We start from the raw sequence: 72,089 nt of genomic DNA, 5'->3' as shown, positions 1-72,089 counted from the left end.
ATAAGTGAAATCCTCAGAAATCTTACTCATTTGTTCCCTCAATAGACATTTGAAAACAGGTGAAAAAACTCCACTAATTTTTTTATTATGACGAAAAAAGGGTGAATCAACCTTGTATACGATTATAAACGACCTGGTGCACGACTCGAGTCGGAACATAAAGAAAGTGTGTGGAATATACTTGACTCGCGAGTGACTAAGTGATGTTATAAGACTCGTGGTATGATCGTATGGCTAGACATGTGAACAATAACCAAAATGACTGACGCAAGGACCAAATTAACACGGAAGACTTAAAAAAAGCTGACTGGACTTATTTCAAGGGCACGTGACACGGAAAACTGTACCGTGTCACGTGACAAGTTGCCGTGACACGGTGGGTTTTTTTTTTTTTTTTTTGGGAAATCCACCGTGTCACGGTAGAAATTTGCCATGACACGGTGAGCTTTCCCGTGCCACGGTGGATGCTGACGTGGCACGGGAATTTTTTTTTTTTTGAAATCCACCGTGCCACGGTGGAAATTTCCGTGACACGGTAGAGTTTCTCGTGCCACAGTGATGTTGACGTGGCACGGGATTTTTTTATTTTTATTTTTTTGGAAATCCACCGTGTCACGGCAGAAATTTGCTGTGACACGGTAGAGTTTCCCGTGGTGCGGCAGACTTTTTTTTTTAAATCCATTGTGTCACGGTAGATATTTGCCGTGACACGGTAGAGTTTCCCGTGGCGCGGAAGAATTTTTTTTTTTTTGCTGCAGGTCCACCACGCCACGGTGGACAATCCCGTGTCGAGGCAACCCTCCCTTTTTTTTTTTTTTTTTTTTTTTTTTGCTAATTACTAAGTGAGTACGGTCCATTGGCAATCGTTAGTCACAAAATAATCCACCATAGACAAAGAAAGATCGTTAAGGTTAGGATCAAAACGACCAAACATAAAACACGTAGGCACAATGATGCAAAGAATAGTTCGCAACCTAAGGTCAAGTTCTATGTTCGACTATGGTCAAGTTTATTTGGTGTCAATAGGGTAGCATGGTTAAGAGTTTGGACGCGTTAGCAAGGCAGCCTCCCTTGAGGGTGTATGCCAACGGGCGGCTCCGCGAGTTCGTGATGAAATCAAACTCGACTCCATGGTTTAGGTGGATTTAATAACTCGGACAAACCCTTATTGCCATGAGTATTTTTGGGTTGAGAGCTTAAATCCCCCGGGGCTAAGACGTATATAGAACACACACGTTTTTTAAGAAAAATCGAAGGAAGATGACTATGAAAATAGAAAACAAGCCACCAAACTGATTTTAGGACTGTCGTGACAAGGTAGAGGTTCACGTGCCACGGTACTGCACACCGTCAGACGGTGCACTGTACCGTGACACGACATATTCTGCCGCAGCACGACAGTCAGAAAATCTGACTGGCGCCCTGTTCTCCTTCGTACGCAATCAAGTTATTCAATTTCTCCTACGGGACAGACCTAACGCGACGTTTATACGTCTATGCTTATGCAAAAATGCCAAATTAATCACAGGAATATTTTTCAAGAATCTTTCAAGTCTCATCCACTCATCTTAATTAAATACCGATCCCTTAAATCGATAAATAACCAAGAATCCTCCCCAGTGGAGTCGCCAAATTGTAGGCATCGTTCGAAGTGCGCCTACGTAAAATCATGTTGTGAATATGCCTGACACTCATAGGAAGTGGGAATTGACATAATACGATCAGGGACAAATAAAGTAGGGAGCCGCCAACAAGTTTTTAAAGAACTTGTAAACCGTTCACGGATCATAAAAAGGCAACTACGATAAGGGACAACGATAGGAAACAACGATTGACCCATTAAGGTTACACCTCATTCATAATCCATGATATTACTAAATCCATATGGTTCGAAACCACGAAAGGAGGATCGGGGATGATGGTACGAAGTGAGTCATGGAGTCACATTCGCCCGTATTGGCCTCTACTCGATTCTTATGGTGAAAAATGATTCCTGCTATCTCAAAGGCATACAAACAAAATATTCAATTTTCTCCAAACTATTATTAAGCTAAATTGGTTGAATATTAATGCACACATAATTCTAAAATATTTGTGATCACTTGAATTAATTAACAAGATTAAAAAGGATCCTAAACCGGTTGTCCAAATTATCTATTTAGGCGTGATTTTCAATTACATATTCCCTTTAACATGAAATATGGTGATCATAAATAATAGAATAAACATTAATATTAAGCAATTTAACAATAATTCTAACAATACAAAAATCGTTAGAAAAATAATAGAAATAAAAGGAACATAATTCTTACTTTGATTCTGTTTGTTTGCAACTACAAAATAATAAACGAGTTAGTAACTTCAAGGAAATAATAATAAAACAATAATTAAATTAAATTAAATAGAATTGAGTTGGGGCCAAACCCTCAAACAGTTCTACCTTTCACGCCTTGGCTTAAGGACAGAACCACGAGTAAAGTATGGAATCCTTGGAGTACTTGAAGAAGGAATTTTGAAAGAATAAGGGTAGGCTAGTGTTTAGGCTAAAGCATAGAAGAGAGAAAAAACTAGAGAATTAATTGATGCCCCTTACATTAGAAATGAGGGGGTATTTATAGAGAAAAGGTGCTGAGGGAACACACGGAACCCTAAAATGATAAAAACCCTAAAAAAGTATCCCGCGACACGGCAAAGTGTACCGTGACACGGGAAATCCCACCGTTAGACGGGAAACATTCCCGTGACACGGTGAACTTTTGTGTGACGCGGGAAATATTTGCTGAACGGGAGAGAAAACGAGTTAAGGATTTACGCGGAAAGGAAACGGAAACCCCCGTGTCACAGCAAGTGTTTCGTGTCACGGGGAACCCCATCGTCAGACGGGAAATTTTCCCGTGACACGGTGGACTGTTGCCGTGACGCGGGAATTTTCAGTCCGCTTTTCCGTCTAAATTCATTTTTAACCCTAATTTCGTTCAGCATTTTAAGTGCCGAGTGATAATTTCGGGCTATTTTCTAATTTTATTATTATTTGGGCTAAAATAAATAAAAAGTTTGGGCCAAAAAAATAAAACAATAAGAAAAAAGGTTTGGGCTAAAATTAAATAATAAGTTTGGGCTGAAATTAAAACTATGCTTTGACCGAACATCAAGACTGATCCATGGACTATTCCAAAATTGAATTTAATTAAATACGATATTTTAAGCAGTCTCGGGATTAAATACTGAACCCGACCAATAGTGGCGGTGAAAGGTTGTTCATCATCGGGTTTGGTTTTGGGGAGACATTTTTAGGTGTCTACAAGGACCCTTTTTCTTCTAAATTATTTATTTTATAACTAACTTAACAGACCCGCTAACAAATGCAACGGGTCTTTTTGACCTTATAAACAGACCCTCTCTAATGAACGGGTCTCTTTATCAAATTGATCCCTGAGATAAAGACCTGTTTTAACGGGTCTCTTCGCCAAATTTAGTAGTAGTGATCCTCAATTACCGGTGTTTTTTTTCAAGTGTTTCGATTGATTTAATTATTTCTTTGTCACTTTCATCATTAGTTAAACAATGCTCATCATCTTGAGTTAAAGAATGACACGAGGAGTAAGCAAAAGAAGACATGTTATTGAATTCGGAAACCATTATATCAAATAAAGTTATGTCCGTTGGGACTTGATTATTAAATATTCTAGGAGAAGGTGCTAAAGAAAAAGAACTAGGAAAGGGTGCTACGACTAAGGACTTAGAAGACTCAATAGGGGAAGACTCTGACTCGGACTCTGACGATTTTTCAAACATTGGTCCTTGTCCGGTTGTTATGGAGATCTTTCTTCCACTTGGAGTAGTTACCTTCATTGCCTTTTGCCATCCTTGAACTAGACCCTCTGTTGGAGTGATAATTTTGGAAGGATCAAAATTATCACTTTGTAGTACTGTTTGAATGAGCAAGGAGTTGTCTTCGATATGCGTTAGCTCATTCTTTTCATATCTAAAGAGGAGTCCCATGACATTAAAGTCAAAGCATGGGGTTTCTTTCTCCTTATAGATGGGAGTTGGAACATCATCTAGAAAATTACAATCCAAAAATATTTCAAACCCAGGTTATCTTATCCAATTCTTGACAAAGGGTTTAGGAAATTTATAGCATGGAAAATTCTCTCCCTCTTTTACGTATTGTCCATTTAGGGTAAGAGGATAATGATCCATTGAGATTGGGTTCTTTTGGGTACGAGAATTCTACGTGCATTTGCTTTTTCCCGGACTCGCTTAGGATCTTCTAGAGTCGGTTCAAAACCAAGTCCAAAAGTGTCAAATTTAGGGAGGCCAGGTACTCCCATTTGCTTTGCTATCCCTTTCTTCTTTCCAAGAGTCATTCCAAGAAAGTGCTCCTGTTTCTTGAGGATAGCAATTACCGTCATGTTAGAGTGGAGGTCGTAGTGAAGAGGGGTCCTTTCATCCTCCTCAATTAAGGGGTCCTTTCATCCTCCTCGAGTCTTCGTCATCTTCTTCGTGCTCCACATTTATGATATAGCCTTGATTCTCATTGGTGAAGCATTGATTGTGACAGGGATTCCTCGAACTATTGCCTTCACTTGCTGATGAAGGGATGAAGGGACGACCTTTAGGTCGTGAAGCCAAGGGCGTCCCAACAATAGGTTGAAAGATGCTTCAATATCTACCACTTGAAAAGTAGTAAAATGTTCTTTGACTCCTGCCATTACATTCATGGTGATATTCCCAAGATCTTGGCGGCGAGTGTTGTCATAGGATCTTATTCCCTGTGTAGACGGAGACAAGTCTTCGTCATTTATCTCTAACATTCTCGCAGTTCGGAGTGGACATACATTAATCGCTGATCCATTATCTACAACAGTCATTGGGACATTCATTCTCTTGCAGATTACTGTGAGATTTAATGCTTTGTTATGTTTATCACCCTCGGGAGGTAAGTCCTTGTCAGAGAATGTGATTAAATTGATGGGACTAGGAAAATCACTCATGAGAAAGTAAGCCAACCTATGTTGATGGGATATGGCTAAGATTTTCCATATATACATTCATATCAACTTTAGTCTCCTTTAATTGCTTGACAACATCGTTGTCTTCTATGATAGGTATGGGTATTTGCTGAGTAGTAGGGATTGGTTGTTGCACAATAATGGGAGGTCTCCTGGATCTTGTGAGGATATCTATGGATGAATCTTCTTCATCCCAAATGTCGTCCACTGGATATATTGTGAAGAGTGGGGTCTCTTCCATATCCTTAAGGTAGACATACTCATCATGACTTTCCCAAACTCTATTAATAGTAGTATCTTTCTCTTGTGGAATTTGGACTATATTTTTTTCATTAATTAGTCTCTAAATTAAATCCGTAAATTTAAAACAGTGTTCTATTGTATGTCCCCCTAACTGATGATATGGACAGTATAACCTATCCGTCCTCTTTAGTAATTCAAATGGTCTCGGTTTGAGAGGTTTCATCTTGCCACTCTCGGAGAGCATTTTGAACATATTCTCATAGGTGGTCCAAATTGAAGTGTAGGACTTATGGCTCCTTTTGGGTGTTTTGACTACTTAAAGATAGAATGGTTTCTTCATAGTAGTCTTTATAGGTGTTACTCCTTTGTTGACATGTTTAATTTTGTTCTTGTTCGGTGCGTTCAAGAACTCTTCTACACAATGCCTACCAATTTCTCTACCGAATATATGAGGAGCAACATATCTTCCTTAGTGGGCGGTTGCTGCATTGGGGATGGTTCACTCATGGCGTCGAAGAATACTTCTTCTTCTTCTTTAAGGGCTTGAGTTTCTTCGACTAGTTTGATCAAAGATGAGGGATCAATAGAATTTTCCTCATCAGAAATAGCCAACTGTTGATGCTTGGCTTCTTGCTTGCAGGAGGCACTGGGAATTTATTGTTATCGATCAAGTCCTGGATGGCTTCCTTTAGCTTCTATCAATTCTCAGTAAGATGACCCCTACATTAATGGTATTTGTAGTGTGCATTAGGGTTCCAATTTGCCGTTCTCTTTTCGACTAGTGGATCCCCAAATGGTCCAATAAGAGTTATAAGACCTTTTTCATGAAGACGGTCGAATGCGGCGTCATAACTCATACCAATAGGAGTAAAGTTTATCCTAAATGGTTTCTTTTGTCTTTAATTATTCATAGCGAGGACTTCATTCAGATTAAAGGTGCTAACATTGTTTGAGTGGGTAGTTTTGGACGAAGAAGGATTGTCGTTCTTCTTTCCTTTCCAGCCACTATTGGAGTTAGTGTTAGCAGCTTTTTGCTGCAAGGTCGTCTTCAATAATAATCCCAATGTCACAGACGGCCTTGAAAGTATTAAAGTTGCTTTGATACTTGAGATGTTTAGAATATTTTTCATTGAGATTCTTTATGAACAATCTCACGAATTCTTTTTTAGTAAGTACCTCAATCATCTTAGCAGAGGTTTCCCTCCACTTATTAAAGAATGAAGTAAAACCTTCATTCTCTTTTTGTTTAAGTATCTCAAGTTCCTTTTAATGAGTTTCAACTTGAATATTACACTTGTATCTATCAATAAAAGCGTTTACAATGGCATCCCAAGTAGAGGTTTTCTCTTTGTCAAGGGAAAAGAACCATTGTTGATAAACAATTTTGAGTGATAAAGAAAAAAGTGTATGAAAAAAATTTCTTATCTTTCCCCTTAATATTCATTATTGTCTCGAACGCTCTTAAGTGGAAATAAGGATTATATGTCGCCTTGAACTTAGGGATGTCACTGGCATTGAACATCTGCGAAAGAAGTTCCTTGTCCACTGAGACCCCTTGTGAGCAAATGCCTTAGAATCTATAGTCATTAGATATTTTGCTCAAGCTTTCTTGCATGAGCTCTATTTGTTTTTGCCTCACAGGGTCATTGACTTGAAGAGGTATGTTTTGGGTGTTTTGTCCCTTAGGAGAGTTACAACACGAAGACTGATCCGCAGTGAGCTGTACCTGCAAAACAAACGGAGACACCGGTTGGGTGGTGCTCCGCCTCCGACGCACAAGTTAGTAACTTGAAACGGAATAGAGAGAACGGAAATTTAGGTGGGTATCTGCTCGGATTCCAAGCTCAGGTCTTTCTCTGATGTAAGAGAATAAGTGTGTAATAAATGATTCAATGTGTCCCCAAAATGGGGAAATATCTCCCTATTTATAGGGTCGTTGGGAAAAGTGCCCCTACCTAGGTCACTTGACCTAGATTTTAATGGGCTGCGCCGTTTTACGGCGCTCCTAGGAGTTTGGGCCTTTGAAAGCTGCCATTTAAGAAACATATCTAAGGGCGCCAAGTGTCAAGAGGACGTTGAGCCACATGGGCCATCCTGAGCTCGACACGTGGCAACCTCTCATTGGTCCACGTGTCTTGGGTAAAAATACCCTAAACATTTGCCCCTCACAGGTTGCACGTGCATGTCACGTGGGGCCTGTGACACGTGTCCACCTTTCATAGGTGAATAGTAACGGGTAAAATTTTGAATTTCAAATCAAAATTTCCCCCCTTTTTCCTTTCTATAAATAGAAAGTTACCCCCTCTCCTTTTCACACTTTACCCTCATATTGACTTTTTAGAGAGAGAAAAAGAGAGACTCTAGAGAGAGTTTTCTCTGCTTCCGCCTGCATAACAGCAAGTTTCAAGCTTCCAAGTGCTAGCAGTACATCACCCGTTTCACCGGCTGTAGCGGTTTTCAGATTTTCCTGAGTCAAAGCAAGGTAACCGCCTGTACCATTTTAGTTTTCTCCCCTTCAATTTACATACCATTTTTTCCGCCTGTATGCCCGGCTTTCTTTAGAAAATAGAAAATATAAATGAGTTCCCAATCCACCCACTCGGCACTGCCTAGGACACTCAGCTGATCCCCCGGAACAACTGAGTCTAGAACAGGGGGTGCCTCTTCTGGACTGTCGGAACCAATATGCTCATCTTCGAATTCCTCCCTCTGTGTGTCTGTGCAGGACACAATGGCCAGAACGAAACAAACGGCCAGGCGGTCTAAAAGCCGGCGCACCATGAGAGTGCTTGCCGATGAGGTTTTCCCGGAAGGGGATCGACGAATTGGGAGGAGAGCGGATCTGACGAGGAGGCTCCCTCTACTTCCGGGTGCTCTGGAGTGAGAGAAGTAGACGGCGAGGGAGCCGCCTCCTCCAATGAAGTCGGCGACGCTGAGGCCGGCCAGGGATCAAGAGCGGAATCATCCGGCTCTGACCAGGGAGATTTTGCGGCTGACTATCAGCAGCCACCCAAGGTAGCTGACAATCCCAACCCTAAAAGGACCCGGATGCTACCAAGTAACATTGCCCTTCTTAATAGCGGGTTAAGGGCCTTTAAAGAGAAACATCCCTTTGGAAGGGGTTGGGAAATTATTGTCCCTCCGGCTGATGCTGTGATGGCCTTGGTGGACGACATTGACCATGCAGATGACTACTTCATCTGTTATAAGGCGGTAATAGAAGCCGGCCTCCGGTTCCCCCTCCACCCCGGGATTAGGAAAATCCTTAAGGGGTATGATCTGGGGGTTTGGCAGCTCACCCCTAACTCGTGGGTGAACATATTAAGTTACATCGCCGCCTGCGAGTTCCAAAACTTGAACCCCAGTTTCTCTGCCTTCGGTCACATGCACTACTTGAGCAAGGCTCCAGGCGGCCATGGGGCATGGTATACGCTGACTACCCTGCCCCAATATCTAATGACTTTGGAAAAAGTGTCCAAGTGGTCCGGGTGGAAGGACAAGTTCTATTTAATTTCCTCTCCAACCCTATGACACAACCGGACCCTGCGCCGGTACAATACTGAGCCGAATCTTCTTGGGCGTAAATGCCCTCTCCCGGCACTATCTACTAAAGCCCAGAAGCAAATCATGGAGCCGGGATTTTTTGAGACAACAACTGAGCCCATGGGGGATGGGACTCACATCATAGTTCCCAAGAACTGGATCCCCTATCTGGACTTCTTCAAAGATGAGTGCTTCTTGTCCGCCTGCGGACTGAGTACGATGTTTCCCAGGGGTAGAATACTTCTCATTCGGAATGATTGTCATTTTATTTTTATTGCAAACTTGCCTTAATTCTTTCTAACTTTAAATTTCTTGTTTTTGCAGAAGAAGCCCTGAGGATGGTTGACCAGGATAAGACTCCTGCTAAGTCTGCGGCGCAATTGCGCAAGGAGGCGGCCCTTGTCAAAAAGGCAGCCGTCGAGGCTAAAGATACGAAAAAAGGCGGGGTAAGACCGCCAAACTTTATGTTTGCATTTTTTTATATATATACCGGTTGGGTATACTTATATTTTGCTTCTTTCTTAGGAGTCCGCCAAGAGAATCCCTCGATCATTCTCCAAGCTTCTTAAAAGGCAGGGAGATGATCTGGAGAAGGCTCCGGTTGCCAAAGCCGCAAGGAAGGATCCCCCCCAGAAGCAAAGTTCTGCCCAATCCGGTCGTCCAACGACTGGGGGCAAATCCCCTGCTGTTCTGAAGAAACTGAGTGAAAGCTCAGAACAGCAGAAAGCGTCGGAAGCCTCTACGGCTTCGAAGGGTGGCGAGACACCTAAGGTTGCAGGTGGTGCGGCAACCACTGGGGAGGAGAACAAGCCGGAGACCCATCCGTAAATTCACGGTAAGGAACAAACTGAAATACCTTGGCCACTTGATTTTATGAGAATCAAGACCAAGGTTGATTCTTCAAAAGGGTCAGTCAGCAGCCGACAACGAATGAATGCCAGCTACGCTGCTTCTATCTCACAAAGAACTAATTTTGATGCAGATCTGACTCCTAACCCGCCGGATCTTGAAGGCTTCGCAAAGCGGATGGTGAGGACCCTCACCTGGTCTGAGAAGGCCTCCATACCTGATCTGCAGGTCGTGGACTTTGACCGGATAATGGATTCTCTGGCTGAGGTAAAAAATCCCTTTACCCTGATATCTTTTATCTTCAACTTGGCCAAGTAACTCACAAACCGGCTGTCATTGTCTCAGGCTATGGTGAGAGTGGACAGTCTCCGGGGCCCCTTTAGGCGGAAACAGGAAGAGGTAAATGACGCCAAACGGAGGGTCCTAGAAAACCTCAACTTTGCTGAACATTCTGATTATATGTGTAATTTAAAGATTAAAGCAGTATTGTTGAAACAGGAGGAGCTGATCCGGAGTTTGATGGCTGCAAACGATGAAGCTAACAGCCGGGCTGATGGCCTTGAGAAGCAGCTGAAAGATGCCAAATCTGATCTCAAGGCATTAGAAGATGCTGACAAGGAGAATGCCCAACTCCGGATTGACAACGACTGCCAGAAGCTCCAGTTCATTACCCTGCGCAACAAGCAGTCGGATGAGAAGGCCCGGGAGCAGACCCGGCTGACTGAGGAGAATGAACGGGAGAACTTGGCCCAGCTGAAGATCACCTGGGGCCTCCTCTACCCAGAAATAGACTTTAAGGTCTATAAGCTGAGGTATGATTACGCCACTGAGGTGTATGATGCCCAGCAACTGGGTGATGCTCCTCCGCCTCGCTTCAAAGACTGGGCTTCTGAGCAGGGATATGAAGTCTCTGATGATGAGGAGCCGGCGGATGATCATCAAGAGGGCCAAGCCAGCCAAAATCAACCGGAGAAGACTCCGCCTCAGCCTTAGGCGACCCTCCCACCTTTCTGTGGCAGTATGCCAATCAATGTTATTTACCGGCTTGCATGCTGTGTTTTGTTGTATCTTTTTACCAACCATGGGGTTGGGTTAACATTTTTACTTTCTTTCTTCACCGGATGTGTCCGGCTAACAATTATTCTGGCCTTTGTGCCATTTCAAATACAAATGAAGTATTCCGACTCAGTTGGATTTTATATATGTGTGTTTTGAGTTTTTTCAATTTGAATTTTTCATGTGTATGCAATCCTTTAGTATTTTGCCCAACTTAAAAAAGCATGTGGCAATTTGCGATTTGGGTGCTCTTGCCCCTGGGCGGCTGTGTTGTTGGTTTTATGTCAAGCTGATTGATTGGCTTGAAAACACTTGATACTTGGAGAAGTATGGAGTGTTTTTAGGCCAATAAATCACAATGGTGATTGCCCCAAACCAAGTGCACAGCCGGCCATAAAAGCGGGTGCTTTGAGCTTCTTACCCAGGCGGTTATATTCCGTCTGGGGTTAACGTGTAGCCATTACACAATTCTTTTCCCCAATAGGGGAAGTGAGTGTAACTTTGGAATAAATAACCCAAGTAAGAATTTCTATCAATGATCGACTGATGCCTTTGGGAATCCGGTATCTGGAAACTTATTCGTTCTTCATAGGTTATTTTGGTCAGACGGCTATGAGTTGGCCAACTCGGTCGTTCAATTTTTGCCGTCTGCATGGGTACGTAGAAGCGACAAATAGTCTGTTCTCTTCGACGATTGCACCCGGAGTGGTGTTGCCGGACGCCTTTGTCCATGCTGGGATAGGCGATTTTATAAAATGAGCAACCATCCGGCTATTTTAGCCTCTGGTCTTGTTTGGGGCCGGTTGTATAGCCACTAAACGTTTTTGTGCTTAGTTTTTAGTATTGAATTTACACTAAGTATCAAACTTAGTTTTTTAAACAAGCAGGTCAGTCTGGGTATTACCCAAGCAGATAATCAAGCAGTTTAAGAAACAAAGTATCAAACTTAAATAAACAAGGGATCCGAGTAGTACCCTGGCGGTCCAACGAATATAACCTTTACTAAGTTTCAAACTCAGTTAGGTAAAGAAGAATCCGCTTGGGTATTACCCGGATGGATAATTAAACAATAACTCGATTTTGCAAACAAAGTCTGAATCTTCATTAATTGACTCACTGTTTACAAAACGTTTACAATCTCAGAAGTTGTACTTTTTAGGTTGTCTACATTCCAAGTTCTAGGCAGACGCCTGCCGTCTAGGGTTTCTAGGCGGTAGGTGCCATCCCTTACTTCTTCATAAATCCGGTAGGGGCCTTCCCAATTTGGAGTTAGCTTTCCCAGCTCATTGGCCCTACCGGTTGCCTCCATTTCCCGTAACACTAAGTCGTCAACTTTCAAAGGACGCTTGTGTACTTTTTTGTTGTAGGCTCTAGTCATTCTCAGACGGTAAATCTCATGACGCGAGGCGGCGTTGCCCCTGCGCTCTGGGATTGAATCCAATGCCAGGCGCATTGCTTCCTAGTTTACCTCTTCATCATACAGCATGACTCTGAGAGTCGGCTCGTAATGTTCGATGGGCAAGACGGCTTCAGCACCGTAAACCATGAGAAATGGGGTTTCACTGGTTGCCCCTTTGGCTGTTGTTCGGATGGCCCATAGGACATGGATTAATTCTTCTGCCCATAAGCAATCGGCTCTTTCTATTTTCTTTTTAATGCCGTCTGAGATGAGTTTGTTGAAGGCTTCAACTTGGCCGTTTGCTTGGGGCCGGCCAACAGATGCAAAATAGCTTGAGATCCCTTAATCTCCCAACCAAGTTTTTATCTGAGGCGTCTCAAACTGAGGACCATTATCAAACACCATAGACATAGGTACCCCATACCGGGTGATAATGTTCTTCCAAATGAAGGAAATTACGTCTGAGGTCTTGATGTTTTTAACCGCCTCAGCCTCCACCCACTTGGTGAAATAATCCACAACCACCAAGATGTAACGCTTTCCGCCTGGAGAAGGCGTGTAAGGACCTAGAATGTCCATGCCTCATTTTGCAAACGAGATTGGGCTGTGGATGGCCGTCAGATCAGTAGCCGGACGGTGAATGAGTTTACCATACTTTTGGCACTTGTCACATTTCTTCACCAATTCCTTGACGTCTGCCTCAAGAGTGGGCCAAAAGTAATGTCGTCTGGCTCTGACGGCTAGGGACCTGCCGCCTATATGAGAGGCGCAGAATCCTGAGTGCAAGTCTTCGAGAACTTCCTTCCCCTTTTCTGGGGTGACACACTTCAACAGGGGCTTAAGAAATCCTGCCTTGAAGAGTTCTCCATTTTTCAACTCAAAGCTTGCAGCTCGCTTCTTCAGGACGGCTGCTTCCTGTGGTGAATTAGGAAGTGTGCCCTTTGAAAGATAAGCCCGGATGGCATCCATCCAGGTGGAGCTTCGGCCTAAGGTTCCAATGGGCTCTTCATGTATGCTTCTCTTTTCAAGAACTTCCCAAAAGACCGACCGAAGAGTATCACAGCAGGCGGATGAAGCCAATTTGGACAAGGCATCCGCCTAGTTGTTATCTGACCTGGGCACTTGATTCAAATGGAATTCCTCAAGTGCCCCAGTCTCTTCCTTGACTGCCTGAAGATATTTGATCATAGCCGGATGAGTTCCCTCATATGCTCCCTTATATTGGCTAACGACCAATTGAGAATCAGATTAGGCGTCAATCTTCGTTTCCCCTGCTGCCTTACACATGCGAATTTCGGCTAGCAGGGCTTCATATTCCGCCTCATTATTTGAGGCTTGAAACTTGAACCGCAGTGCATATTCAAATTTGTCCCCCTCTGGGGACTCATATACAATTCCTGCACCACAACCGCTCTTTGTTGAGCTTCGGTCTACATACACTTTCCAAACCTGATCAAGATTATCCGGTTGGACCGGTAGAGTCATTTCAACAATGAAGTCGGCAAACGCCTGACCTTTCACTGCTTTTCTAGGTTCAAAAGTGATTTTAAGACTTTGCATTTCAATAGCCCATTTTAGCATTCTTCCGGATGACTCCAAAGTAGACATTGGCCGCTTGAGGGGCTGGTCGGTGTAGATTACCACCGGATGAGCCAAGAAGTATGGCTTCAATTTCTTGAAAGCCATATACAGAGCAAGTCCAAATTTTTCTACCATGGGGTACCGGAGCTCAGCATTTTTTAAGACACTGCTAATGAAATAGACCGGAAGCTGAACACCGTCTCTCTCAGCAAGGAGAACGGCACTGAGAGCATGATCTAAGACGGCTAAGTACATGTATAATACCTCTCTAGGCAATGGACTAACAAGTCTTGGCAAAGAGTGGAGGTGTTCCTTCAGCCATTGAAAGGCCGCCTCAACCTCATCTCCCCATTAAAATCTGGTCTTCTTCCTGATTGCTTGGAAGAAGTAAAGGCATTTGTCACCTGACCGGCTGAGGAACCTCCCCAGGGCAGCCAGGCAACCGGTTAGTCTCTGTGCTTCCTTGACAGTGCGGGGTGACTTCATGTCAATCACCGCCTGTATCTTCTCAGGGTTAGCCTCTATACCCCTTTGATCAATCAGGAATCCGAGAAACTTCCCACACTCAACACCAAAGATGCATTTCTTAGGATTTAACATGACCTTATGCCGCCTGAGTGTGGTGAAGGTTTCTCGGAGATCAGCAAGGTGATCCGCCTGCTGTTTGGATTTGACTATCATGTCATCAATGTATGCCTCTACATTCCTCCTAATTTGATTAACAAAGACAGTATTAATCATTTGTTGGAACGTAGCCGACGCATTTTTTAAGCCAAACGGCATCACCGTGTAACAGAATAGCCCCTGATCAGTGACGAAGGCCGTCTTTTCTTGATCTTTCTTCCAAAGGGGTATCTGATGGAAGCCGGAGTAGGCAACCATAAAACTCATCAAGGCGTGACCGGCTGTAGAGTCGACCAGACTGTCGATCTTTGGAAGCGGATAACTGTCCATTGGACATGCCTTGTTGAGGTCCGTGTAATCAACACACATGCGCCAGGTCCCATTCGGTTTCTTAACAAGGACCACATTGGCCACCCAGTCGGGAAAATTACAAGGCCGAATGAACTTGGCGTCTAGCAGCTTTTTGACTTCGGCAGCTGCCGCCTGACTTCTTTCCTCGTCGTGGTTTCTTTTCTTTTGCCGGATAAGCTTCTTTTTAGGATCCACGGCGAGCTTGTGGACAGCAAGATCCGGGCTGACGCCTGGCATCTCTTCCACTTCAAAGGCAAAAATGTCTTTGAATTCTTTCAGCAAAAGGTGCAAGTCTGCACTTAAAGTAGCATGAGCAACCGTCCCAACCTTTACAGTACGTTCCGGACGGCTGTCATCCAAAACAAGATCAATGCTTTCACCAGCCGGTTGGGGACGAAGCTCATCTGACCGTTCACCTGTCAGTGATTGCTATTTTTTCTCTTTCTTCACCTCCACCAGCATAGGAGCCTTTCTTTTCTTTCCGGCTGCTGGTGGGGCAGGTGCTGGGTCGGCATCCTTGACATTGTCAAGGTCTATGGGTTCCTGACCGCCTGGGGCCACGGTATCTTGGACGACTGAGAGATAACACTCTCGGGCCGTCTTCTGATCCCCATTCAGGGAACCCACAATGCCGTCATCCCTCTCATACTTGATGAGCATGAGAGATGGGATGATTACTGCCTTGGCTACGTTGAGGGTTGGCCGACCAAGGATGATGTTGTAGGCCGTCAACTCCTCAACGACCAAGAATCTGACGACAATATGGCATCCCTGGCCTTTCTCCCCCAACCGGATGGGTAAGTCAATTCTACCGGCTAGGTAGACCATCCCACCCCCAAAACCAACCAAGGGATGGGTGACCGGATGCATGCTGCTGACATTGTATTTAAGCTTTTGCAGGCACCGGAGGCTGATGATGTCTGATGAGCTGCCGGTGTCTATAAGGATCCGTCCAACCAGCTGGTTGGCAACCTTACATTCAATGACCACCAGGTCATCATGAGGGTGGCGGATGCTGCCCCTATCCTTCTCAGTGATCAAGACGTCTGGGAAGGAAGAGCTGGCAGACGCCTGCTCATCATCTTCTTTGTCCATCTTTCGAAGATGGCTCTTGGTGCCCCGGATGGTAGGGCCACCACATGAGAACCCGCCTGCTATAGTGTAGACCGGCTCCTTGTCGTTATCCGAGCTACTAGCAGGCTGGGGGGTAGTCTTGGAGGACTGACCCTTGTTTTTCTTTTTTGCCCCGGCTGGGGACTTGGAAATATAGGACTTCAGCATCCCCTTGTCAACTAGACGGTCCAACGTCCGTTGAAGACTGAAGTAGTCGTTGGTGTCATGGCCAACTTCCTCATGTATTAACAAAATTTATTTTTGTTCCTAGATTGAATGGAACTTTTCATTGGATTTGGCTTCTCTAGAGACAGCCGCTCTTTTATCTCCATGAGGATGGAGTTGCAGTCCTTGTTAAACTCGTACTTTGGGACGTACGGTTTAAATTCTTTCTTCTTCTTCTGGGACCGCTGGTCAGAGTCACTAACCGCCAAGACCTCTTTTCTCTTCTTGCTCTCCTCTTTCTTTTTGGCCGGCTGAGAAGGCCGGTTGTCTTTCTGCTTGTCAGACTTCTTAGAGTCCGACTGGCCTCCAGGCGAGCAAAGGTCGGTAGCTTGAAAAAGTCTGTAAAAGCTACCTCATCAGACAGCCCCTGAATCTGAATTCTGATCTGGTAAAACCGCCTGACATATGAGCGCAACCCTTCTCTCTCTCCCTGCTTAATAGTGCTCAAATCAAGGCTAGTTTTCTTAGCAGGGATGTTCATTGAAAAGTTAGAAGCAAACAGGAAGGCAAGCTTCCTGAAGCTATCAATGGACCCGGCTGGCAGATTGCCAAACCATTGTAGGGCAATGCCCTTCAATGTAGCCGGGAAGCATCGACACCAAGTGGCATCATCCAACTCCTGCAGATACATGAGATTGGTGTAAGCCATGAGGTGGTCTTCCGGATTGGTGGTACCATCATAAGTACCAACCAACACGTTCTTAACCTTGGCCGGCTGTGCCGCCTCGGTTATCTCCCGGGTGAACGCAGAAGGCTGTTCACCCAGGCGTAGCAGACGAAGCTGCCAGTCCAATGGCTGGACATTTGGATATGCCGCCTGACCCCCAAAGAAGGCCGGCTGCATGAAATGAGGGGAATACTGTCCGTAAGCCTGAGTAGGCACATACGGGACAACTCCAATCATATGAGGACCAGAATGGACGGTATTACCGCCTGTCTGACTCTCATGCAAGGAAGATGCATTCCCGACAGAGGTATTGTTGAAGCTGTCTGGAAAGTTCGACGTTGAAGCCGACTCAGGCAGCGACTGGTTTCTCTTCCGGTTGATGATCTCCCAGGCATCAAGAGTTTCTTTTTTACTTCTCACCGGCTGCTGAGTTTGGCGAGTGTTGTTGGTATTCTTCCCAGGAAGGTGAATCCTTAACCAATCAATGGTCCCGACTGCCTTGTCCTTTGGATGAGGAGTGGGCTGCCGGTTTCTGACTGACTTCCCCTTCTCTAGAGAAGTCTTCTTCGCCGACTGACCTTTACTTGGGCCAGCCCGGCTTTTGGTGATCAGCTCTTTAATTTCACCCTTGAAGCTTGTCATGAATCTCATGAGTTCGTCTCAAGTGACAGGGGCTGATCCAGCTGCCGTTTGGGTTTCCCCTTCCGGCTGCCCAGTGGATCTGCTTGGACCCGCCTGGGAGGCACCCCGTTCCAGAGTCTCTCTGGGCCAGATGCGCTTAATTCTGAGAGAGCCGTCTTCGGTTGTAAAGGTTTCAACCTGAGGATCTTTATCTTCCTGGTCTGTAAAAACTTCTGGGTCATCGCCCAGACAGTTAGAGGGTGGTACAGACTCTTGAACCATCTTCGAGGTACTCTCCCCACAGACGGCGTCAAATGTTTTGGGTGTTTTTGTTCCTTGGGAGAGTTACAACACGAAGACTGATCCGCAGTGAGCTGGACCTGCAAAACAAACGGAGACACCGGTTGGGTGGTGCTCCGCCTCCGACGCACAAGTTAGTAACTTGAAACGGAATAGAGAGAACGGAAATTTAGGTGGGTATCTGCTCGGATTCCAAGCTCAGGTCTTTCTCTGATGTAAGAGAATAAGTGTGTAATAAATGATTCAATGTGTCCCCAAAATGGGGAAATATCTCCCTATTTATAGGGTCGTTGGGAAAAGTGTCCCTACCTAGGTCACTTGACCTATATTTTAGTGGGCTGCGCCGTTTTACGGCGCTCTTAGGAGTTTGGGCCTTTGAAAGCCGCCATTTCAGAAACATATCTGAGGGCGCCAAGTGTCAAGAGGACGTTGAGCCACATGGGCCATCCTGAGCTCGACACGTGGAAACATCTCATTGGTCCACGTGTCTTGGGTAATTTAAACCGTTTATTTGTTTTAATGACTATACTCAAATTTGACTTTCACTTTATTGATTTTTAAAAAACAAAAAAGAAAAAATAGGGTGTATTTCTACGAAGGGTTTAAACAAGTATGGTTTAATTAGAAGATTAATATCCGACTTACCCCCCTAAAAATGACGGAAAATACGCGCATATAAGACTCTCTAGACATGGTCAAATTGTGACATATTATGTGTGTGCTTTAATAGTGAATGTGAGTGACATACTTTGTGAGACCATGGGACTATGTGCCTAAACTCAATAAAGGATTGAACCATGATTACTGCCAATAATAAATCGACTAAACCGTTTTAGCAAATAGATAAGACTGATTTGTCGCGAAGACTCGAGAAAAAATACAGGTTGTCGTTAGACGACAACTGTCGCCAGACACTAAGGGTAAGCGCCAGACGACAATATCGTCGCCTGGCGCTAATCTCTAGTGTGTGGCGCCAGAGTCCAAATCTCCGCGCCATTATTGGAACATCGATCTGGGACTATTTCCAGTATTTTGCATAAAAGGGGACAAGCCTAAAAGCCGTACAAAGTAAGTTTGATCAATTTTTTTAGACATTAGTCATTTATTAATTAATTAATTAATTAATTAAATTAGCAAAGTCCTTTAGTCATTATTTAACTCATTCACAAGTCAAACAAACGGTTAGGGGAAACACATATATAAAATATGCACAACAAATAATGCACAAGTAGTCATATAGTCACAATATGATGCAATGAGTTTGCAACCTAACCATGGCTCTAGTTCTCTAAAGTTCAGGAAATGGGTTAGTAAAAAAAGGGTCCATGGTTATGAGTCCGGATGCACTGCCCGGAAGCCTTACCTTTGGAAGGGGTGGAGCGAGTGGATGGGACCCCGCGAGTTAAACTCGCTTCCATGGTTTGGTGAATGCAACAAACTCGGATGTACCCTTCGTCACCAGGAGCGTTTGACTTGGTAGATGGAGTGTGAATTCCTAGAGGGTTATATCCATATGTAGAACACAGATGGGTTTCAAAAAAAAGGGTAAAACTCAATCAGGATGTAAAATTGAGAAAATAGAACTAGAAAACTAGTCAAAACAAGAAGATACAATTCTGGCTCAGTATTGGAAGAATTCGGTATGAGAAAATAGTGTCTGTCGCTAGACACTGGCACTATCGCCAGACGACAAGATTGTCTCCAGGCGACAGCGCCATTGTTTGACGCTGACGCTATTTTCTCGGCGCTAATTCCTACATGCCTCGACAGCTTTCTATTCTTGAATTTTCTAGCTTTTTTCGTAGCATTATTTCGACTTTAGTTATGAAAGATATTTCCCTAGATTCGTATGTGTAAAAATCCTATGTTTTAGACGCATAACGGATGACTTTCCAATGCGAACTTTTTTATTCTTATGCCAATAATGTCAATCAAAATTATGCACATGAAATACTTAGAACTTTTTGAGTCTCATCCACTCATTCTAAATTATTGCCAAATCAAATGTTAGGAATTAAAATAGAAATCTTACCTAGTGTAGTCGCCAAAAAACTATAGGTAATATTTCAAGCCTTCCCACACTTGAGCCCCACTGTGATCATACACTTAAGCATGGTTGCGTCCAAATGGAAGAAAGCTGAAGTAAAAGAGTCGCCAACAAGTTTTAGGAACTTGTAAACCGTTCACAGGGTGAAGGTTAAACCCCATAACGATCCAGGAGACCGTTAACTCCAATAGGTCTGGAACCATGACTGGAAGTTCGGGGATAAAGGTACAAATCAAACCTAAAAGAGATTGAACTTGCCCTAGAAATAGGTCTCTACTTTATTCTTCTCGTATTCATGTGTGCTTTATGACTAACATGCAATTAATAGATTAACCATAAACCTTTTTAATCTATGTTGGTTGAATATTAATGCAAAAACAAAACTATTATTGGCGATCACTTGAATTATAATCAAATTAACCTAAACAAGATTATTAATTATCTTATTAAGCGTAATTACAAGTACCAATTCTCTTTAAACATGCATAAAAGGCGTGATGAAGCAATAGCAATTATAGTCATACAACAATATAACAACAATCATAATTATCCAAAATAATAATAATCATAATTATTTTAACCATGTTAAAGCATAATATTAATAGCAAGATTCTAGCATGATACTAACAAGATTAATAACAGCCTAGCATGTCACTAAACATTAAAGATCAAAGCTTTAACATGACACTAACATGATATTAGGAAAGAAGTAGGAAACATCATAATAAACATACTTGATATTAGAAATTTTAGTTAACCCTAAACATGATACTAGGAATCAATAAAACATCCTAACATGATACTAGGAATTAACAAAATAATTTAAGCATGATTTCTATATAAAAAGATCAATAAAACAATTAAAGTACTTACTTTGATTCCTCGTACCTCTTTCTAATAAAAAAAATACACATGTTAATAACTTTTAGGAAAATATTAAGCAATTAAATTAAATAATTAAAATAGAGATTTGGGACCAAATCCTAAGAAATATCAAACCTTTCACGTCTAGGGCAAAGGAAACTTCGAACTTGGCTAGGTGTGTTTGGAACTAATGAGTGAGGAATTTCGTGAGAGGAAAGGTTTAGAAAAAGAATAGAGAGAAAGCTTCCAGCATTTAGAGAGAGAGATGATGGTTGTGAATATTGATTGTGAATTATTGTTGATGAATAAAAACAGGGAAATACGACCCCTATTTATAGGAAAAATAGCACGGGATCAAAGAAAATCATATTCAGAATAAACACACCTCATGTCACCAATGATAGGAGTCAGCGCCAGACGATAAGATCGTCGCCAGGCGACAGCTGCAGCGCCAGGCGACGACTATGTTGTCTCGCGCTGATTCACAAGTTCAACGCGCTTTCGTACCCAGAATCATCTTTTCAACGGGTTAACAGGTAATTCCGTGTCTATGCAGATTTAAAATCAGATTTATATATTTTATTAAAAGAAAACATCTTTAAAATATTATTATCAATCCTATTCTTATTAGAATTAAAAAGAACCTTCTAGAGATTCCAAGAAGATTAAAATCAATCCTAATCACTGTAGGAATAATAATTAATAGACCCTCCTCTAGATCATTGGGCCACCTTAAAAATAATTAGGCCTAATTTAATTTAATCCTTAACTTCCTTATAATTTATCGGAATTGGGCTTATAAAATATCATTGGAAAGTTCTTTTCAAGCCCAATTCAACTACACTATCATTGGACCCTTATTATGGACCAAACCAAATTGGACTGGCTGTTTTTCTTAAATAGGAGTAGAAAATAAATATTTTTGAAAACAAAAAGAGAAACATTTTAAGAAAAACATCTTTATCATTAGAGTTTCACACATTCATTCTGTACGATAATCAAATGACATATAAGGTATTCATCACTAGGTTGGTTTTGGGGAAACACATTTGGGTGTCTACAATGTGCAAGTGCGCACTCATGGTTGTGCTCTCATGAATTTTAATCTTTAACAAGTGATTTTTTTAAATTTTGTGTGATTTTTGTTCTTCCCCCCTCGTGTGTATCACTTGAGCATGATGCTCGAGAGCGTCGACGAGAGCGCATGAGCATATATAAGACGGTGCACGCGAGCCTCCCCCTAGCTGGCAGTTGGTGCGCACACACATTTGGTGTGCGCACACGCACTAGTTGGGCAGCCAAGCCCCCCTTCTTCGTGGCTTAATAGCATCCCCCCTTATTTTCTTTTTCTCTCCCCGATTTTTCCCCTCTCATTTCCCCTATATTCTTTTTCCTGTTCTTCCTTTCTATTGATTATAAAACTCAAAATTTTTATCATTTTATTACATCAATCACAAATTATAACATCAAATTGACAAAATCACTCACGAAATTGCTGAAATTTTCGAGCATATTTTCGAAATTTTGGGTACAATTTTTGAATTTTTGGGTGTTTGATTTTATGTTTGAAATTTTCTTCTTGGTGTTCTAATTGGTTTATAATCTTCATTTGTTCCATTTTTAAGTGTTTTAAGGCTTCATTGAGGTATGATTTCTCATTTTCTAGTCATCTTCTTCCTCATTTTTGAGGCATGAAACCCTTGTTTTGGCTTTAATGATATAACACCATTTATTGTTCTTTTTGCTTGTATTTTGTGTTGTATGATGTTATTTGATGATACTTTAAGTTTTTTCATTATGAAATTTTTTACCTTTCTTGAATTCTTCAAATCACCATTGTTGGTCATCTTTCACTCTCATGGGTATTGTTCATGGTAGGTTTTTTTCTTCGATTATTCAGTGTTTTTCGATTATTTTGCCTATGATGATTCCTGATTTTTGTCTTTCATGTAAAGCTTTTGCCTTTGATTTATGATTAGTTGCTTCTTATTTTTCATTGAATATTTCTATGGTTGCTTCTATATTCATGGCATTAGTTCTTTTGTGACCAATTCTTGTTTCATTCATTATTGGATTATCTTTATGCTTGAAAGTTCTTGAGCAATTCTCTATGGTTTTTTGGTGATGATTTTATCTCTTATGCTCTTATGTGTCTGAACCAATTTCTTGATGAATTGCTCATGCTTGGCCTTTCTTCTTGTAGATGGCCCTATTCGTCGAAAGAAGCGGGATAGAACAAGCACAAGTAAGTCAAGGCATGTTGTTCCACCTCCTCTCGAGGTGGTTGAAACATATGGCATTGAATATCTAAGGAAACTATTGGAATAAATTCATCCAACTAACAAAGAGGAAGCTTAACTCCACACGGTTTTATGATTAAGCGACTACCAAATTTCTTAGAATTGATGAAGATGTTCGTCTACTTGCCAAGAATTTAGGCCTTTTGGAGTTTTTGTACTTGAATGCGCCCACTTATGCCAGGGTGACATATGAATTTCTATCATCCCTTGAAGTGATTCGTGAGACTAATGGTGATTCTTCAAGGACGTTGACTTTCCAATTGTTTAATAATGATAATCGAATTTTAGAATCTCAACTTTGCACATACGTTCGATTTCCTTGGGTCGTACATGAAGATCACATTGTATATCCGTCCAATTTTAAGATGAGTGATGATCATGAGTCTGATGAGCTCAAGTGGTGGCGGTGCATCTCAAATTAAGGGAAATATGAGCCACAAACTTCAAAGGCCGCATCTATCATCCATCCAGCTATGAGATACTTCAATCGTATTCTCACCTATGCTATATGTTCTAAATACTCATTGGGAGCCACTTCTCGTGAGGAATTATGTTGGCTTTGGATAGTTGATCATGATGCGAGAGATCTTGAGCTTGTTGATTTTACTCAACACTTGATCAACCAATTTCTTGATATTAGAGATGGTGTTTCACTCTCGGGGAACATTCAACTTGGGAGCATGATCTCTATTCTTGCCCTATGCATTGATGATTCCTACAAGGATTTGCTTTGTGAGATTCCACCAATAGTTAATCCTCGCGAGAGGACTCCTTCCCACTACCTCAACATTTATGCTCTTATCAACCAAAAGTTCATCGAGCGTACCAAGAGACAAGTTCTTTACATTTGGAAGGTCTCTCGTGTCAAGGATTGGTTCTTTATTCCTAGCAAAGAAGCCACCGACCGTAAGACGAAGAAGAATTCCCTTACTTGGAGACCACCAAGGTGCAATATTCATCCTTCTCTTCGGCGGAAGGCAAATCATACAAAGAACCTATTTCGATGATGTTATTTCGAAGGATTTTCAAGCCTTGCCCCCGGTTGAACGAGGAGGAACTCATATCCTTTCCTCTACTTCTACTTCACTTGAATTATCCACTTTGCATTCCAAGATAGATTCCATTGCTAATGTCTTGTATTCTATGCCTTTGGGATGAGATTTCTCTCTTGCTTATGATTTCCATGCTAGTCAAGTGTATGGTTTCCATGTTAGGATGGGGGAGATTGAACCTTACTTGAACTATCCGTACCTTCCGGTCTAACAAGGACCTATTCCTTAATAGGAACCCTTTGACCTATCCATTGGACCTAGACTTTGTTACCCTATTTGGGAGGGTCCTAATGTCCACCCTAGTGCTATTGTTGGAACCACCCTGGCCACTTACGATTATAGGTGGCCTGGTGGGTGCAACTTTACTTATGATCCCGCGAACCCTTTGCCTTTCCCGAACCCCGATACTATTGGTTGTTAGGGCTTGTCGGGCGAGCCGATGTTAGATGATTGGTCTTAGTTGTTCGCGGTGGATCGTGCTAGGAGAGAGGGTTTGTTGAGGGGCAAGGCCCCAATGGAGGTGAGTGAAATGGCTAGCTCAAGTCATGTAGTCTTGGAGACCGGTGAGGGGAGTACTTATTCTACCCGTTACAGTGACAAGTGATACCATCATGTCTACCCCCCTTGTTTGCTTTGTATGTTGTTCTCTTTATGCCTATATGTTATTAGGATTTGAGTTTGGGGGGTAGTTCATTTCAAGCTTAGGGTTGTTTTTTTTGTTTGTGTGCTTCACCGTTCCCCCCTTCGCTTTTATGGTTCACTCTTGGTCTCTTTTGCTTTCTGGTGTTGAATATTGTTCGTCTTATGCTTCTCTGATACTCTGTATAGCTGGTGATGCTTTTCTTGTTGACGGATTCTCTTCTCTAGTTACTAGTAGGGGTGAGCAAAAAATCCGGGTACCCGGAATTGGAACCAGAATCGGTTAGGAACCCGCGGGTCCGGAACCAAAATTGGACCCGGTGGTTCCAATTCTGGGTAATAAATTAAGGACCCGATTATAACCAATTCCAATTCCAATTCTTAAGTTTTTGGAACTGGAACCAGTTGGCTACCTATAGGCACCTAAAAATGTCTCCCCAAAACCAAACCCGATGATGAACAACCTTTCACCGCCGTTATTGGTCAGGTTGAGTATTTAATTTTTGGAGTGATTAAATCCATGTTCTATCCAATATATTTCATAAACTAACCCAATTAATAGCCCATTTTCCCAAATTATTATCTATTTTCCACTTTTCGTATCCACATCACAAAACCGAGCTGAACTGATTTTATGGCTATATAATTTTGATCCAATTATTATTTGGTTGGATAGGACATTCAATAACCTTTTCAACCATATATCATAAGCCCAATTTTAATTTAAAACAAAGAAGATATGAGCCAAACACTAAACTCGACCCAAAACCGACACCCTTCTACTAAAACGGTCATATCTTAAAATATACAAATGTAGACCTTATTCCAATTGGGTCGTAAAGTAGACTTTATGAGCTTTCCAATGATATATTATACGCTTTATTCCGAGTTACGGATCAAAAGTTATCGCAATTTTAAAAACGCGTAAAAAAACTGAAATTACCGTAGAGTAGTTAAAACTGCCACGACGCGGGGCTTGCGGATGTGGCACGGGGCCTGGTATCGTGACACGGGATTTTTCACCGTGTCACGGGGATTTCCCATGTTTTTTCCGCGTTTCTTTCCCAACGCGCCTGAGAATCTAGACACAAAACGTCCCCGCGTCACGGGAAACTATGCCGCGACACGGGGAGTACTGCCTTGTCACGGTGGGTGCTGACGTGTCACGGTGTCCACAAAACTTCCCCGCATCATGGGAAACTGTGTCGCGGCTTGGGGAGAACTGCCGTTTCACGATAGGAATTCCCGTATCACGGTGCCCATTCCTGTGACACGGGGCAGGTCCGTGTCTTTTCTGTGCACACTCTTCACGCGTTTTCACTTCCCGTAGGTCAAATATGCCCCGTGTCACAAAATATTCCCCCGTGTCACGGTAGAATCTGCCGTGACGCGGTAGAATCTGCCGTGTCGAGCTAGCCTTTTTTAGGGTTCCGTGTGTTCCCTCTACTAATTTTCCCTATGAAAACCCCCCTCCTTTCTACAGTTCGGGGCACCAAAAAATCACTCTTTCTCTGTCTCTACACTGAAAATCATTCACTTCTCCCTCTTTAGCCTAAACACTAGCCTTCCTATTTTCTCATTATACTTCCCTTAAGCACTCAAAGGAGTCCATACAATACCCAAAGTTCTATACTTAAACCAAGGCGTGTAAGGTATAATTAACCGAGGGTTTGGACCAAATCAACTCTACTTTTAATTTAATTTAATTTTCATTATATTTATATTTTTTTGGAAGTTACTAACAATTTATTCATGATGTAGCAATTTTAAGGAACGCGTGGAATGTGAGTTATTAATTAATTAATTTAATTACTTATTTTATTTTATTATTGCTAGTATCATGATTAAGTTAATTTATATTTGATTTGACTAACACTATTATTATTGAATTCTTCCAATATTAATGCTTATTCTATTATTATTATGACCACCATATTGATTGTTTAAAGGGAATATGTAATTGAAAATCACTCCTAATAAGATAATTTGGACAAGCGGTTTAGGTTCCTTTTTAATCTTGTTATTTATTCAAGTGATCACAATATTTTAGAATTATGTGTTGCATTAATATTCAACCAATTTAGCTTAATAATAGTTTGGAGAAAATTGGATCTTTGTTTGCATGCCTTTGAGATCGCAGGAATAACTTTTCACTATAAGAATCGAGTTGAGGCCAATACGGGCAAATAAGACTCCATGACTCACTTCGTACCATCATCACCGATCCTCCTTTTGTGGTTCCGAACCATATGGAGTTAGTAATCTCATGGATTATGAATGGGGTGTAACCTTCACGGGTTAATCGTTGTTGCCTTTCGTTGTCCCTTTATTGTGGTTGCCTTTTATGATCCGTGAACGGTTTATAAGTTCCTTAAAAACTTGTTGGAGGATCCCTACTTTCCTTTTCCCTAATCTTATACGTCAATTCCTACTTCCTATGAGTGCCAAGCATATTCACAAATTCTTTAACGAGATGCATTTCGAACGACGCAAACAGTACCTGATTACCTAATATATGCTAAACTAAATAAATTTTAATTAACAAAAATATGTTGAATGTATCTAATTTGTAAATTAAAAAAGTATTTAATGCATATATATATATATATATATATATATATATATAAAAGTATTTAATGCTAAAAATGAACCTAACTAAAATAAGAATTATAATTTGTATTATATTTTAACAATTTCATACATAAGTGGGTACCTCGAACCGGAACCGATACCTGGTAGTTCAATACCAATTCCTAAATTTTAGGACCCGGTTGAACCAATTCCAATTCCGGATCCGAATTTTAGGACCCGGTTCCAAACAATTCCAAGTGTGGGTCCTAAAATTATGACCGAGTACCCGGTTTGCTCACCCCCTAGTTATTGGTATTGTTGCTTGTTTCCCAGATTACTGTGTGATGTGTTTTTCTGCTACATATTGACAATGGTTCCTTATGATTGTTTGCTTCATGCCTCCTAATATTGCTTCTTGATTTTGCTTCCCGCTATTTCTGCTACTATCCTGCATTACCATATCCCTATTGAGTACATGTTTCACTTTTATTTATTTCTTTTCTGATCTCATGAAGTTACAAACTGCAGGCGTCGTTTAAAGTGCGCCTACGTTAAGCATGTGTGAATATGCTTGGCACTCATAGGAAGAGCGAATTGACATAATACGATTAGGGACAAAGAAAGTAGGGAGCGGCCAACAAGTTTTTAAGGAACTTGTAAGCCGTTCACGGATCGTAAAAGGCAACCACGATAAGGGACAATGAAAGGCAACAATGATTGACCCGTGAAGGTTAAACCCCATTCATAATCCAAGAGATTACTAATTCTATATGGTTCGGAACCATGAAAGGAGGATCGAGGATGATGGTACAAAGTTAGTCATGGAGTCACATTCGCCCGTATTGGCCTCTACTCGGTTCTTATAGTTAAAAGTGATTTCTGCGATCTCAAAGGCATGCAAACAAAATATTCAATTCGCTCCAAACTATTATTAGGCTAAATTGGTTGAATATTAATGCAACACATAATTCTATATTATCGTGATCACTACGGTTAATAACAAGATTGAAAAGGGAACCTATACCGGTTGTTCAAATTATCTTTTTCGGCATGATTTTTAATTACATATTCCCTTTAACATGAAATATGGCGATCAAAATAATAATAGAATAACCATTAATATTGGAAGCAACCGTCTAGTAGTCGTCGAGCACCCTGATTCCTCTTTGTACACATTTTGTTATTATATTTTTTTGAAGGAAACAAATGTATTTTTTTGAATTTTTGTACATATGACACATTAGTATATATGTCATCATTAGTTTTTGTTTCCATGTGTACATTATTATTAATGCAAAAAAATTTCGAGGGAGGGGAAAGGGTTCCCGACTTACCCCCCTTGAAAAAATAACCAAATTCGAAATACAAGGCGAAAAGAAGAAAAAAGAAAATAAGAAAATAATAATAAAATAAAATAAAATAAGGAAGTAGGAAAATAATAATAAAGAAAATAAAAAGAAAAAGAAAGTAGGAAAATAAAAAGAAAAAAGAAAATAAAAAGAAAGTAAAAAGAAAATAATAAGAAAATAAAATAAAAAGAAAATAAGAAAGTAGGTAAGAAAAGGGACACAAAGTGTTAGAAGACAAGCGTATGATTTGTCTTAAGATTTCGTGAAGATTCCGTCATTATATGAGCCAAAATACGGAAATAAACCCAACTCACATGCCGCGTCAGGGGAGACGCGCGCAACTGCGTGAGTTGCGTGCGGCTGTCGCGCGCATGTAAATTAGTTGCGCGCGGATGTTGCGCACAACTCAGGAGTTACGCGCGCCACCTATTAGTGAAATTTCCTTTAAGCCGAATTTTGCTGAAAATTTGCCCCTCTTGGGTCTATTTAAACGTGGCTTCGTGTAGGCTTTTGATCATCTCGCATTTATTCGCTTAGTAACATAAGAACTTAAAAAGAATTAATCTCTCTAAATTCTCATTCTCTTTTTTTTTTTACAATGGTAAAGAGATTTGAACAACGTTTGAAGCAATGGGTCACTTCCCTTTCAACCGAGGACAAACTAGCTTTCAAAATTTACCACTTAGACCCTGTATTGAATTATATGCAACTAGTGGTTAACTTTGATTTTCTTCATGCCGCAGTTAACCATTGGGACTCTAACCACCATCTTTTCTTGTTCAAAGGGGACGAAATTGTCCCCATTCCCGGTGAGTTTGAGGCCTTGCTAGGTTTCCCTACAAATAATGTCACTGTGACTTATTCGCCTACCTTGTCGGATCCCAAAACCTATATTCCAAGGATTTTTTTGCTTGTCCGACAATGATATGACTAACATTGGAAATGAAGAAGGCGTGAACTTGATTCAATTTATTGAACATTTTGTCACCCCTCATGACAATATGACTAAACAACGCTTTAAAATTCGTGTTTTATGTTATTGTCTTGTTGTTAATTGTTTACTTAGGACAATGGAGATTATTCCATGGTGCCCATAGTAGAGCAAATAGAGGGATATCATTCACCCGCTCCTTTGGTTTTCACGGAAACCGTTTTATGCTTGAATAGCCTTAGAGGAGATCCTAACGAAAACAGTTCATGGGAAGTTCACTCCTATTAAATGTACTTTTTTTTTTTTTTTTGTAAACTGATTTTTTTTTCTAGATTTGGCTCATGGAGCGCTTGCGAATTGTTGATTAGCCACAAAACCTTGAGGTAACGGAGTAAAGACATTCCCTGGACGTCGAATCCTTTATAAGCATAAGAATGAAGAGGAATGGACGTCGTTTTTCTGTCATGGGGTTCCTAACATACGTTTTTTGATTCCTTGGTGGAACATAAATAGTGTTTTGGGTGTTTTTGGGTCCCTCGGGAGAGTTATGTCACAAAGATTGATCCGGCTGCGCTGTACCTGCAAAAACAATGGAGACTCCGGGTGGTGGAGCTCCGCCTCCAACGATCAAGTTAGTAACTTGAAAGAGAATAAAGAGTACGGAAATTTAGGTGGGGATCTGCTTGGATTCCAAGCTCAGGTTTTTCTTTGATGAGAGAGAAAGTAGGTGTAATAATTTATTCAATTTGTCCCCAAAATAGGGAAATATATCCTTATTTATAGGGTCATTGGTAGAAGTGCCCCTATCTAGGTCGCTTCTTGGGATTTGGGCCCTTGAAGGCCGGCATTTCAGAAGCTTATCTGTAGGGGACACGTGTCAGGAGGCTATTGGGCCACTTGGGCCCTCTTGAACTTGACTCGTGGCTTCCTCTCATTGGTCCATATGTCTAGGGTATTTTAACCCTAAACATTTACCCCTCACATGGGTCACGTGAATGTCACGTGATGCCTGTGACACGTGTCCACCTATCAAAGGTGAACAGTAGCAACGGATAGTAAATTTAAATTTTAAACGGGGATGCCCCCGTTTTCACCGTCTATAAATAGAAGTTTACCCTCCCCCTTCTCTCTCACTTCATTTTCATTTGAATTTCTAGAGAAAGAAAAAGAGATTTTTAGAGAGAGATTCTCTGCTTCCGTCTGCATTAAATTCTCAGGATTTCCGTGTGCTAACCTTGTAACACCCGGTCACCGTCTGTAACTGTTTTCAGATTTTTTTAAAGTTAAACACAAGGTAACCGCCCGTACCATCTTTAGTTTTTCTTTTCCAACTTGTATACATTCTTTTTTCAGTCTGTATACATAGTCTTAGAAATAAAATGAGTTCTCAATCAAGAAACTCGACACTGCGTAAGACACTCACCCGGTCTCCCGGAACGGCTGAGTCTAGAACAGGGGGTGCCTTTTCTGGACTGTCGGAACTGCTGTGCTCATCTCCGAATTCCTCTCTCTCTATGTTAGTGCAGGACACAATGGCCAAAGTCAAACAGACGACCAGAAAATCTAAGAGCCGACACACTATGGAAGTGCCTACTGACGAGGTTGTTTCGGCTAGGGAACATGAGGATTTGGAGGAGAGCGACAATTCTGATGAAGAGGCTCCCTCGTCTTCCGGGAGCTCAAGCGTACGTGAGGTATTGGGTGAAGAGGCCGCCTCCTCTAATGAATCAGGGGAAGGATCCGGCGGTACTGATGCCGCTGAAAGATCAGGGGCCGAGGCTTCTGGCTCCGATAAGATAATTTGCGGCTGACTATCAGCAGCCGGCAAAAGTTGCTGACAACCCCAACCCGAAGAAAATTAGGATGCTTCCGGGTGACAAAGCCCTGCTGAAGAGTGGCTTCAGGGCTTTGAAGGAAAAACACCCCTTTGGAAAGGGGTGGGATATTATCAACCCGCCTTTAAATGCAGTGATTGCATGGGATGACAAGATAGAGAATGCAAACAATTATTTTGTCTGCTACGAGGGGTAATAGAAGCCAGCCTTCGGTTCCTCCTCCATACCGGGATTAGGAAAATCCTGAAGGGGTATGATCTGGGAGTTTGGAAGCTCACCCCCAACTCATGGGTGAATATTCTGAGCTACATAGTCGCATGTGAGCTCCAAAACTTAGCTCCCAGCTTCTCTTCCTTCGCTCATATGCATTACTTGAGCAAGGCCCAGGCGGTCACGGGGCATGGTACACTGTTTCCACCTTGCCCTAGTATTTGATGAGTTTGGACAAGGTGTCCAAGTGGTCAGGGTGGAAAGACAAGTTTTATTTAAATTCTTCACCAACCCTGAGACACAACCGGACACTGCGCTGATACAATCAGGAATCGGTTCTTCTAGGCAGGAAATGCCCTCTCCCGGCGCTCTCTACTAGGGCCTAGGATCAAATGATGGAGCCAGGTTTCTTTGAAACCACTACTGAGCCCTTGGGGGATGGGACTCACATCATTGTTCCGAAAAACTGGATCCCCCACCTAGACTACTTCAAGGATGAATGCTTTCTGTCCGCGTGTGGGTTAAGCCCCATGTTTCCCAAGGGTGGATACACTTGCATCTGGCATGCCTGTAGTTTTTATTTTTTACTAACAAACTTTTTATGATTTTTTCTAACTTTTATTTTCTCCTTGCAGCCGACGCCTTGAAAATAATTGACCCAGCCAAAACTCCGGCTAAGTCAGCAGCGCAACTGTGCAAAGAAAGCACGCTCTCAAAGAGAGTAGTCGTTGAGGCCAAAGAGGCCAAGAAAGGCGGGGTAAGACCGCCTGACTTTAGTTTTTTCTTTACATTTCTTGCAAAGGTATTTTTCCGTTTGGGTACATTTAACTCTTAATTTGCAGGACACTACTAAACGCGTTCCACGCTCCATCTCTAAGCTTTTTAAAAGGCAAGGGGAGGATCTGGAAAAGACCCCGGCTGCAAAGACCGCCAGGAAGGACCCCCCAGTCAACCTCTACTGCCAACCCGGGTCGTCCCACGACCAGGGGAAAATCTCCTTCTACAATGAAAATTCTGAGTGAAAGCTAAGAACGTTCGCAGAGGAATGCGCCGGATATCTCAACGGCATCGAAGGGTGGCCAGCCACCTAATGTTGCAGCTGGTGGGGCAAAACCTGGGGAGGAGGAGATTTCTAAGTCTCATCCGGAAACCCAAGGTTAGGGCAAGATTGAAATACCTTGGCCACTTGACTTCAAGAGAGTCAATACTAAGATAGACCCCTTTGGGGGTTCAGTCAGCAGCCGGCAACGGATGAATGCCAACTATGCTGCATCCTTCTCACCAAGTACTTTTACTTCATTTGGTGCAAATCTTACATCCGACGAGCCAGATCTTGTGGGGTTTGCCAAACGGATGGTGAGGACCCTCACCCGGTCGGAGAAAAATTATAAACCTGATCTGTAGGTAGTGGACTTTGACCGGATAATGGACCAACTAGATGAGGTAAAGAATCCTCCACTTAATTCTGATATTTTTTCTTCATTTTTTACTAAGTATTTCATAATCCAGCTGCTCTATTCTCATGTAATACTGAGGGTGGATGGGCTCCAAGGCCTCTTCAGGCGGAAGCAAGAAGAGGTAAATGACGCCAAACGGAGGGCCCTTGAAAACCTCAACTCTGCTGAATATGCTAATTATATGTGTGATTTAGAGATTAAAGTAATAGAGTTGAAACAGGAGGAGATGATATGGAGCTTGACGAGTGCGAAATGATGAAGCCACCATCTGGGCTAATGACCTTGAGCTAAAACTGAAGGATGATCAATCTGAACTCAAGGCATTAGAAGACACTAATAAGGATAACACAAAGCTCTGGGCAGACGTCAAACGCCTGGGGTGGAGATCGTCAATCTGCGGAGCCAGCAGGCAGATGAGATTGGCAAGGAGCAGACCCGACTGAGCTAGGAGAATGAGCGGGACAATGCTGCCCGCCTAAAGATAGCATGGGGGCTCCTCTACCCGGATGTGGACTTTAATGTCTACAAGCTTAGGTATGATTACGCCATCGCGCTGTATGATGCCTAAGTACTGGGAGAGGCAGCTTCAAGGAATGGGCTGCAGGTCTGGGATACGAAGTCTCAGATAATGAGGAGGAGCCGGCGGAGGATGAGAAAAATGAAGGCAGTCACCCTCAGGTTACTGATAACCAATCAGAAGCCCCCCAACCGGTCAGAGCCAGCCGGATCAGCTTCCACCTCAGCCTTAGGCAAGCCTCCCCCAAATTCAGCGACAATATGCCAAGTTCTTTCTTTTCCGACTTGTAAGCCGAGTATGTTGTATCTTTACCAACCGTGGAGTTGGGTAAACAATTTGTTTCTTTTGCTTCTTCATCGGATGTTATTTTGGTTAACAATTATTCTGGCCTTTGTGCCATTTTCGATATTAATGAAGTAATCCGACTCAGTCGGTTATTTATATATGTTTGTTTTTGAATTTTTTCACAATTTTAATTTTACGTATATACAACAATTCTTTAATATTTTTCTAACTTAAAAAAGCATGCGGCAATTTGCAATCCAGCTACTCTTTCCCCTGTACGGCTGTGTGGTTGGTTTTATTTTAAATTGATTGATTAGCTTGAAAACACTTGGTACTTGGAGTAGTATGAGGTTTTTTTTAAGCCTATCAATCACAGTAGTGATTGCCCCAAACCAAGTGCACATCCGGCCATTAGAACGGATGCTTCAAGCCTCTTATCTAGGCAGTAATATTCCGTTTGAAATTATTGCATAGCTAATACACAAACTCTTTTGCCTCAATTGGGAGAGAGAGTGCAACTTTGGAATAAATAATCTAAGTAAAACTTCAGTCGGTAATCGACTGATGCCTCAGGGAATCCGGTATTGGGAAACTTAATCGTTCTAGTAGATTATTCTGGTCAGACGGCTATGAGTTGACCAATTTGGTCGTTTAATCTTTGTCGTCTACATAGGTACGTAGAGCTGACAAAGAGTTTGCTCTCAGCGACGATTGCACCCGGAGGGGTGTCGCCGGACGCCATTGTCCATGATGGGACAGGCGTTTTTATAAAATAAGCAACCATCCGGCCATTAGCCTTTGGTCTTGTTTGAGACCGGTTGTATAGCCACTAAGCGTTTTTGTGCTTAGTTTTTTCAATTTGGCCATTGACCACGTGTTATTATAACATTAAATTTACACTAAGTGTCAAACTTAGTTGGTTAAATAAATAGTCCGTCCGAGTATTACCCAGGTGGACAAGTAATTGCAAAGATAACAAAACAATTTTGAAAGCCAAGCCTGATTTCTCATTGATAGACTCTTTGTTTACAAAAAATTAATATTTCTCAGAAGTAGTACTTTTTTAAGTTGTCTACATTCCAAGTTCGAGGTAGGCGTCTGCCGTCTGGGGTTTCCAGACGGTAGGTGTTGTTCCCGACTTCTTTATAGATCCGGTAGGGGCCTTCCTAGTTGGGGGTTAACTTTCCAGTCTCATTGGCCTTACCGGTTGCTTCCATTTTTTCGTAACGTAAAGTCGCCAACTTTCAAAGGGCGCTTGTGTACTTTCTTGTTGTAGGCTCTCGTCATTCTCAAATGGTATATCTCATGGCGTAGGGCAGCATTGCCCCTGCGTTCTGGGAGGGAATCCAATGTCAGCTGCATGGCCTCTGAATTTGCCTCTTCATCATAAAGCATGACTCTGACAGTCGGCTCGTAATGTTCAATGGGCAAGACGGCTTCAGCACCGTACACCATAAGAAAAGAGGTTTCACCGGTTGCCCCTTTGGCAGTTGTCCGGATGGCCCATAGGACATGAATCAGCTCTTCTTCCCATAAGCCACCGGTTCTTTTAATTTTCTTTTTTATGTCGTTTGAGATAAGCTTGTTGAAGGCTTTAACTTGGCTGTTTTCTTGGGGTCAGCCGACCTATGCAAAACAATGTGAGATCCCCTGATCTCCCAACCAAGTCTTAAGGGGAGGCGTTTCAAATTGAGGGCCATTATCAAACACCATAGACATAGGTACCCCAAACTGGGTGATAATGTTCTTTCAAATGAAAGAGATGGCATCCTTTGTCTTGTTGTTCATAACCGGCTCAGCCTCTACCTATTTGGTAAAGTAATCCACAACCACCAAAATATAACGCTTTCCGCCTGGAGCAGCCGTATCAGGATCCAAGATATCCATGCCCCACTTAGCAAACGGGACTGGGCTATGGATTACCGTTAGATCATTAGTCGGGCGGTGAATAAGCTTGCCAAACCTCTAGCATTTGTCACGCCTCTTCACCAATTCTTTGGCGTTTGCATCAAGAGTAGGCAAAAAGTAATGCCGCCTAGCTCTGAGGCTAGGGACGTGCCGCTTATATGAGAGGCGCAGTATCCAGCATGCAATTCTTCAAGAACTTCTTTACCCTTTTCTGGGGTAACACAATTCAATAGAGGTTTGAGGAAAACCGCCTTGAAGAGTTCTCCATTTCTCATCTCAAAGTTTGCTGCTCGCTTCTTCATGACGACTGCCTCCTGTGGTGAATCAGAAAGCATGTCGTATGTTAAATATGCCCGGATTCCATCCATCTAAGTAGAGCTTTGGTCCAGGATTCTAATGGGCTCTTCATATATACTTCACTTTTCAAGAACTTCCAAAAAGACTGACCGAGGCGTATCACAGCAGGCGGAAGATGCCAATTTTGACAATGCATCCGCCTGGTTGTTATCTGACCTGGGCACCTGACTCAGACGAAATTCTTCAAGTACCCCGGCCTCTTCTTTGATTGCCTGAAAATACTTGATCATAGCCGGATGAGTTGCCTCATATTTTCCCTCATACTAGCTAACCACCAACTATGAATCAGAGTAGGCGTCAATTTTTGTTGCCCCTGCTGCCTTGCACATGCGGATTCCGGCTAGCAGGGCTTCATATTCCGGCTCATTATTTGAGGATTGAAACTTAAACCGCAGTGCATATTCAAATATGTTCCCCTCAGGGGACTCATATATAAATCCTGCACCGTAGCCGTTCTTCGTCGAGCTCCCGTCTAAATACACTTTCCAAACCTGATCAATGTTATCTGGTGGTACCGATCGTGTCATTTTAACAATGAAGTCAGCAAACGCCTAACCTTTCACTGCCTTTCTAGGTTTAAAAGTGATTTCAAGACTTTACATTTCAATAGCCCATTTTAACATTTTGCCGGATGACTCCAAGGTAGACATTGGCCACTTGAGGGGCTGATTGGTGTAAATTACAATCGGATGAGCCAGGAAGTACGGCTTCAATTTCTTGAATTCCATATATAGATCAAGGCCAAAATTTTCAACCATGGGGTACCGGAGTTAAGCATTTTTTAGCACATGGCTAATGAAATAGACCGGGAGCTAGATGTCATCCTCTCAGTAAGGAGAACAACACTGAGACCATGATCTGAGACGGCTAGGTACATGTATAACGTCTCTTTGGGCAGAGGGCTAACAAGCCTTGGTAAAGAGTGCAAGTGTTCTTTCAGCTTTTGAAAGGCCGCCTCCGCATCATCCCCCCTACTCAAATCTGGTATTCTTCCTGATTGCTTGGAAGAAGTAAAGGCATTTGTCACCTGACCGGCTGAGGAACCTCCCCAGTGCCGCCAGGAAACCGATTAGTCTTTGTACTTCCTTAACAGTGCGGGGTGACTTCATGTCAATCACTGCCTGTATCTTCTCAAGGTTAGCCTATGTCCCTCTTTGATCAATCAGGAATCCGAGAAACTTCCCAGACTCAACACCAAAGACGCATTTCTTAGGATTAAATATTACCTTATGCGGCCTGAGTGTGGTGAAGGTTTCTCGGAGATCTGCAAGGTGATCCGCCTGCTGCTTGGATTTGACTATTATGTCATCAATGTACATTCCTCCCAAGTTGATTAATGAAGACCGTATAAATCATCCGTTGGAATGTAGCCGACACATTTCTTAAGCCAAACGACATCACAGTGTAATAGAATAACCCCTGATCAGTGACGAAGGCCGTCTTCTCTTGATCTTTTTTTGACAGGGGTATCTGATGGAAGCCAGAGTAGGCATCAATGAAACTCATCAAGGCATGCCCGGCTGTTAATCGACCAGACTGTCGATCTATGGAAGCGGATAACTGCCCTTGGGACATGCCTTATTGAGGTCTGTTTAATCAACACACATACGCCAGGTACCATTCGGCTTTTTTACAAGCACAACATTCGCTACCCAGTCGGGGAAATTGCATGGCCGAATGAACCCAACATCCAGCAGCTTTTTTACTTCGGCAGCTGCCGCCTGACTTCTTTCCTCGCCGTGATTTCTTTTATTTTTCCGGATGAGCTTCTTTTTAGGATCCACAGCAAGTTTGTGGACAACAAGATCCGGGCTGACGCCTGGCATCTCTTCCACTTCAAAGGCAAAAATGTCTTTGAATTCTTTCAGCAATAGGTGCAGGTCTGCACCCAGCTTAGCATAAGCAGCCGTCCCAACCATAACAGTATGCTCTAGACGGCTGTCGTCCAAAGTTATATCAACATGTTCTCCAGCCGGTTAGGGACAGAGCTCATCTGGCCGTTCCCTGGTCAGTGATTGCTATTTTTTCTCTTTCTTCACCTCCACCAGCAGAGGAGCCTTTCTTTTCTTCCAGGCTGCTGGTGGGGCTGGGACGGCATCCTTGACATTGTCAAGGTCTATTGGTTCCTGCCCTTGGCCGTCTGGGGCCACATTATCCTTGACGGCTGAGAGGTAGCACTCTTAGACCGTCTTTTGATCCCCATTCAAGGAACCAACAGAGCCATCATCCCTCTCATACTTGATGAGCATGAGAGAAGGGATGATTACAAGCTTGGCTTCGTTGAGGGTTAGCCTGCCTAGGATAATGTTATAGGCGGTCTGTTCCTCAACGACAAAGAATTTGACGACCAGGTGTCATCCTTTTCCTTTTTCACCCAGCCAGATAGGTAAGTCAATTGTACTGACTGGGTATACCATCCCACCCCCAAAACCAACCAAGGGGTGGGTAACCAGATGCATGCTGCTGAGGTTGTATTTCAGCTTTTGCAAGCACCGGAGACTGATGATGTCCGACGAGCTGCCGGTGTTAATAAGGATTCGTCCAACCAGCTGGTTGGCGACCTTACATTCAATAACAACCGGATCGTCATGCGGACGACGGACAGTGCCCTATCCTTCTCAGTGATCAGAACGTCTGAGAAAGAGGAGCTTCCTGCCGCCTAATCATCATCATCATTGTCCATCTTTTAAAGATGGCTCTTGGTGCCCCGGATGGTAGGGCCATCGCATGAGAACCCGCCTGCTTTGGTGTAGACCGGCTCCTTATTAGTGTCCAAACTACTAGTAGGATGGGGTATCTTAGATGACTGCCCCGGGTTCTTCTTATTAGTCCCTTTGGACTTAGAAATGTAGGATTTAACATCCCCTTGTCAGCCAGACGGTCCAACGCTCGTTTAAGGCTAAAGTAGTCGTTGGTGTCATGGCCGACTTCCTCATGTTATTGGCAGAATTTATTTCTGTTCCTTGATTGAATGGAACTTTTCATTGGATTTGCCTTCTCCAGAGACAACCAGTCTTTGATCTCCATGAGGATGGAGTTGCATTCCTTGTTAAACTCGTACTTAGGAATGTACGGTTTAAATTCTTTCTTTTTCTTCTAGGACAGCTGGTCAGAATCACTTACCGCCTAGACTTCTTTTCCCTTTTTGCTCTCATATTTTATCTTGGGCGACTGAGAAAGCCGGCTGTCTTTCTACCTGTCAGACTTCTTGGAGTTCGACTGGCTATCAGGCGAGCAGAGGTCGGTTTCTTGAATATAGCTTTTCGCCTCCCTCAAGGCTGCCTGTAAAGTAAAAGCCCCATTTCTGACTAGGTCGAACTTAAAGGTCGACCCGTCTCTCAGACCCTTAAAGAAGTCCGTAAAAGCTACCACGTCAGACAGTCCTTGAATCTGAATTTTGATTAGATTGAACTGCCTGACATAGGAGCGCAATCCTTCTCTTTCTCCCTGCTTAATGGTGCTCAAGTCAAGACTTGTTTTCTTTGCAGGGATGTTCATTGAGAAGTTGGAAGAAAACAGGAAGGCAAGCTTCCTGAAACTATCGATGGACCCGGCTGGAAAGTTGCCTAACCATTGTTTGGCAATGCCCTTCAATATAGCCGGAAAGCATCGACACCAAGTGACATCATCCAACCCCTTTAAACACATGAGGTTGGTGTAAGCCATGAGGTGATCTTCCGGGTTGGAGGTATCGTCATAGGTACCTACCAACACATTTTTAACCTTGGCCGGCTGTGCCGCCTCGGTTATTTCCCGGGTAAACGTAGAAGGTTGTTCACCCAGGCGGAGCAGACGAAGCTGCCAGTCCAGTGGCTGGACGTTGTTGTATGCCGCCTGACCTCCGAAGAGGCCGACTACATGAAATGAGGAGAATACGGAGTAGACCAGAGGTGGTACATACGGTGCATTCCCAATCATCTAAGGGCCAGAATGGACGATATTACCGCCTACATGGCTCTCATGAAAGGATTGCACATTCCCTGCAGATGTATTTTTAAAGTTGTCTAGAAAGCTTGATGTAGAAGCTGACTCAGACAACTGCTGATTCCTCTTGCGGGTGATGATCTCCCGGGCGTCAAGAGTGGATTTTTTGTTTCTCACCGGCAGTTTAGTCCGTCGGGGATTGTTGGTATTCCTCAGAAGAAGAAGAATCTTGGACCAATCAATGGTCCCGGCTGCCTTCTCCTTTGGATGAGGAGTTGGCTGCCAATCTCGGACTAACTTCCCCTCCTCTAGAGGAGTCTTCCTGGCCGACTAACCCCTGCTTGGGCCAGCCCGGCTCTTCGTGATAAGATATTTGTACCCGCCTGGCTGGAACCCTGCTCTAGAGTGTCTCTATGCTGGATGCGCTTGGTTATCAGAGAGCCATCAATGGCTATATAAGTTTCAACCTGAGGATCATCATCCTCTTGGTCAGTAAAGACTTTCGGTTCGTCGACCGGACGCTCAAGAGGTGGTACAGACTCTTGAACCATCCTTGAGGTACTCTCCCCACAGACGACGCCAAATGTTTTAGGTGTTTTTGTCCCTCGGGAGAGTTACGTCGCAAATATTGGTCCGGATGAGCTGTATCTGCAAAAACAACGGAGACTCCGGGGGGTGGTGGAGCTCCGCATCCAACGATCAAGTTAGTAACTTGAAAGAGAATAAAGAGTACGAAAATTTAGGTGGGGATTTGCTTGGATTACAAGTTCAGGTGTTTCTCTGTTGAGAGAGAAAGTAGGTGTAATAAATGATTCAATCTGTCCCCAAAATAAGGAAATATCTTCCTATTTATAGGGTCGTTGGTAGTAGTGCCCCTATCTAGGTCGCTTGACCTAGGTTTTAGTGGGCTCGCCGAATTATGGCGCTTCTTGGGATTTGGGCCTTTGAAGGCTGTCATTTCAGAGGCTTATCTGAAGGGGAAATATGTCAGGAGGCTATTGGGCCACTTGGGCCATCCTGAAGTTGACACGTGACCTCCTCTCATTGGTCCATATGTCTAGGGTATTTTTACCTTAAACAAATAGTATGATTGGGAATAGTCCCTATTGCCCTTACATTAGGCTTTTAGGCCTATTTAGTATTACTTATATTTTTCCTATACGTAATGAGACAATACGGGATAAGACAATTTATTCCCCCGCAAGATTGTGATGCCCCTAAAGATGTGGTCTTTAAACTCGAAAGAATTCCTCATTGGATGGAATATTAGTCAAGTCTTCCTAGGTGGGTAATACAAAATCCTACCGCGAGTATTACATTATCTTCCTTTTACAAGGCTTGGATGAATGCGGCGGACAAGGGTGAATTAAACAAGGCTAAATCTCAACTTCAAGCCGCCACCGCTCGCAATCCACCTAAGCCTTTGATGCATTCAACCACTACTCCTCCTAGTGGCCAAAACAAAAAAGTGAGAAGAAAATTAGACTTCTTATCCCCTAAGGCTCGTTCGAAGGAAACAAAAAGGAAAGCTCCCTCCAAACCCGCGCAACAAGGTGTGAAAATCAAAGAACCTTCACCAAATACTCGCAAGAAAGCTCTAATAGTCAAAGGGAAAGGAAAACAGGTTGCAAAGGCCCCAATCCCTAAATTGAAGAACAATGTTTGGGTGAAAAAGAGCAGTGTAGGGGAGAGCTCCAAGGCTACTGAAAATATTGCGATGGAAACTACTCCTCCATCATATGTGACAATCGAGGACATAGTAAAACCTTAGAGTGTTACACAATTTTATCATTATTTTTTTTTTTCGAAAAAAGTGTAATCACTACTATGTTTTTTTTTTTTGGACAATCTAGTGCAACGATGTCTCTCTTTCGCAATTTGAATGAAATAAAAATGAGCTTTATATTTTTATATTTTGATATGACCGAATCATAAGATTGCCTACGTATTCGCGTTACGAGGACATAGTTCTAATGTTTTTATTAAGTAAATTTTTTTATTTTTCTTTAATCTCTTATATAGAAATTAAATGAAAAATTAATCAAACCTTGTTTAAAAGAATTAAATCAAAGTTTAATTTTATTTTACGAGTATATGTTATATTTAAGAAACACCCTCTTTTTGCCGCAAGTAGAAATCGCAACTTCATTCAAACGCAAAAAAAAATAAATAAATTCGGGTTCGCAGTTCGTCATCTGGTGGCGCGTGCAACGTCTGTAGTTGCGCGAGCCTGTCGCGCGCAATGAAATCAGTTGCACGTGACATCCGCGCGCTCTTCTTCCAGTTGCGCGCGACACCTGTGCTACGAATGTCGCGACACCTTCTTTTATATTCCTAGGTTTGACTCTTTTATTGAAATGACACGCAATGCATCTTAGGTATACTTGTACATGATGCAAAGCTCTTAATCGTCGTTCATCGAGGTATAAAAGCTCTTCATACCTCGCTCTTACCCATTCAGCTTCCGGTAGCTTACTTTCAACTAAGATGCGTAGGGATGGTAGTTCCAAATCGACTGGTTGAACTGCGTCCATTCCGAAAACTAAGGAGTATGGAGTTACTCCTATTGATGTTCGTATAGACGTTCTATAGCCCCATAATACCATGTGTAGTTTATTCGGCCAGTCTTTATAATTTTCTACTATTTTCTTAATGATGACTGTAGACACCTAAAAATGTCTCCCCAAAACCAAACCTGATGATGAACAACCTTTCACCGCCATTATTGGTTAGGTTGAGTATTAAATCTTGGAGTGCTTAAATCCATATTTCTATTTCAAAAACCAACCCGACTTCTATCTCATTTCCCCAAATCATAACTTATTTTCCTCTTTTCGTGCCTTTAAACCCAAAATAATTCATTTCGTGTCCTTTAAAATCATTCATTTCGTATCCTTTTTTAAAAACGTTTAATCTAGTTTATTTTGGTCCATAATATTGGTCCAATGATTGAATAATTGGATGGAGATTTAAAAGAGCTTTCCAACGATATATTATAAGCCCAAATCCGAGTTATAACGAATAAGTTATGGCCAAAATATTAAACTGAGCTCAAACCGAACGTAAGCCCACCTTACCTACGACCCAATGATCATTTGGAGGGTCCAAATTATTTAATCCCATTCCTAAACCAATTAGTATTAATTAGAAGCTTCTATAAGTTTCTAAAAGATCCTAATTATACTTTTTGAAAAGATAAGATTAAAGAGTTTGAAATTGAATAAAACTCCTTTTTTGAAAATCCTATTTCTATCCGAATTGAAAGACATTCAAAGATACACAAATATTATTTTCGTGACTCATAGTTTTTATCCAAATTTTATGTGGTTGGATAGACCTTGAAATTATCTTTCCAATGATATATTATAATATCAATTCCGAGCTATAAGGGAAAAGATATGAATAAAATGTCAAACTCTATCCAAAACTGATACCGTCTCACTTTTTCGGCTATATCTTTTGTTCTACAAAATTAGACTTCAAGAGCTTTCCAAAGATATCTTATTCATCTTATTCCAATTTCTGGATCAAAAGATATGATAAAAACAAAAAACGCAAAAAACAGCAGTCTATCGAGTTTTATTCCGATTTAATTCGGATCTTATCTTAATTTTTCGACCCTTCTTTTTTCTCTATAAATAGAGGTCATATCTCCCCTTTTTTTAAACATCAACAAGCTTGATCATAAAATAATTCTCTTCTCCATTTTTAGCCTAAATACTAGACACCCTATTCTCTCAAAATTCTTCCCCTAATTAAGCACTCCAAGGAGTTCATACAATACCCAAAGTTCTATACTTAAACCAAGGCGTGAAAGGTATAATTAACTGAGGGTTTGGACCAAATAAAATATAAATTTATTTAATTTAATTGTTTCAATTTGATTTATTTTTATTGAAGTTACTAACAATTTATTCATGATGTAGCAATTTAAGGAAATGCGGAGAGTGAGTAGTTAATCATTAAATTACTCTTATTTTTATTCTTGCTGCTAGCATCATGATGAGTTATTTTATATTTAATTTGACTAACGATATTACGGTTAAATTGATTCCAATATTAATGTTTATTCTATTTATTAATCAATATATTGCATGTTTAAAGGGAATATGTAATTAAAAATCACGCCTAATAAGATAATTTGGACAACCGGTTTAGGTTCCTTTTTAATCTTGTTAATTAATTCAAGTGATCACAAATATTTTAGAATTATGTGTTGCAATAATATTCAACCAATTTAGCATAATAATAGTTTGGAGCAAATTGAATTTTTGTTTAGCATCATGATTAGGTTATTTTATATTTAATTTGACTAACGATATTACGGTTAAATTGATTCCAATATTAATGTTTATTCTATTTATTAATCAATATATTGCATGTTTAAAGGTAATATGTAATTAAAAATCTCGCCTAATAAGATAATTTGGACAACCGGTTTAGGTTCCTTTTTAATCTTGTTAATTAATTCAAGTGATCACAAATATTTTAGAATAATGTGTTGCATTAATATTCAACCAATTTAGCATAATAATAGTTTGGAGCAAATTGAATTTTTGTTTGTATGCCTTTGAGATCGCAGGAATCATTTTTCACTATAAGAATCGAGTAGAGGCCAGTACGGGCGAATGTGACTCCTTGACTAAATTCGTACCATCATCCCCGATCCTCCTTTTCGTGGTTTCGAACCATATGGAGTTAGTAATCTCATGGATTATAAATGGGGTGTAACCATCACGGGTCAATCGTTTTGCCTATCGTTGTCCCTTATCGTGGTTGTCTTTTTATGATCCGTGAACGGTTTACAAGTTCCTTAAAAACTTGTTGGCGGCTCCCTACTTTATTTGTCCCTAATCGTATTATGTCAATTCCTACTTCCTAAGAGTGCCAAACATATTCACCACATACTTTTAACGTAGGCGCACTTCGAGCGACACCTACAATGACTGTTATATTTTTCCTTGCCTACTCTACAGCTCCGTTCATTTAAGGTCTGTATAGGGATGAGTGATGATGTTTTACTTTATAACGAGTTAAGAGAGTCTCGACTTCAACTTTAAATTGAGATCCCTGATCAATAATTAGCTCATGTGGAACTCCATATCTACAAAATATGTTTCGTTCGAGAAACTTTGCGACATGTTTAGAAGTGATATTCACGTAAGAAGCAGCCTCAATCCACTTAGTGAAGTAATCGATGGCTACTAATACGTACTCGTGCCCTCCTGCTCCTGTTGGAGAGACTTTTCCAATTATGTCAATTCCCCAAGTTGAAAAAGGCCAAGGAGAAGTGAGATTGTATAGTTCGGATGGTGGAAGGTATTGTAAATTAGGAAACATTTGGCACTTTGGACATTATTTAACATATTGTATATAATCATGTTCCATAGTGGACCAATAGTACCTTTGTCGTGAAATTATTTTTGAAAGCATTATACCATTCATGTGAGGCCCACAAACACCTATGTGAGTACTTTCCATAAGGCGTGTGGCTTCCGGTTGGTCTATACATAATAAACTTTGACCATTAGGTCCTTTTTTTTTTTTTTGCATAATTGACCATTTACTAGACCATATTGACAGCAAGTGCTCGTAAGGCTAGTTGGTCTTTCTATGAAATATTTTAAGGATATGTGCCATGAGTAATATATTGGAGGATATGTTCTTACCTAGGACTATCGATGTCATTTATTTCCTCCATTGCGTTGCAATACGTTGGTTCTTCTCTTCTATCAACGCATAATGGCATCATATTTAAGTGATCTGGAATGTTGATCATTGAGGCTAATTTTGCTAGCGCATCGGAAAATTGATTGTCATCCCTTGGGAGATATTTATAATCAAATTAGAGTCACCATATACCTCTAATTTTTGCACACATATGCTAGCTGCTGCTTCTACTCCAATAATGCACGCTTCACATTCTGCGTCATTATTGGTAACCTCAAAGTCTAGTTTAACAGAGATTGGAGTATGTGCTCCCTCTGGACTTATGAGTAATACTCCTATGCCACATCCTTTTTGATTGGACACATCGTTGAAGTACATTACCCATTTGTCATCTTGTGTCATGAGAATCTCTTCATCCGGAAGATGAGTAGTTTCTGCACGACTTGTTTGAATTGGATGTTGTGCTAGAAAGTCGGAAATTACCTTCCCTTTCATTGATTTTTTAGGAATATATTTTAACTCAAATTCGGCCAACATCACCAACCACTTAGATATCCTTCCTTGTATAGGTGGTTGTTCAAACAAATACTTTATCAGATTTTTTTGAGAAATCACATGAGTTGTGTGTGGTAACATATAATGTCGTAATTTTTTGGTTGCCCACACTAATTCTATGCTTGTCTTTTCCAAGGTGCTATATTTTTTTTCATATTGGATGCATTTTTTACTTATGTAATATATTGCATGCTCGACTTTTTCTACCACTTGTGCTAACATGGCACCTGTGGCTGTGTCTGTAACTGTAATGTATAGCCTAAGAGGTAGTTTGGGTACTAGTGGTGCTAAAATTGGTGGACTTTTGAGATAATCTTTGATTTTCTCAAAGGCCTTTTGGCATTGATCGTCCCATTCATGTTTCTCCTCTTTTTTCAATTTTTTAAATATTGGCTCACAAGTCATAGTCAATTTGTTAATAAATCGACTAATGTATTGTAGTTTGCCAACGAATCCCCTAATTTCTTTTTCTGTTGAGGGGGAGGCATGTCAACAATTTCCTTTATTTTAGAGGGATCAATCTCGATTCCATGTGTGCTTGCTACGTAACCGAGTAACATACCAGAAGTTACTCCGAACGCGCATTTTTATGTATTCAATCGCATTTTGTATTATTTTATGCGAGTGAAAAATTTGCGTAAAACTTTTATATGTCCCATTCTATCTTTGGGCTTCACGATCATATCATCCACATACACTTCTATTTCTTTATGCATCATATCATCCAAGAGAGTCGTAGCTGTTCTTTGGTACGTAGCTCCTGCATTTTTTAAACCGGATGGCATGACTGTGTAGCAATATGTACTCCAAGGGATAATAAAGCATGTCTTTTCTTCGTGTTCTTTAGCCATCAAAATTTGGTTGTAACATGCGTATCCATCCATAAAGGATAACATCGCATGTTCAGCCATGTTATCTACCAATATATCAATATGTGGTAGAAGAAAATCGTCTTTAGGGCTAGCTTTATTAAGATCCCTAAAGTCGACACATATGCGAACTCGTCCATCCTTTTTAGGGACTGGGATGATGTTCGCTACCTATTCTGGGTAATTACATACGCGAATAAAACCGGCGTCCAACTGTTTTTGTACTTCTTCTTTTATTTTTAATGCAACATCAGGTTTCATTTGTCGAAGTTTTTGTTTTACTGGTTTAGAGGTAGGGTTCAAGGGAAGGGTATGTTCCGCAACTTCCCTATCAATTCTAGGCATGTCCTTGTATGTCCAAGCAAACACATCTTCGAATTCTTTGAGCGTCGATATGAGGGTCCATCGCTCTCCCGGATTTAGAGTTAAGCCAATTTTGACTTCTCTTTTATTTTCGTTAGTTCCTATATTAACTATTTCAGTTTTTTCAATGATAGGGTTCTTTTGTTCTTGTTCATTCATTAGTTCAACCAATTTATTAATGTTATCATCTTCATTAGATTGATTGTTATAGCATTCGAAAGATTCAAGAGAAGGCATATACTCGAAAATAGAGCTCATATTATTAAAATCAAAAGAGAGTACATCAAGAGAAGAATCCTTTTTTGGGATCTTCGTCCGTAGAACTAGAAAATAAAGACTCGGTAATGGCCACAAGGCCTAGATTTTCAGCTTCCCTAGAGTCTATAATAGATTCATCGTCCGATTCTTCAAATATCTTCCCTTCGCCTGTGACGATTTCCAGCTTATCGCCTTTGTGATTGGTCAATTTGAAAGATTTCCTCCATCCTTGCTCAAAAGTTTCATTTTAAAGGGTGATAAACGAGGATGGGTTAAAAGCTTTATCATGAATGGCGTTTTGATTGGTCATTGTAGCGACATGATTTTGCTCCAGTCCAAATAGCAAGTTAAATGCTTGCCCATCATAGCACCCTAGAATCGAGTATTTTGATTTAACGATACTAAGATCATCATCCAATAACTAGCAATCATGAAATATTTCAAATCCAGGCTTCTTTATTCCATCCAGAACTAAGGGTTTTGGAAATTCGTAGTATGGGTAATCTTCTCCCTCCCTAATGAATTGCCCATTAAGGGTTTGTTTATAGGACGGGAGTAAAGTGATTATCCCTTTCTTATTATTATCTCTACGTGCTTTTTTTTTTTGCATTGTGAGACTCCAATTCTTCTTTGGTTGGTTTATATCCCAATCAGAAGGAGAAGCTTTTCTTTGGGATAGGAAGTAAGAGAGATTTCTGCATTCCTATTCTCAAAGGCATCCCAGGAAAGTAACTACTCTGGAGTAAGATGTTGTTTACTATCCGAGTGGAATATCACTACGTGAAAAAATGAATTTGGCACCGGTTCAAACCCGGCCTAAGGCACCGGTTTGAACCGGTGCCAATGTGGGGGTGCCAAAAAGTGGTTTAAAAAGGCACCGGTTCAAACCGGTGCCAAAACTTGAAATTGGCACCGGTTAACCGGTGCCAAAAATGGGTTAAAAAAATTATGGGATTGTTTTTGGCACCAGTTAACCGGTGACAAAAGTGCCAAAAAATTATAAATTTTTTTTTCGAACATCAAATATCAAAAAATTGAACATCAAACATCAAACATCAAAAAATTAAAAATCGACTAAAATTATTTAGAACATCAAAATATAGATCGAATATCAATCAATATAATCACAAATTTACAATTTATAATCAAAAAAAATTTACAATATAGATCAATACATTAGTTCAATTACAACATATAAAAAAAAATTACAATATAAATAAAAAAATAAAATCAATATTCTTGCATCTTGATTCTTCCATTTAAGATCTAACTCAAGATACCTGCACCAATTAAATAAAAAAAAATGATTAATATAATTAAGTTTCGAAAAAAAATTAAGATTCAAACCCAGAAAAAAAATTAAAATCGCAAAAAAATAAATCGAAAAAAAATTAAATCGAAAAATACCCAGAAATAAAAAAAAACCCAGAAATGGAAATAAATTGAAATCGAAAAAACCTAGATAAGAAATAAAAATTAAAAAAACCCATAAATCGAAAAACAAAAAATTTAAATCGAAAACAAAATATATTAAAATCGAATAAACAAAAAAAAAATCGAAAAAAAATTCAAAATCAAACATAAGAAAAAATATAATCCAGAAATCGAAAAATAAAAAATCAAAATCGAAAACAAAATATATTAAAATCGAATAAACAAAAATCGAAAAAAAAATTCAAAATTGAAATCGGAAAAAAAATAACTCAGAAATCGAAAAACAAAAAATCAAAATCGAAAACAAAATGTATTAAAATCGAATAAACAAGAAACAAAAATCAGAAAAAAAAATCAAAATTGAATTCGGAAACAAAATAACCCAGAAATCGAAAACAAAAAAATCCAAATTACTATCGAAATAAAAACCCTGAAATCGGAAAAAAAAATCAAAATAAAAAAAAATAAATCGATTAAAATCGAGTTAAAAAAAAACCAGAAATCGACAAAAAAAAAAATCAAAATCGCAAAAAAAAATCCTAAAGTGAAATCCGAAAAAACAACCCAGAAATTGAAGGAGAAGGAGACGTGTTCGTGGTGTTGCATGTGCTCGTGGTGGTCTCCGTGATGGTCTTCGTGGTGGGCTTGAAGGAGAAGGAGAAGGAGACGTGGTAGTCTTGAGGGAGAAGGAGGAGATGAGAAAGGGAAGGAGGAGATGAGAAAGACTGGTGAGCAAGAAGGAAAGAGGAGGAGAGGAGAAGAGGAGAGAGAAAGAGAAGGAAATAGGAGAAGATAGAAGCGGCTATTGAGGATGAGAAATAGGGTTGGGGGGTTTATATGGGCAGGTTTTTTTTTTTAATAATAAAGTTTAAGCGGTTTTTTTTTTGCGATTTTGGCACCGGTTTGGTCTGAACTGGTGCCTTTTATATTTGTGTAAATTGGCGCCCAAATTTGGGCCAGTTTAGGACACCGGTTTGGCCTGAACCGGTTCCTTTATGGGGGTGCCTTATTGTATTTTTCTACTAGTGTATGGATCATGCTTGAATGGTTCTTCAAAGTCTTCTTCCATTTCAATTGCAAAGATTGGCTCCACGGCAAATCCCCACATGTCCTCTTCATCATTATTATGGTTTATTTCTAAGAGTGATTGATCATTTATTGCTATTTTGAGTGGAGAAGAATGTATAGTCATAGGAAGCCCTTGATAGTTCAACCTAATCATTTGATGAAGTGAGGATGGTATTGCACCAAGCTCATGTATCCAAGGACGTCCAAGTAAAAGGTTGAACGTAGGTTTTATGTCCATAAGATGGAATTCAATAATTTTTCGAATAGAGCCTGTGGTAATTGGTAGCTTAACGGTTCCACACACCGATCTTCTCGAATTGTCATAGGCCCTAATTCTTTGTGCTGTTTACTGAAAATCTTTTTCTAGATTTAGGCCTAAGTATTTTTCCATCGTAATAGGCATACGTTTACAGCTGACCCATTGTCTACCAAAGTTAGAGGGATATTGTCCCCCTTGCACTCCACAGTTAAGTATAATGCATTTTTGTGTGTAGTGTCTTTTGAAGGGAAATCATCACTAGTGAAAATGATTGATTTGTCGGATTTCTCGCTAGTAAGCAAGCTAACGAGATCCTGAGGGATTCTGTCTATGCTTACAAACAAAGTCGTAAGAGCGTTGATGAGAGAATTCCTATGTTCTTTAAAAGTACTTAGGAGTTCCCAAATGCTAACATTTTCCTTTGATTGGCAAAGTTGTTTAACCAATGGATCTTCCACCTCAAGTGGAGGTGGTATTGGATTTTGTACTTGACTTTGAGTTTGACTTTGTGTGGTCGAAGATCCATTTAGTGGTAATGCTTGGTAGACTCGCCCAGAACGAGTTAAATGATCTATCTCATTTAGGCTAGTCGAAGGATTCATATACCAACTTTCTTCTAGAGGCTTTGGATGTGCCTCCATTTCAAGATGTTCTATGAGTTGTGCTTGATGCCATTATCCATCCAAGAACATATTCGATAAATCTTGTGATTTCCCCAAGAAATAATCCCAATCAAGCGCTCCATTTGTTTCATTATGTAAACAAGATGGAGGTGGGACGACGGCATATTTAGAGACATATAAGTCTTAAAAGTCGTCATCCCACAATCCACATACTTCATTAGTTGCCCCTATGAGTATTATGGATAGAGGTTCTCCTATAGGTTTGATATAGTCCAAAGGATTGAACGTATCACTTCCCATATGGTCCTCATTGATATGAAACACCCTTAAGGGGAATGCATTATTGTTAGGTTTAGGCGTGGGAATTCTCCCATCGTCTACTAAATCTTGTATTTTTTGCATTAAAATATAGCAACGTTTAGTATCATGTCCAATGCCTCTATGAAAAGCATAATAAGAACTATAATTCCATTGAGGAAATCTCCTTTCTGGTGAGTGGGTGGTGTTGGTCCTGTTGGCGCAAGTAAGCCTTTTTCATTTAATTTTTCTAAAAATTCTTTATAGCTTACAGGAAATGGAGTAAATTTTCTTTCTTTTGTCCATCTTTTTCTAGGATCATCATATCGATTTGTGTTACTGTATTTCGTGGAATTCGCAAATGCGTCAATAAAGGATTATGCATTATCATTCCCTTTCTTGTAGTTAATCTTAGGTTGATGATGATGTTGATGTTTGTTTGCTTTTTCTTTACCAAGATAATCTTCAATACTAGTAGCCACATAATAAACCTTTTGAAAATTTTCTAGACCAAAGTAATGTAGATGTTTGTTGTACTTTTCATGACAGTTGTCAATGAAGTTATGTACTAACTCGAGTTCAAGAGGACTTTAGGCAAGGTGGGCCACCTTTTCTCGCAATCTACCATAGAAAGCAAGGAAACCTTCATCGTCGCCTTCCTTAAGCATCTCGAGTTCTCATAAAGTTGACTTGAACTCTACGTTACTCTCATATTGGGTAATGAAAGCCGAAACTACATCTTCCCATGTCGCTTTGAATTTTGGATCTAGCCTATAATACCACTCTATCGCAGTTGGGTCTAGGGATAAAGGGAAAGTCAAAGCATAAAGCTTAGGATAAACTCCCTTTAATGTCGTAGTTCCAGTAAAACACATCAAAAAGTTTTGTGGATTATTGGTCACCTTAAATATTGGCAAGTACGTAGCTACGAACTTTTTCGGTAAAGCAAGTCCTGGGGGAGGAGCAAACTTTTCTTCGTCAAACTACTTGTTGCCCATTGTAGAACGAAGAACTAGCTTATCCAACGACTTTTCCTTAATGGGTAATTGTTCCATCTTTTCTTGTAAGGCTAAAGTTTCAGCTTTTTTCTTTCATCATTTTCTTTTTTCTTAATTCTTATCTCCTCGGCCTCTTGAGCCTTTTCCTCTCTCAAACGAAGAATCTCTTGTTGAAGTTCTTCGATGGTTGGCATTGTTATTGGATGAGGATTAGTTGTCGAAGAAAAGGGGTTTGAAAGGGGTTGATCTTTTGGTGGTAAACGTAGAATGCGAGTGCCCGAGGGTCCTCTTTCCCAAGCTTGAAAACTGGCCCTATAGGAGTACGAAAGGATAAGTAAATCAATACGCTTGTTTAAAGAGAAAAAAAAGAAAAAGACGCAAAATATATTCAAACGGATAACATCGCCCCTAACAATTATTCAATGAAGATAATGTTCAAATGATTCAATTTGTTTTTTGAGAAATCAAAATTGACTCGTCCAGTGGGCGCGCGCAAGTGACTCAGTTGCGCGTGGCTGTCGCGCGCAACTAAATCACTTGCGTTGGGAGGGGTCGCGCAACTCGCGCGCGCCACCTGCTCGTAGAATTTTTTTTTAATTCGAGCTTTTTTTTCATCGTTTTTTTATTTGATTTTTTTACCTTCTTTTTTTTATGCTATCCTTTGAATATGACGCGAAATCACGAAGAGACAACTTTGTAGTTGGGAACCTAGCCAAACTAAACAGAGGAAAAAAAAAGACTATTCTAACACGTTGCATATAGTCACATAATCACATAAGCATGTCATAAGTCAAGATTCACGCAATGCCGTTCTAAGGTAAAAAAGGCTTGGGTGTCCAAAGGTACCATATTTTAAGAAACGACGCACAAATCAATCACTCAACGTGTTGACTCATGATATCACCCTCCAAACATTTTGTTGGTGATATAGGTGGGATGGTTGTTATTGATTTTGGGATAGAAGTCTGGTATTGGCAACCCCTAGTCAATGAGTCAATCCCCAATGGTTTAAGTGTGCTATGCTTATGCATGATGCAATGTTGCTTGTTTGGTTTTTACTCTTGTGCAAAAGGAAGATATTATGCGTTCAAGTCTCACTCTCTAACTAGAGATTATCCAAGTTAATTCTCGTTACAACCCATAGGCAACCTAGTGTTGGAAACCTTGGACCATAACTATGAATGAATCATGTAACCTCTAAGTCCGCAGTGGAGTCGCCATTGTAAGGAAAGGGTTCCCATCGTAAGGGGTACTCTCCTTAAATGCCCATGGCCACTTAAAAGCCTAGGACTTTACACTTGTTAGGGTGTAGTAGGATTTGAATTCCTGACTGCTTGGGGGACCTTGAATTAGAATTGATTCTATCATTACCCTTTTTTGTAAGAAACATGTAGGAGTCGCCAATGAGTTTTAGGAAAAACTCATAAACCTTGTTCATGCCTTTCTTCCATGTGGAGTTCATGGAATAGTTAGCATGAATCATAAGTTTACCCATGCCCAAATTGGTCTATAAACCAAAAATGAGTTCGAGAGCAAGGGTACTAAAATAATGTTTCTTTTAGAGGGGAATCGTTATCCTAGCCCTAGTACGGCCTCTACTAGCTCTTCCTTTTTTACAATTTCATCACCAAACAATATATGCAACGCGATACCTAAAACTATGTTAGTTGATTTTATTTACAAGCATTAATTCACGTAGGAATTACTAACTAATGTCATTATTCTTATTTAATCAAATTCGTGGAAAGGACAAGAAAATAAACAATATTCGCCATGGCTTAAGTGATCAACCAACAATTATTTAATTCAATTCTAATCTTTATTTAACGCAAGATACTATGTGGAATTGATTAATTAATTATTTTAAAGGTGATCAAACAACACTAATTGATTAATTAAAGTCCTTTTAAACAAGAAAATAAACGTGATTTAACTAAGTGCTCGGGAATTTACCACTTCTCTTTGCTAGATCTCCGTTTAGAACACTTATGGACTCCTTCTTGTTGGGGAACCTCCACCTTAGTAACAAAGTATCAAAAGGGTGAGTGTTTAGGACAAGAGGGGCTAGGTTGCACAAGTTCACAATTATTTTGCCAGAGTTTTAGATTAATTTATGTTCGTTTTTGCCTCGGTCTAATATCGTATTTATAGGGAATGACTAGGTTTAGGGTTTCGAGCATTCTGCCGCAGTAGGTGTCGCGCGCAACAGAATGAGTTGTGCCCGACATCCCAGCGCAAGTGATTGGGTTGTGTTGCTATGGGGAGCGCTACTAATTGTCTTGCGCGTGGCTTTATGGTAAGATTCGATTTTATATTTTCCGTATAATTATGAATCTTCCGCAGCGCAACTCTGGGGGTTGCGTTGGGTGTCGCATGCGACCGAATTAGTTGCGCGCAGCAGCCCAGCGCGACTCTTTGAGATGTGCGCGACTTTTTCTGCGGCAGCAGTAAGATTTAACCTAGGCGCTCCTAAATCCGTTATTATTAGGTTTTAAGCACGGGCTTAAGACTAATTTTAATCGGGTTTAGTTAATTGGACCTTTGTTTTGGATTTTTCTTTAATTTGGGCTAGTCTTTTGTGTTTTGTGGCTTAACCAGTTATCCATAAGTATTCTTCACTTCAATCCAACATGAAGATGGTTTTATTTATCGTCATTGCACTTCCTGTCGGGACAGGAGGCAAAAAGTAGATGTCTACACTTTCCCAAAACGAGTTAGATGATCTATCTCAATTGGGTTAGTTGTAGGACTCGTGAACCAACTTTCTTCTAGAGGCTTTGAGTGTGCCTTTATTTCAAGATGTTCCATGTGTTATGCTTGATGCCATTGTTCATCCAAGGAGAGATTTGATAAATCTTGTGATTTCCCCAAGAAAAGATTTCAATCAAGTGCTCCACTTATCTCATTTTGTAGACAAGGTGGAGGTGGGACGGCGGCGTACATAGAGACATATAAGTCTTGAAAGTTGTCATCCCATAATGCACACACTTCACTAGTTTCCCCTACGAGTGTTGTGGTTAGAGGCTTCCCTATAGGTGTAATATAGTCCAAAAGGATTGAACGTATCACCTCCCATATGTTCCTTATCAATGTGAAATGCCCCAAATGGGGATACATTATTGTTGGGCTTAGGTGTGGCAATTTTCCCACCATCTACTAGATCTTGCACCTTATGCTTTAGGACATAGAAACGTTCAGTATCATGCCTAACACCTCTATGATAAGCACAATAAGCATTGTCATCTCATTGGGCATATCTTCTTTTCGGTGGAGTGGGTGGCGTTGGCCCTGTTGGTCCAAGTAAACCTTTTTCGCTTAATTTTTCTAGCAACTCTTTGTAACATACAGGGAATTGTGTAAATTTTTTTTCTTTTGTCCATCTTCATCCAGGATCATTACCGTGATACTGAGTCGTGCTACTATATTACGTAGAAGTCACGAATACATCAATAGAGGATGAAGTGTTATAATTCCCCTTTTTGTAGTTATTCTTAGGTTGATGATGATGAGGCTTATTTGCTTTTTCTTTAGCAAGATCTGATGTGGATCAAGAGGGAAATTCTTTTGAAGAGCCAATCATATTGGTTTTAAGGCCAATAGGGTTTGAGCTTGGAGTAAAGAATCAAGAATGGTTAACATGCGCAGCCATTGAAGAAGAAGTCAAGGTCCAGTTGGGTTCCGACGACGGCAGCGGCGGCGACGCGCCGATCTGGGTGCCACGCGCCGGCTCCCTAGCTCCGGCCTGAGTCCAGCTACACGGCGGTGGGGCGCGTGTCGATGATGGCAGCGCGTGAGGTGGTGGTTCGGCGGCAGTACGAAAAGAAAGATTTTCCTAACTTAGTTTTTTCTAGAGTTTTTGCTTGCAAGTTTTTACCTTTCACTTGAAAGGGTTTTTCTTGGTTTAAGCAATTAGGAATCTTCTTAATTTCTGTTAATTTAGTTTAAAATAATTTCTAAGTCAATTAGGAATTGTTTTAAGAAGTTTTAGGTTAATTAGAACTAGTCTTATTACTAGTTTCCTAGTTCCATTAGAATTGGTTCTCCTATTCTATCTAGGATACTTGGGGATCAAGGCTAGGGTTTTTTTTCCTAGTTCGAATAGACTTAGGAATAGTTAGTTTTAGTCTATAAATAATGTAATTTTCGTGATTTTTCAGAACATTCGAAAATCATTAAAATTCAAGTTAATTGTTTGTTTTGCTTAATTGCTTACAAATTCTTTTGCTAGTTTTCAATTCAAGGAGTTGTTTTGATAATTAGAACGTTCAATTCTTAGTTCTAGGAGTAGTCTAAGTTTTGTTCATCAAAGTACTTAGTTCCAGGAGTGGTCTAGGTAATTTGAGAGGCGTTGAATTCGTTCCAGGAGTGGTCGTTTTCAAAGTCATATCCGGTTCGTTATTCTTAAGTTGTTCGATTTTCTTAGGAAATTCGAAGGGCTTGTGTTACTTGTGTGATTTTAGATTCTTTATTAAGTTAAGGGGTTTAAATCCACATCAAGATCATCTTCAATCCTAGTAGCCACATAATGGACATTTTCAAAAGTGTCTAAACCTGTAGACACCCATTTGTGTCTCACCAAAACCAAACCCAGTGATGAGTACCTTTCGCGTCGAATCATAATCGAATGAAGTGAAAGTGTGGAAATTCTAGTGTTGCGGATAAATTTTATTTCTTTTCTTTCTCTATGTTTTTGAAAACCTATTTTAAGAAAATAGCCAACCCAGTTTAGTTTGGTCCATGGCAAGGGTCAAATAATAGTGTAGTAGGGTCGGGTTCGAAAAGATCTTTCCAACAATATATTATAAGCCTAATTCCGATGAATAATGAGGAAGTTATGGCCAAATTACTAAACTAGGCCCGGTTTGATATTTATGTGCGGCCCAATGATCTAAAGGAGGGCCTAATATTGATTTATCATTCCTAATACGATTAGAATTGATTATAGTCTTCTAGAAGGTTCTTTTCGTTCCCAATTTAATTAGCATTGATAAATTGACTTTAGTTGACTTTTAAGAGTTTTAATTGGAATAAAAGAAGTGTTTTTTAGGAAAATACGATTTTACCCTCTCGTATGGTTAAATTTTATCAAAATAACAAAACGCGTGGAAATTCATTTCCAGCGTCTGGTGACAGACTTGGCGTCTAGAACCAGACTTGGCGTTTGGCGCTGCACTCCAGCGTTTGGCAACAAACGCGTGGTTGGCGCTGCGATCGTGTTTTATTCTTTTCAAAACTCTGATTCGTTTTTTATCATATCCGGCAGATTCTCTATAAATAGCCTCCCAAAATTATGTATTCAATCACCAATTATCATCACCAACTCTCATCAAGAATTTCTTGATTCTCTCTCTCCCTCTTTCTAGCCTAGCCTTTACAAACACAATTCCTCATACATTAGCACTAGCCACACCTAGCCAAGTTCGCAGTTACCTTTGCCCTAGACGTGAAAGGTTTTAATTTCTGAGGGTTAGGTCCTAAATCTCTATTTCAATTATTTAATTTAATTGTTTGTTTATTATTTTCCTTGATGTTACTAACGCGTGTATTTTGTTATTAGAAAGAGGTAGGAGGCATCCAAGTAAGTGATTTAATTGATTTATTGATATAGAAATCATGTCTAGGTTGTTATTCTGATTCCTAGTATCATGTTAGGATGCTTGATGTTTTGAATGACAACAATGATTCCTAGTATCATGTTTACAGTAATAACTATAATTTCTAATATCAAATACGACAATTGTGATTCTTGCGTTGCTTCCTACTTTCCTTCCTAATATTCATGTTAGTACCATGTTAGGGTTAAAGCTTTGATCTTTGATGTTTGGTGACATGCTAGGGTTTGTTATTAATCATGTTAGTGTTATGCCTAGGGTCTTGCTATTATTATTATGCTTTAACATGATTATTCTTATAATTGCTATAATTATTGATTATTTTTATGATTATTATTATGTTTCTTGATGTTCATTTATTTGTTATTTCTTGATCACGCCTTTTAAGCATCTTTAAAGGGAATTGGTACTTGTAATCACGCTTAATAAGATAATTAATAATCTTGTTTAGGGTTAATTTAATTATAATTCAAGTGATCGCCAATAATAGATTTATTTGTGCATTAATATTCAACCAACATAGTTTAAACAGGTTTAAAGTTAAACCTATTGATTGCATGTTAGTCAAAAAGCGCACATGAATACGAGAAGAATAAAGTAGAGGCATATTATTAGGGCAAGTTCAATATCTTTTAGGTTGGATTTGTACCTTCATCCCCAAACTACCAGTCATGGTTCCATACCTATTGGAGTTAATGATCTCCTGGATCGCTAAGGGTGTAATCTTCACCCTATGAACGGTTTACAAGTTCCTAAAACTTGTTGGCGACTCTTTTGCTCTAGCTTCCTTCCCTTTGGTCGCGACCGTACTTAAGTGTATGATCACAGTGGGGTTCAAGTTTGGGGTAATGCTTGAAATATTCCCTACAAAACCAAGGTAACGTAGATGTTTGATTTACTTTTCATGACAATTGTCAATGAACTTTTGTACTAACATGAGTTCAGGTGGCCTTTGGGCAAGGTGAGCCGCCTTTTCTCGCCATCTACCATAGAAAGCAAGGAAACCTTCATCGTCACCTTGCTTAAGAATTTCAAGTTCACGTAGAGTCAATTTAAACTCTACGTTACTCTCATATTAGGTAACAAAAGCCGAGACTACATCTTCCCATGTTGTTTTGAATTTTGGATCTAGCCCATCATACCACTCTCTTACAGTTGGGTCTAGAGATAAAGGGAAAGTCAAAGCATAAGGCTTAGGATCAACTCCCTTTAATGCCATAGTGCCAGTAAAAAACATAAAATGGTTTTTTGGATTATTGGTCACCTTGAATATTAGCGCGTCCGTAGCTACAAACTTTTCTAGTAAAGCAAGTCCTGTTGGAGGAGCAAACTTTTCTGCGTCGAAATACTTGTTCCCCGTTGTAGAACGAAGAACAAGCTTCTACAACGAATTTTCTTTGATGGATAAATGTTCCATCTATTATTGCAAGGCTAAAGTTTCGGCATTTATTTTTTCATCCTTTTCAAGTTTCTTAATTCTTCTCTCCTTAGGCTCTTGAGCCTTTTCTTCTCTCAAACGAGCAATCTCTTCTTGAATTTTCTCTATGGTTGACATTGTTGTTGGAATATAATTAGTTGCCGAGGGAAGTTGGTTTGAAAGGAGTGGATTGTTTGATGGTAAGCGTAGAATGCGAGCGCTCGGGATTCTTCGTTCCCAAGCTTGGAAACCGGCCCTAAAAGAAGTTCGAAAGGATAAGGAAATAAATATGCTTGTTTAGGAGATGAAAGAAGAAGAAAAGAAGAAAAACGCAAGTTGTATTCGAATGGATAACACCACCTTTAAACAAATCTTTGATAAAGATATTGCTTTAACTAATTAATTTGTTCTTCTAAGAATAAAAAAGGTTTGTAACAGTAGGCGCGCACAAGTAACCGCGCGTGGATGGAGCGCGCATGTTTGGATCTTGTGCTTGACGTGGTTGCGCAACTCAATGAGTTGCACGCGCCACCTGCTCGTGCATTTTTTTTTTATTCAAGCAGTTTTTTTCTATGTTTTTTATTTCATTTTTTTAAATTTATTTTTATGTTTTTTTTATGTTACTATTTGAATATGATCAAAATTCCGAAGGGACAACTTCGTAATTTGGAACCTAAACCAAGTTAAAACAAAGAAAAAAAAAACTATCCTAAACACGTCACACATAGTCAGGTAATCACATAAGCATATAATAAGCCAAGGTTCACACAATGCATTTCTAAGGTCGTAAGCTTGGGTGTCCAAAGGTACCATATCTTAAGGAACGATGCACAAATCAGTCACTCAACGTGTTGACTCATGACATAGTCCTCCCTACATTTTGTTGGCGATATGGGTGGGATGATTGTTATCGATTTCGGGATAGAAGCCTAGTGTTGGCAACCCCTAGAAAATGAGCCAATCACCAAATATTATAGTGTGTTAGGATTATCCATGATGCAATGTTGCTTGTTTGGTTTTTACTTTTGTGAAAAAGGAAGATATTATGCATTCAAGTCTTGCTCTCTAAAGTTAGAGAGCAAGACTTGAATAACCTTTAGTTAACTAAAGATTATCCAAGTTAATTCCCGTTATAATCCATAGGCAACCTAGTGTTGGAAACCTTGACCACAACCAAAAATTAATCTTGTAACCTCTAAGTCTCCAATGGAGTCGCCACTGTAAGGAGGGTGTATCCATCGTAGGGGATCTTTCTCCTTAAATGCCCATGGCCCTTTAAAAGCCTAGGACTTTACACTTGTTAGGGTGTATTAGGATTTGAATTTCTGACTATTTGGGGGACCTTGAATTAGAAATGATCCTCTCATCACACTTTTTTGTAAAAATCAGGTAGGAGTCGCCCATGAGTTTTAGGAAAACTCATAAACCTAGTTCATGCCTTTCTCCCAAGTAGAGTTCAAGGGATAATTAGCACGAATCGTAAGTTTACCCATGCCCAAATTGGTCTAAATGTACCAGAAATGAGTTCAGGAGTGAGGGTAATAAAATGATGTTTGTTTTAGGGAGTGACGAGGGGTGGAACTAGGTCATTAAAACTAATCCTCCCTTGGTCAAACTAAATTTATAAAACACTTAACCAACCTAAATACGAGTACAAAGCCAAGTCAAGGGTCAAACCCAAAGGAACGGTAATGTTCAAGCGCTCTCAATTATGCACCTAAGCTAGGTCAAAGTCTAAGGATAAAAGGTAAACAATAACCAACTAAGAAACGAAGAACCAAACAAATAAAGCACTAGGAACGGGGATCAACAATTAATCATAACAATTGTAGCGACTCGGAAATACATGCATGTCAATAGTTGTGAAGACTAATGGCAAGCTCAATCAAAAGAGTCAAAAAGCTATCTCCTAGAGGTCAAACTAGCGCAAACTATGAGAAACTCTAATAAGGAGCATCACTAATCAAGCTCAATCGACAATTGCAATTCCTAAATCAATGGTCTGTACCATTAGAAACTACAATGCAATCTAGCATAATTCTCAAGGCCTAATCGAATTACACACATGCAAACTTCCATTAATCACTTTAATCTTAACAACTGATCAACGCAATCCCCAAATTAAGCACAATCAATCAATCATACAAGTTTCACCCAATCTCTAGCCAAACAACTACTCAAACATCATCATCTAATCAACAAACAACTAAAGAAATCAAGAGTCAACAAAATGTGAAGAATAACTACACTAGTCAAGCATCAAGCATCAAAATCAATCCAAACAAACAAGAATATTAAACCAAGAAATAAAATTAGATAGAGTTAGAAATTCTCATTGATAATAGAGAAGATCTTCAACACAATTGTCACCATTGAATCTTCAATCTCTCAATCACCATTGAAATTCCTCACTTTCTCTCTCTAAAATATACTCCTAAACTAACCCTAAAACTAGAGAGAGAAGCTCTTAACTAAGCTAAAATTATGATTAAAATCTAAAATGAAACTTGCTCTACAACTTGCCCCAAAAATTAGGTTACAAAGATATACATAGGAGGCGCAAACAATTCTCGCGGCTTTGTGCGTTCGCTAAGGTCTTCGAGTGGACGCGCAATATGATAATGATGAACACTAATAGTGGAAGTCCCAAAAAGCAGTTGATAGTGGGTTCAACACCCTATCTTCATGAGATCACGATTTTAGAGCGCAAGAGCTAGAACTTGGAGAACTCACTTCCTTGCATCTTGAGCTTTCCTATTGCCATGAGCTTGCTCCAAAAGCATCTTCCACCTTAGTAATCCATCCATATTAAGACCCGAACCTCGTAAAATACCTACAACCACGAAAAGAAAGCAATTAGAGGAGAAAAAACTAGAAAAACCATCAAAATGCACAAAACAACAAAATAAGAGAGTAAAAGGTAAAACAAAGAGCAAAAACATAAAAATAAACATTTATTAAGAAAGAAAGCTATGAAAACAAGGTAAAAACAACCTAAATAGTCATTAAATGGGTGTCATTTATGACACCCATCAGGGAGGAATCGCTATTCTAGCCCTAGTTACAGCCTCTACTAGCTCTTTCTTTTTCACAATTTCATCACCAAACAATATATGCAATATGGTACCTAAAACTAAGTTAGTTTATTTTATTTACACGCATTGATCACGTAGGAATAACATTGCAAAACTCATTATTATTATTTAATCAATATTCATGAAGTTAAAAAAATAAACAAGATTCGCCTTGGCTTAAGTGACCAACCTATAATTAATTATTCAATTCTATTCTTATTTAACGCAAGATACTATGTGAAATTAATTAACTAAAGGTTCGCTTAAAGTGATCAAACAACAATAATTAATTACTCAACGTTATTTTAAACAAGAAAAAAAAGGTGATTAATCTAAGTGCTCGGGAATTTACCACTTCTCTTTGCTAGATCTTCGTTTAGAACACTTATGGACTCCTTTTTGTTCAGGAACCTCCACCGTAGTAATAAGTATTTAAGGGGGTTAGTGTCTAGGACAAGTGGGGTTGGTATTTCACAAGTTCAGAAAGTTTCTGCCAATGTTTTAGGTAAATTTTCTATCTGTTTAAGCCTCGTATTAAGCCCCTATTTATAGGGAATGCTGGGTAGGATTAGGGTTTTGAACATTCTTCTGTAGCAGGTGTCGCGCGCATCTGAATGGGTTGCGCGCGACAGCCTTGCGCAAGTGGATTGATAGTAGCGCAACTGATTGTCTTGCTCGCGTTATTATGGTAAGATTCGATTTCATATTTTTATAAAATTCTGAATCTTCCGCAAGCGTATCACCAGCAGTTACGATGGGTGTTGCATGCAATCTTGTGGGTTGCGCACACCAGACCAACGTGACTCATTGAGATGCGCGCGGATTTCTCTGCGGCAGCATTGATTTTAACCTAGGCGCCTCTAAATCCGTCATTTTTAGGTTTTAAGCTCGGGCTTAAGCATAATAATGATCGGGCTTAGTTGAATGGACTTTAATGCTTTTGTTTTTAGGTTAGGCTAGTTTATTTTTATGTTCTTGTGATTCAATCATTTATCCATAAGTGTTCTTCATGTTAATTCAACACGAAGATGGTTTTATTTATCGTCATTGGCCTTCCTATCGGGACATGAGGCCAAAAGTAGATGTCTACACATAGTACGTCGCGACACGGCAAGACCCACCGCGCAACGGCATACATTACCGCGACACGGCGTAATTTAGGCATAAAAAATACCGCACAACAACACCGTGTCATGGCATGATACACCGCGACCCGGCAAAAATTATCGTGACACGACAATATTTACTGTGACGCGGCCGGTGTTCCCAGGATTTCTTATTGATTGTTTTGTTCGATTCTTCCATTGTATCCGCCTTCTCGACTCGGATTAAAAAAAATTATTTAAAAAAAAAGTCATTGTAAGTTTTAATTGAGGCAAAAATAAATATGCTATTATTAATGAAATAAACGTCACTAAAATTATTGGCATCATACGCCTTTTTTGAAAATTAAACCTTAAAAGCAAAGCAATATTGGTCTAATCCTTTTTCACTTTAGAAGCTTCCTTCTTCTTTTCAACTAGGTCGTCCTTCACCATTAATGTATCTTTTATAGCTCGAACCGTGACACCTCTAGTTGAACTTTCACCCCTTTCACCCCATTCATAGTTCTTAGGTTGTTTTTTCCTATAAACCATCTTTTCTTTACCCTTTCCTTTTATATAACTCTTCTTCTAAGGCATTATAGGAGTCTTAAATTCAATCCCTTGTGTTTTCGTACCTAGACGGTCTTTAGTAGGCGCCTTCTTACTTCCAAGTCGTCCCTTTACATCCAACTTACGTGATTCGACGCGCAAAAACAGTCCACATAAGCCTTCCAATCCAATATGCCTCATACTTGTGAACATTATTTTTCATGCAATGATACTTCACGAGGACTATCATTATAGCGTGGAACTTCTTATTCAAGTCCATATTGTCGCCACAATTGGGAAGAGCAATAAAAGATCAACTTTGAAATACTAGGAATACGACAATGCGGAGTATCATTCGTCCCAACCATCCTAGTGAGCCTCCACAAAAGCACGACCCATCGAATGGAAAATTCCCTCTTTGCAAAGAACACTTTCCAATCCACATATGACATGGTTTGCAGAGTAATTTTTCTTCCTACGAACTAGACCATTGGGACCATATTTTTCAATATCGTTGGGGGCTTCAAAGACTTCCAAACGCTCCATCTACCAAATCTGCAAAAAAAAAAAAAATGCAAATGGTCAGTTGCGATTTAAAAAAAAAACAACAAAAAAGCATTGCGGCATGGCAGAGTGCGTTGTGTCACGGCAAGCAGTATCGTGATACGGTGCCAGCCACGTGTCACGGTGGTTATGCAAAACCCGTTTTTACATGCAACGGTATTAGAGAGCCCTTTCTTTAGGCTTTCCGGTCAGATTTTCCTTCATCAAGACCACACACAGTTTCTCCAAGGCAAGTAGGCATAGGGGATCTTCCAGATTCAACATGTTCAAGCACAGATGTTAAACTAGCATGTCCAACTCTACCGTTTGCAAATAAAAGCTTGCTAAAAATGCAAAAAATATAAGCCCTTCTACGATATACATGATATGACTCAGAGACAGGAAGATTAAAGTATAAATTTACATGCTTTTCTAGATCTACTTTATCATTACCACACACAATTCCATTTAAATCAAGATCTGTCGGATTGAGATGACGTTTAAATCCCTGGTAATAATATTCACGTAGAGTAGGCATTGCAACAAGGTTTCTAGAAGGGAAGCCAAAGATAGCACCAAATTCTTTCGGCCGAGGAAAGATTTTATCATAACCGAACTTCAACCAATGGGTTTCCGGACTCCAATAATCTAAGGCTGCTCTCAGAAAATCATGTTCAATTGCTACATTCCTTAATGTTAATAAACCTCTAACATGATCAATTCTATCTCTCTTTTGTCTACATTAGTCAAAGAATATGACCAGCCACACAATGTATTATCAGAATTCTAAGACATTATTATTGAAACATGAAATTCTAGCTATTTTATGTTTCGTAATTATGCATATCACGTATTACCTGGTCGTAATTTATTGCCAAAAGAGTTCTGAAACACAAAAAATCCATTCATTTGCACGCGCAAAAGCATCGTTGCACTGTTTGTGAGCCGTGACACGGTAGTAAATACCGTAACACGGAAGTATCCACTGTGGCGCGGAAATTAATGCCGTGAAATAACATAGTTCCACGTGTCACGGTGGTCACACGCTTTTAAATTTAAACCTTGACCTATTTTCCTAGATTTTTATTGTATTTTCGTTCAACGTTTATCCTTAAATCTTGTTTTTCGAGAGTTTTATTCTTAATAAAATTTCCTCTTTATTTTATTTTTGTTTATACTTTTTTTTTAGTTTTGGAAAGTTGTAAAACTTATCCCATTTTACTTTTATTTTTTGGGGGGGAACTTGTAAAACTTATCCCCTTTTATTTCTATTTTCATTTTATTTTGGGGAAGTTGTAAAACTTGTCCCATTTTTATTTATTTTTATTTTTATTTTGGGAAGTTAAAAAACTTTTCCGATCAGTATTACAGCTTAATCTTGACTGAACCCTTCGGAAAACACCCAAGCAACTAACGAGCCAAAGCGACGAATTAATTAGGAATTAATTAATAAGTCGACCGAGTAATTAATATTTAGACGTCAAAAATTCAAGCTTGGAGCGTCAAAATCGAGCGTCGGATCCGAATATTGAATGTCAAGCCAAAATTTAGGATTTTGGCGAGATGGGAAAATGCTTCAACTAACAAGTAAAACCCTAGCCACGCAAAATGCTAGAGAAGCGTGCCAAATAGGAGCGTGTTGCGTGGCAGCCGCCAAGTGTCGGCAGCCATGTTGGCAACCACCAAGTGGCAGTGTGCCACGTGGCAACATGCCACGTTGGCAGCGCGCCACAGTGACAGCGACATGTGGTAAAGGGGGTCATGGACCCAGGTTATGAGTCATGGAGAAGCCAAAAGCAAGTGATCCAATCGTACCCAACTTAGGGCTCAAGGGTGGGTGACACATGGCAATGCATGTGAGTTGCCTTGGGGACCAAGTGAGAAAGTGGTCCTCACCTAACCATGTGACACTTGTACTTGTTCGTTGGTTTATTTAACTAAAGGTTGAATTCATCAATCTTTTCATGTGGGATCTTTTTGTGAAAAAGTCCCACATTGAAAGATGAGTGGAATTCACAAGGAAGCTTCCCTTATAAATAGCCAAGGCATGGCTTGGGATTCATTACTTGAGTAAGAGTTGGAAAAGGCATCACTATTTGTGAAAACCTTTGAACTCAACAGTTGAAAAATGCATCACCATTGTGAAAACCTTTGAACCGAATTACTCGAGGTTTTGGTCAGGCCTTGCTAACTCCAAGGCATTAGACCAAGTCGGTGTTCGAGTTGTGGGTGGACTTCTGTTGGAGGTCGTCGTAATTTCGAGGATAGCTTCGAAGTAAGAGCCCCTCAAGGTTGGGCAAAGCACGCTTCAAAGGTATAATTATTATCTTAATCTTGTCATTAAGTTAATTATGTTTTTTGGTTTTATTTATTGCGAGTGCGGTCTTGTTTTTTGGATTGTTTTCGCAGTGATTCGGACTCACCAAACCCCAAAAATTGCAATTATTGATTGGTTTGGATTGTGATTCTCTTAGTTTGTTATTCGTAGAGACATCTAGCTTAACGATTAGGAGATAGCTCTTTGATTCCAATTAATTGCTCTTATCATTAGTTTTCAGAACCATTGATTGGCATGTTTGTCCCAAGTTGTTGCAATTGTCATGATTATTTGTTACCCGTTCCTAGTATTTTATTTCCTTGGTTGTTTGTTTTTTTAGTTTTTAGTATTCTTTCTTTATCTTTGGCTTCGACTTAGCTTAGGCACCCAAATCGAAAGCATTTGAACATTATCTTTGGGTTCGACCATTGACTTGCCTCTATATTTGTATTTAGGTTGGTTAAGTGTTTTTAAATTTAGTTTGACTTAGGGAGACTTAGTCAACGGCCTATTTCACCCCTCATCAAAATGGCGCTGTTGCCGGGGAACGGTGTTTATGTTTGAGTGTTTTTTATTGCTTGAGTCTAGGTCTTTGTATATAATTTTCTTTTTTTTTTCTTGTTTTGAGAAAAAAAAATTGAAAGTACCTCGATTTCTAAATTTGAGAATGACCCATTTTGGGTGTACTTTAATAGACTAGAGAAATTCATTAGTTACCATGGTTGAGACTTTAGGTGCCTTGTGAAATTTGTTATCATGATTAGAATGAACAAACTATAGACATTATTGAAAGCATGTTTAATGGTAGATTTCGAGCAGCCCAGTAGTCACACATGTGTGCTGGATGGGCAAGCTAGCCAAGCAGGCTAGCTAGCAGCTCTAGCCCGCAAGCACACAACAAGTATGCCAAGCCAGCGTGTCGTTGCTTGTGGTAAGGCAATGCCTTGGGAAGGTCGGTCATGCCAGCCCAAGGGCGATACTGGATCTCGACAGCAACCTAAAAACCACAAGTGATTGCAATGAATGCCGTAAAAATAACATCAAATAAAGAATAACACACCGTGAAATCGACCCTTACACCAACAGTAGAGATGCCCCGACACATCAGCTTGCGAGGACTAGATACGGACTCCACTCGTGACTTGCCTCGGTCACGCCAGTTGACTTTGACAGGGAAATCATGGACCGCTTTGCAACGCCGTCAAGGGGCGAATCCCGGAAAGTACTTATAGAACCACGGCTGCAACAAGAATAATCTCTACGCACATGAACTAAACCGGTTAAAACAAGACAAGAAGAAGAAAGATCATCACCTCTATGACTCTCCACAAATCATAAACAGCAACAGGGGCGTGGTCGTTGAGCTGCCTACATCCATGACGGAACGACGAGAGTAGATCAACATATCTAATACTAGCCCAACTTTAGAATCCTATCTCACCGATCCTGACCAGAGACGGTAGGTAGCCAACAAGTGCACGAGAACTCCTATCAGGAGAAAGAGTCCCGTAAATGAGGATCAAGATAAAGATCTATACTCGCTGCTTATGTGTCATCTCAGCTATGTCAAAACCATGGGCGAGAATAGAGTCCAACTCTGATCACCCACTCTTAGGACCACCTCGAGGCACTGGCCGAGTACTAATCTACTGAACAACAGGACCTAGCAACTCCGTTGCCTCACTCGCCCCCCAAGTGAGGTTAGGAATCTGTTGTACAACCTGATCGGTGAAGCGCAAGCTGCTGATCATGCTGAAATCCAGAGGAGTCACCGTCATATCCCCCTAAGAAAAGTGGAAAGTGTTGGTAGTATCCCAAAAATACTCCAACAACGCTCGACACCTATCAAACCACAACCTCGGGGGCTACAAAATCCTACAACCGCTGAATAGAAATCTCCTAAACCAGCAGACTCCCACAAGGCGTTGGTGACAGGATCCCTCTGGCGATCCTGTATAGCCGAGGAATCAAATCTTTAGCTCCTAATCCATGATGGCGAAGCACGCCATCGACTATGCCGGTAAGTGGATGGTGAGAAACATGGTCCTCGCGACAGAAAACCAACTTGTCTAGTGTCCACGTAGGTAGAGTCCACCTACCCCTACCCGTAGACGGGCGAGGCTCATTTTCTAAGGCATCGTCTATGCCCTCGGGAACCGTGGGAGTGTCCTCTCGGAAGGCCTGACGCCGGCCACGAGTAGAAATATCTTGATCTTGTTGTCTAGGCATGATATTATGTTCAAACAAAAATATAAGTATACATACTTAGCATCATTTCCTAAGTTATTTAGTTATTTATTAAAAAAAAAACAGCTTAACAGCTATCTCAAGTTGCATATTCTGTTATATGCTACATTTTTACCTCAAGGCTAAAAATTAGCAAAATAATAGAAATATTTCTAGTACTTAGTTTCTCCATGACAACCTAATACTGTAATTCTCCTAATTACATGATAATATGTTCTTCCTAACAATATAGTACATACACAAAAACAAAGCATGTTTCGAAATTGCATAAAAATAATAGATTGGCACATCATAGCATGTTTTACAAGGTCTACAACAATTATTTCATCATTTCAAGTGCAAAGAAACAACAAGAACACCATTCACACACAAAGTAGTACCAAAAAAAGTTGATTTGCTCATTCTTTTCACCAAATCATGCAAATTTAGTCTCAAATTGCTCATAAATAAACATACATTTATATACAAGATATTCATGGTAAGAATTTCGACATAGAAGCTCAAAATAAAAAAAACCCCAATTTGATTTTTTTTAGGAGTTTAAGCGAAAATGGCATCCACGGAAAAATTTGAGACAAAAAGCAAAGGAAACTTACATAGATCCTCGTAGAGATTCAAAAATGGAGAAGCTGTCAAGAGAATTGAGTGAATTTGATGGAGAATTGAGTGAGAAAAGCTGGAAAAATCGCTGCAAGGAAGCCGAGCAGCAACAACGACAACAGCTACACCGCCACGACACGGTCCATCCAGCCGTGACACGGTACCACACTTCGTGTCACGGTACATCACCACGCGACACAAACAATGACGGCAGTAGCAGTGAGCTGAAACAACATAAGTGACGGAGCCAAAACCTTCTCAAATGTACCGTGACACAGTACTCACAACCGCGACATGATACTCACAATCGCGACACGGTTTCCACAGTCGTGTCACGATGCACGCCGCCAAGAAGAGGTGTTCAGAGCAAAAAAAAAAAGAGAGAAAGAGAGAGAAGAGGACGAGTTAAGCTTTAATGACAATAAAAGCGGTGAGTTCAATAAAAAAATGAAATGAAGATAGAGGCTGTAAATTTTCAATTTAAAGGCAAATAACAAGCACCGTGACACGGTAACTAACGTCGTTACATGAGGACACGTGTCATGTCATGGGATGGCCCTATGGGACGCAGAATTTAAGCAAATCAACGGGCACAATATTCGAGCATGTTGACCATTTCAGCAAAAAGGAAATATCATACCACGATATTTTTTGCCGTGTAACGGAAAAGAGCATCGTGTCACGGCATTTTGCCACATGACACGCGTGACCTGCAGCTCTGCAATCTATCAGCACCATGAAAATAAAATAATAAAATTAAAAAAAATGTCGTCTTACGGCAAATTACGCCATGTCACGGCAAAATTTCACGTGTTACGGTGCGCCTGCGTGTTCTTCCCTTTTCCAGCGAATATTTCTAGCATCTTTGGACAGTTATTTTCTCAACGGAAATACGCGGAAAATTCTAACTTGTAGACATCCAAATGTGTCTCCCCAAAACCAAACCCAGTGATGAATACCTTTCACGTCATTTAATTATCGAACGAAGTGAATGTGTGAAAAGTCTGGTGATAAGGATGTTTTATTAAAATATCTCTTTTTTTGTTTTCAAAAATATTTCTTTTCTTACCCTATTTATGAAAATAGTCCGTCAAAAATAGTAGTGTAATTGGATTGGGCTTGAAAAGAGCTTTCCAATGATATATTATAAGCCCAATTCCGATGAATAATGAGGAAGTTATGGATTAAATTAAATTTGGCCCAATGATTTTACATGTGGTCCAATGATCTAGAGGAGGGCCTATTAATTATTATTCCTAAAGTAATTAGGATTGATTTTAATCTTCTAGGAATATCTAGAAGGCTCTATTTAATTCTAATAAAATTAGGATTGATGATTATATTTTTAAAGATGTTTTATTTTGAATAATATATATGATTTGTCACAAATATGATTTTAATCTTCTTAACGCGGAATTACATGCTTAATCATTTTAAGAAGATGATTCCGCGTAAAAAGGGCGTTGTAATTTTTACTTAGCGCGAGACGACAAAGCTGTCGCCTAGCGCTACTTCCGTCGTCTGGCGCTGACTCGGAGGTATTTTATTCCTAATGTGACTTGATTTGTTTCCATGCTATTTTTTCTATAAATAGGGGTCGTATCTCCCCGTTTTTCATCATTCAGAACCATCATCTCTCTTTCTAAAAGTTAGAAGCTTTCTCTCTCTCTATTCTTCATTCATTAGTTCTAGACACACCTAGCCAAGTTCGAAGTTGCCTTCGCCCTAGATGTGAAAGGTTTAATATTTCTGAGGGTTTGGTCCCAAATCTCTATTTAATTGTTTATATATTATTTTCCTTGAAGTTACTAACGTGTGTATTTTGTTATTAGAAAGAGGTACGAGGCATCGAACTAAGTACTTTAACTGCTTTATTGATCTTTTGATATAGAAATCATGCTTAGATCATTGTGTTGATTCCTAGTATCATGTTAGGATGTTTTATTGCTTCCTGGTATCATGTTTAGGGTTAACTAATATTTATGATATTATTATTATGCTTCCTTTTGCTTTCCTAATATCATGTTATGGTTAAAGCTTTGATTTTTATTGCTTAGTGACATACTAGGGTTTGTTATTAATCTTGCGAGTATCATGCCAAGGATCTTGCTAATATTATTATGTTTTATTGTTAACATGATTATTATGATGATGATTATTATTATGTTTCTTGATATATTATTATTGTTATTGCTTGATCACGCCTTTTATGAATGCTTAAAGAGAATTTGTACTTGTAATCACGCTTAATAAGATAATTAATAATCTTGTTTAGGCTAATATGATTATAATTCAAGTGATCGCCAATAATAGATTTGTTTGTGCATTAATATTAAACCAACATAGATTAAACAGGTTTAGGGTTAATATATTGATTGCATGTTAGTTACAAAATGCACATGAATACGAGAAGAATAA

Source organism: Chenopodium quinoa, unplaced genomic scaffold (assembly GCF_001683475.1).
Source record: "Chenopodium quinoa cultivar QQ74 unplaced genomic scaffold, ASM168347v1, whole genome shotgun sequence".
Lineage (NCBI taxonomy): Eukaryota > Viridiplantae > Streptophyta > Magnoliopsida > Caryophyllales > Amaranthaceae > Chenopodium > Chenopodium quinoa.
This window is presented reverse-complemented; position numbering follows the sequence as displayed.